Below are 72,089 nucleotides of genomic sequence, written 5' to 3' on the forward strand. Positions count from 1 at the left end.
CGGCACTCTTGTAAATTCTTCAAGACTGTACATTAAGATGCATAATTAAACTGTAAAGAATTAAGTTCCTAAAGTTGTACGATTTGTAACAATTTTTGTGATAAGTGCGTAAGAACAATGTCATTTTTAGTTAAAAATTAAAAAACAAAATTTGTACAAAGCAATTAACACATTTTTAGCTTCAGAACACTAGTCAATTAAAGAAATAATACTACTGAATAGTTCATTCTTTATTTGTAATATTCTATTACCCTTAAAACTAAATAAAAAAGGTATTTTACTAACAATTTAAAATTAGTGTAACTCTGAAAATATTGAGATTAAGACACATCGTCGTTGTTCCTGCAATAACTCCTATGTGCAAAATATGCAATTTTTCAGTAGGAAGAAGAAACATACTTATTCATTTTATGGCAGCCGTACATAGGAGACTGTGAATTCTTACATTTTCGAAACAAAGAAATGTAATTACATATAGGAGATTTTATTATTTGCTGCATCACTATTTAAGTTATTTAATAGAGCAAAAATCTGAAAATGGATAAATATGTCACATAGGAGTTATTGCAGGAACAACGACGATATGTTTATATGACCTTTTTGCTCAGAATGTCTTCGGAAATAAGCTCCGTAAGTGGCGGTAAATCCTCGTGAATCACCCTGTATAGCTAGTCGGCAATGTATGAAATGGATGGGAAAAGGAACTGGCCACCTTACCCTATTATCTCCTCGCTTAGTTGTCTCATAAATGGTGTCTTCTTGGTATCACTTGTGAGGTTCAGACCTGTCTTCGGACAGTTGACTAAACAACAACAGTGACGATGGAAACGTTTGGAGTCTTAATGATACGAGGTATAATAGATAGTGTGTCTATCCTTAATATGAACGGAATTGCAACGTAACTTCCTGAAAAGTTAATAATGAATTTTGCTAATTACATTGTAAATGAGTAATTATCTGAGGTGTGTGGCATTTAGTAAATGTGTACTCTCCATCTGCATTATGTTTCAACAAGTGCAGTCCAAAACATTGCTTTATCAACGTAGTGTTGGGACCTTTTTCTTTGTACAAACGAGACAGCCTCAATTTAGAAATGTTCCTATGCCAGCTTTGGCTAGATGTAAATGAGGCATTCAGAGCTGAAGCGGATCAAGTCCATGAGACGTAGTTTTGAGATAATAAGACTTAAAGTTAACTGCTGTAGTGGATTATCTAATTTGACTAGCAATAATTTTATTGCTCCATTCTCAAATTCTAGATTTATAAAATATAAACAATTGTGATGTTAATTGATGTAACACTTTGGTGACTTGATCCACTATGGCTCAGAACATCGTGAACAAACAATTGAGCCAAAACTGACTGGTGTCACACTGTCACCTCCCAGCGAATGCTTGAAATTAAGACTTGATCCATTACTGCTCGGAAAAGATCCAACTTCAGATAATCAAAAAATGAATTAAACTCAATTTATGAAAATTTGTGACTTGATCCACTTTAGCTCTGAACGCCTCAAATCTGTAATGTTTTGAAGTTGTGTTAGGCAATATGTGGAATTAAAATCTTTCGTTAAAAGTGCGCTTTTCAAAATATGCCTTTCGAAACATGGCAAAATGGTCACATGTGTGCTTTTAATATATTGCCTTTTGGGAAATAAGCATTTTTTTTCAATTTATTGGGCCTATTTACCTACACAAAGCGAAGACCAGAGTCCTTTTTTTTTTTTTTTTTGGTGGGTTATTTAATGACGCTATATCAGCTACGAGGTTATTTAGCGTCGATGAGATGAGTGATAGCGACATGGTATTTGGCGGGGTGAGGCTGACGATTCGCGATAGATTACCTGGCATTCACCTTAAGGTTGGGGAAAACTTCGGAAAACACCTAACCAGGTAATCAGCCCAAGCGGGGATCGAACCCGCGCCCGAGCGCAACTTCAAACCAGCAGGCAACCGCTTTAACCGACTGAGCCATGCCGGTGGTTACCAGAGTTCTTCCTCCATGACCTTCGTATACCTTGCTTGGTATCTCATACCTACTATATGCGCTTATAACTAGCTATAGCTACATGAACTGTTAGGTGTATGAATAATTTTTGTACGAGCCCCTTGTTTATTTTTGTTATGGCCCTCGGGGCGTTGTTGCTTTTCCATCTTTTATGGCGAAACGAAGGTCATACGGTCCTTACAACATAGGACCTAAGATTTTTTATTTTTTACTTTGTGTTATGTCCAAGCTGCACATTAAATAGCGATCATAAAACAAAGGGCACCTTCAATTACTCCGTGTTAAATCTGAAAGCACCCAGCGAGATGACCGTCTGATGGTTTTTGGCTCAATTTTATTGCAGTATGAAGGTCAAAAATAAATCTGTTGTTCCCAAACACAAAGGATTGTTTTATAACCCCTTCTTAAAAGTTTTATAGCTTCTCCACCACTTGGTGTCACCTTACAACAAACTCTTGGAGAAAGAAGAGAATTGAATGCAACCCAGGGGTCAGCTCTGCATTTGAAATCGCGCATTTCATCTATGTATCCATATTTACCATGTTCATAAAAGTCTGTCGCTAACCGTAGCTCAGTTATTTGATGATTTCTGATTAAACGGAATCGAAATGCGATAACGGTCATATTCCGTGGGTATGCGGTTGTGAAACAGACTTTCTCTGAATATTTCATGTATCCTTCTGTTTTTATTCCACCAGTGCTTCATTAACGTTAGGTTTCAGGGAAGATGCATAGCCATGACCAGTGATCTTTATTAATTCTTGTTCTTGAATGCCAGTGCAAGTCGTAATTGAAAGTGTTGTGCATCGACTGGAGTGGTTTATAATTTGCTGTTTTTGACGTCCAGACCAGTGCAGTTTGAAATGTTGGCAAACAAAGAAACAAATGCTAGGGCAGTGATAAAAACAAATAAATGCTAGGGAAGCGATAAAATTAAACAAATGCTAGGGACGCGATAAAATTGTGCGATGAGCAGCCATGATTGGTTGAAAGACGTCCTTTCGTACCGTTTTATTGGTCAAAAGTAGTATGACGTAGTAAAAGTGTAATAGTCGTCATAAAATCCATTATCATTGGTAGAGTTCAAATTTCTGAGTCAACGATTATGAACAATATTATAATAGTAGTAGTAGTAGTAGTAGTAGTAGTAGTAGTAGTAGTAGTAGTAATAATAATAATAATAAAAAAATAATAATAATAATAATAATAATAATAATAATAATAATAATAGGCCTGTATCCGGTTTCATAACAACTGTCGCCGTTTCCCGGTGACCAAATGCATTCCTCTCGGCCCATCCAATGGTTTTCTTTCAAACATTTCTGGACTTCATTGTTGTTTGAATTCCATTCAGCCAATTTTTTGTGGACGTCTTAATAATAATAATAATAATAATAATAATAATAATAATAATAATAATCTTGATCAGCGTCATCTCATCATTATCACCTACTTTTAAAGATTGATTTTTAGTCGGTTATGTAACGACGATGTATAAACTACTAGGTTATATTTAGCGTCGATGAAATTTGTGGTTGTGAGATGTTGTTTGGTGCGATAAGGCCAAAAATTCGCCATGAGTTACCCGACATTCGCCTTACACCTGGGAAAACCTCGGAAAATCAAGCCAGGTAATCAGCCCAAGGCAGGAATCGATCCCACGCCCGAATGCAGAGATTGGTCTGTCCCGTCCACACTCAGCTGAAGATTATGGACCAACACTAGAATTTCGATACTGTATTACTGTAGTAGAACTTCCTATTGTGTGGTGTGCCTTGTATAAGGCCATCATTGAAACTACATACATCGGGAATCAAACCTTAGTCCACTAAGTAGCCTAAGTAGCTAGCAACGCTAGTAATTACTAGAAACAAATAATAAATGAGTATGGAATATATTGGAACCCGCTGCGTATTGACTTGTCTGCCAGCGGCCTTGAACCGCACAGAGTGAACATGGCGTCGCTAGTTCATTCATAAGCGGGCAATATCGTGAGGTAAAAGACCCTTCGCCTGGAGCACATGGGCGTCTGCTGATCTCGGGTTCCTTCCAATGCGCTTATCGTAACAACTCTTTGACATAGTTTACATTTGCATTATTTCTATACTTATCACTACACATGTCTATTTTTCTGCTCTGGGAGATAACCGCCATTCATTTGCGTAATCAGATCAGTGAGGCCCGAAGGAAGGTAAACTCCGTCTCACGGAAGATCATTTTTAATCTAAACAGATGTTTACACTCCAAGACTGAAGAGTGAAAGCATACTTTGATTTGACTGATTTAAGTAGGGGATTATGACGGCCCAACACTTAGATCAGGGTTGCAGAACTGGGGAAGAAAGGGGTGGAAGTATGGGAAAGAGTTCGTTCCCCCTTCCACAAGGCCGGAGCCTTCATTGACGTTTCTGTGACGTTTGGCAAACACACTGTTCTCTCTTCTCTTCTCCCCCTACCGTATAATGACGCGAGAGTTGCAGGGAAGGGATGAGTTACGTGTTTCGGCTTATGACGTGTGCTTCAATTGTAGCACAGTTTTGCATTCCTGACAGCCCATTCTCTGGTACTTCGTGTATTAACCTCAGTTAGGCGCTTTCTGGACTACATCAGTCGATTATGCTAGGGCACACTGTGCATTCAGGATGCATGCATCCAACCTAATGTGACCCTTGATCAGCCTCCCTCTCACGTCGCCGACAGGTGATAGGAGAAATGCTGATGAATATGCTAATGATATAGAGATGTTAACGGAATAATGTCGATGTCTATATTGGGGTAACGGGAAGACCCGAAGAAAAACTTCACTTTGACCTTGTCCGCCACTCACCAAAATGTCGTTGTTGATTTAGTGAAAATTTTCAGATCTAGCCAGATTAGAAACTGGACCGCCTGCGTAATAGATTGACAGTCTGTATCACGCAACTACCGCAGGAGCTTAATGTTAGCCTTGGAGCCTGATAAATGCTGAATTGAATACATTGTTGAAGGTTAAATATTTGCATCAAAGTTACATTGTTTTATGTTGTCAGAGATACTGTACAAGACTCGTTAACACTATACATACTTTTATTTCGTTCAAGCTATGAAATTTACCATAATTTTAGTCAAAACAATCAACATTTCGATCTTTCCCTTTAAAAGCGGTGACAGAATTTCCCCGAAAAGGAAAATTTCTCTCAATTTATCATCGCTGAGTTAAAGACGATCACTTCTGACCCTGCTTATTATTCTTCTAGAATACGTCTTTAATCTCTGGATTTGGTCGTAACGTTTTCGCAGTGAATAACGCAAACACATGTTGATTGTTAAGAGGAACAATGTGGAAAAGTACCACCGTCGGTCAATATAATTAAAATTTTCTTATTAGATCTAAAGGTTAAAAATTCAAAATTCTATAGAAACAGCAACTTCCTGGGTTGAATAAGAGAGTATCTACTGTAAATAACCTGACAGCTATCTTGTCGGTGAACGAGCAGCATCGTCTCATAAAATCGTCGGGATACGAAGCGAGATTCTCCATGAACTCAATAGTTTCCTCCACTAGGTCTCAGGTATCGCATTGAGACAGAGCGATGCCCATTAAACTTATTTCAATAAACATAAATTGCATTTCAGCTTATTATCGATTGATCCAAGTGTTGACGATTTCAGTTAAAATCCAGAAGACACTACTGGTTTGATTTCCAGAGGGAAAAATGCAAATTAATTTTCATTGCACTGTTTTCTCAACGCTGTCTTTTGCGGTGGGATTTTACTATGATTATTACACTTTCACTACGTCATACTACATTTGACCACTAAAATGGTACGAAAGGACGCGTTTCAACCAATCATGGCTATTTATCCTAAAATTATTTTATCTCTTCCCTAGCATTTGTTTCTTTGTTTGCCAACATTTCAAACTGCAAATTCTTTACGGCACTATAAAACAGGCTTTGCGATCGTCATTTGATTCCCGCATAAATAGTCGACTGAAAATGGCGGCTCCGTTCAAACGTTTTGGTGAAGGTAACATTAGTGAAATAGAATATTAGTAAGTCAATTAACATCTATTTTATTTTATTAGAGTACTTTATTTCTTCTAATCTTTAGACCTATATACTTTCTTCTGTATTTATCACCTCCCTATTATTTGTTTCTTTGTTTGCCAACATTTCAAACTGCAAATTCTTTACGGTACTATAAAAACATGCTTTGCGATCGTCATTTGTTTACCTCATAGTCAACTGGAAATGGCGGCTCCGTTCAAACGTTTTGGTGAAGGTAACATTAGTGAAATATAATTTTACTAACAATTAATATCTATTTTATTATATTAAAGTACTTTATTTATTCTAATGTTTATATACTTTCTTCTAATCGTGTAATATTCAATTAAATCCAACTCGAGTTTTGATTTTCTCTAGATACTGAGATTAATGTTGATAATGAACGTGACCGAGGGGCCCTGTTACTTCTGAATGTCTAGTAAAACTCACAGATTAGCGAGCTACACGCCATTTAAAAGCTATATGCCTAACTTCTGCGACTACCACGATTGGCCAATAATGTTAGTTATTTACTGAACCCAATTTTTCGAACGAATATCAGTCAGGTTCATCTGGCGTCATGTTTGGTTTTTGTTTTGGTAACTTACTTCAAGAACGTAATCACTTTGATTACTTATTATACGAGTAGGCCTAATAATCAAATAGTAGCCTACTCGCCATTACATCACAAGATTGGAGAGTTCACCCACTGCTCTTAAATATGTGTCAGTCCTCTTGAAAAGATTGCCGGAAACTGTCTAAAGTTAATTTTGTTGTATTGCAAATATTACTTGACGAATATTTTTCTTTCTATTTTCCAGATTAAGTACGCTTTTGTTTAAGGATAACCCACGAATAAAAGTAGCATGGGTTTAGGTCCGGAGATGTAGAAAGCCGCAAATCCTTGCTAATTATTCTGTCGTCAAATACCGCGTAATGCACGTAATTTGCTCTTGCAAGAGTTGTAAGAATATTTTCTTTCACATAAATGTTGTAAATGAATATTTGTTGTTCTAAATCATACCGAATTCTCACCATAGGATATTACAGAATGAACCACGTAAAGAGCAAGAAACGTGTCAAACTAGCACCACAATTCAACTCAGTTGCGTATGAAATCGGTTATAAATAAGCTAGCATATCTCGCAACGGCCGACCTTGACGGCATCGGGAATAGTTCGACCAATTTCGGCTATCAACCTGACCGGCGGAAAACTCATAGATATACAGTGCATACATTTGATCTTCTCGCGGTAGGTATACCGTGGATCTTCTCCCGCTCGAGGACGTCGAGCAGAAACGGCAGTGCACAGCGCAGCTGCCCACATGAGAGCGGGTAAGATAAAGGTTTGTTCCAGCAAGCAATCCAGAACGCGTTACGAACTAATATCAAACATCTTTCGACGCATGCGCTAGTTGAATACGTCCTCAGAACTATTCGGGATTTTACATTGTTGGAACGTTTCTTGAACTGTTCTTTCACAACCTTCGGAGTTTTTTTTCTCCTATTTAAATTATATTCATCTTCTGAACTTAATTCGACTTAAAATATATCACTATCACCTTCCAAATTACTCATGATGGACTATTTTTTAATTTTAACCGTCTCAGTCTAGAAGCATTTTAACCTCAACCTCAGATTAAGCCATCTGCGCATGCGTCAGCAGTTCAAAATTCCCAGTTCCTGCTCTTAATCGAGAACCAATTTCGTTCGTTCAGAACGAGTTCCAAAGTACGTTGAACAGGGAACTGGGAGCTCAGAACTGATTCAGAATCAGTTCAAGTCTTGTTGGAACGCACATTGAGATACTGGGTATGAGCAGGTAGTTCAGAATCGATTCTGAACCGTGCTGGAACAAACCTATAATGTATGCACTGTAGTTTCTTACAGTCATAACAGGATTACCACAGCAATCTTTTATTTATAAATTTCGAATCTCTTACGCCATTTATTTTGATTTCTTAACAATAATCTTAAAATAATCATTTTTTCTTAACTTCTCTCCTTTCGTTAAAAACTGAACAAAACTTAAATATAGGCTAATCCGACATTCCAGTAAATAAGCTGCTGTGTTCGGTAATTTTCTTAAAATATAGTTATAATTATATTAATAAAAATAACTGTTAAAAATTGTATGAAACTTACGTATAAGCCGACATTCCATTGAATAAACTGCTACGTTCAGATAAGTAAGAAACAGAAATACTGAAGATTACAAATGTAGAGTAACCATGGATATCATAGTCATTGTTTACATCTTTTCGGAAACATTATCGTATAGTTTCCATGTGAGTGAGTGGCTCTTCTGTGATGAGGAGAAAAATATTCAATTACGTGAACTAAATAGCATTTAATACTTTACAAAAAGTGTCATAACATTATATGATTTAATTTTCAATCACATCTGTGTACACTCGGAAGAACAGACAAGCATGAATTATTATTGCATTATGGTAAGTTCGAAATTTCATACATTGCATGAGTGAGTCCTCTTACACTACATACGCATTGCCAAGTTAAACGCAAAATTTAGATAGACATAAAAGCTATAAATCACGCCATTAAATGAAACTATTCCCAGTTTATGAGTTTCATGTTTAAGTTTACGTTGAAACAAAGGATTCAGGTAATAATATGACATGAGTTCTTTGGTAATGGAAGATCAGAAGTCGACTCGAACTTTGTAGACTAGCGGCTAAACCTACCATGCTATTTTACAACGTGTTTTCCGCAAATAATATCTACTGTAAAATATGCTTGCAATTGAGAATTAGCATCCATATTCCTTTATTTCTTTCGTCAGTTTTACGTCTCCTTGTATTACCGACTGCAATGCAACGTGGGAGAGGATACTATCTTTTGACCAACACTAGACAGACACACATTGCGGACCTCGGTGGTCGTGTGGTCAGCATGGCACAGAGTCACCACTGAGACAATAAAGGACAGCTCATGACAAGAGAAAAACTATCAGTTCCATGGACGAAGACAAATCTCTTCCATTGCTACACCGGGAATCGAACCACGGACCGCTAGGTTGGAAAGCTCACACGCTAACCACATAGCCAAGGAGACGGATATACTCTACGCTACAAATGGTAGGCTCTAAAACGTATTGTTACTACAACATCAGGTAATCAATTCCTTCCCATATTCTATTCCATTAATCGATAATACCGTCCGAAATCCAATAGAAATTATTTTCTGCGTGCTCCACACTATGATTAATACTCAAAATTTCTTTCTTAAAGCCTGTGTCCTTTTTTTACGTGACTACATCTTTATTTGAGGTACAAGTGGGAAAATTCTGATTTTTTATGTACTTTAGCCTATTATTATTATTATTATTATTATTATTATTATTATTATTATTATTTTAGGATTTATATACAATACAATAGTTATCATTCACCCAAAGAAATTTTGCACCTCCACACATTTCTTTATTATTATTATTATTATTATTATTATTATTATTATTATTATTATTATTATTATTATTAACGCCTCTTCACACATATTTAAGTAAAGATTACTTACGTTAGTCGGATGCACGTTGCTTTTATTCATAAAGATACTTTTATTATACCTAACTCTAAATTCCTTGATTTTATTTTTTGTTCTCAAGGATTTTAGAAATTAGGAATTGGTCGTAAAATGGCGTTACAAGTAAACATTTTAATTCTGGTATTCAGCTATTTGTTTTGTATGAGTATAAAGCTTACGTGAGAGTGCTTGTAGTTCGTGTCTAACCATGCCATGATAACGCAGAAATGGAATGAAGTACTCGGGTATACTGCATATCACTGATGACGAAATTGTTAAGAATATATAATGAGAAATATGGATAGAATAATATGCTAAGGTGGCAAAGAAGAAACGTTGAGAAGGTGTGAAAGAAAAGTAAGGAGGAAGAGAAAGAGAGAGAATAAAAGAGAAAAGGTTAAAAAGATGAGAAGAATATGTCGTGAAAGCGTGAAAGGAAATTAAGGAAGATACGAGATGGAGAGAAGCCAAGATGAAGGAGGAGGAGGAAAGAGAAACTGTTCTGAAGATGTAAAAGGAAATAGGGAGGAAACGAAAGGAGAGAAGTTAAGAAAAAATGAGAGGATTCGAAGAACGAGGAGAAAAACGAGGAGAATATTAAAAGAAGAAAAAGGAAAAAGAGAACCATGTGAAACAGTAGAATAATAAGTTGAAAAGAAAACATGAGCAGTTGAATGAAGAAAAAGAACTGAAACACACGAGAGAGACAAAGAGGAAAGAAAAAGGAGTGAAGGGAAGTGAGGGAAGTTGGAGTAAGATGTGATGGAGAAGGGATATAAAAAGAAGGAAGAGAACCCCGTGAAAGAGGAAGGAGAAAACAATGGAAAGGCATATATGACGATGAGAAGGGCTACTCAATTAGTTGGAGGAGAATGGAACCAGAAATAAGAATAAGATGTAGTGGAGAAAAGGTAAGTTCGTCACCTTTGCTCTATGGATAGCGGATCATGGCGGCCTATGGTTCGATTTCCCGTGTGGGCAAATAAAAGAGATTTGTTTGGATGTTTGTCCCTTGTCATAACCGTCGTCACGTGTGGGCCTGTACCGTGCTGATCACACAACTAGGGAGGCCCGCAATGTGTACCTGTCTTATATTGGTCAAAAGGTGTACCCTTCCCTATACTGGATTGGAGTTTAAGTAGGTAAGAACGTAGGAAGTGAAATATGAGAAAGAAAGGAAGGCAAAAAAATGAAATCCAGGAGGAAGAATATATAAATTTAAAAGTAGAAACAAATAAGCAAGTGGAAAGAAATAGCGAAAGGTTAACAAAAATAGAAAGAAGAAACAAGAGAATGATCATAGGTGCAAATCGTGTACGGTGAATACCATTTTGTCGGAAGTCTTTAGACATAAACTCAAATAAATATTTTAATTGTATTGAATTGAATTTGCCAAATTTTAAAGCAATTTATCCTTACACTGCAGTTTCTCTAATAAGTACAGTTGTCTTCAAATTATTAAACAGTACGTTTTCGGTATTGTGACGTCATTCGAATGTGTCAGCGAAAACCACCTGTCAGATTTGGTAAGGGTGTTAAAATGTCCAAACAATAATGGTCATTTGAATTTATTTCATAATATGACTGACAGTCATTTATATCAATATGGGACAGTACTATTTAGGTTAAACGGAGGCAGCCAATAAAATCTGAACCACAGTTGCGTCACTTTAGTATTGGTTGTGTGATACTGATTGCGATCCAGGCAACATAGATGTTGTTTCCCCACTTCTAGTGTCATGATTATGATCCGCTCAGAACTAGTTCCGATTTTTCGATTTAAATATTTGTTTTGTGCCACTTCTGAGAAAATTGTTATGTAATTCAAAGGCGAATGCACTTTTCTATGCTTAGGTTATTCAAGGCCGCATGCGCAACAAATAATGTTATAGTCAGCATAGCGGTTCGTAAACATACGAAAAAGGAGAAACAATTGATCTTCAGATTGTAGTAGGCCTAAGTCCAATCTAAAATATTCACAGTACAGCAAAACAAAAGGAAAACACAGAGGCCTCGAGATGCACTAAAGGTGACGGTATAAAAAACCTCCATCTTATAGTAGACTTCAGATTTTAGGCACTTAAAACTAACTTTTAGGCACCTAAAATAAGTCCTGAATTTATCAAAATACTCACTAAAACATAGATTTAGACATTAAAAATACAATTTCAAACAGCTAAAATGTAATTTCTATCCACACAAACTACAGTACCGGTAACTATAAAAGTGCAATTATTAATGACAAAAGCGGTAAAAAAAATATTGCTGTTAGAAACTTTATTTTTATTAAGTCTTAAATTATGAATACTGGTACGTAATTTTTAATAAATTACTCATCGGCCTCACTGCTCTAAGGCTGCCAATACATAAGTGCTCATATTACAATTCAATTAATTAATTTACCAATGAATTTACAATTGACAAATTATTCATAATTGGGATTGGAATACTTAACAACGTTTTTCTCTCATTTTCTATTGTGAAACTTTACCTTTTCTTAGACAGAACCATTTTATAAGAGAAAAAAATTCTTCCCAATAATACCGAAGCAATGGGTGCATATTTAAATCTAGCAATATTTGCCATTGTGATTTCTTTAGGGAGAACTATACCCTCCCGATTCATCACATCCCTACTGTCTGCTCAAGTGCTCAACAAAACCAGACACTTTCCAGGAATTTCTTCATTCCTACAACCAAACTATTACAGGATATTTGGTCCAAACCCATGGCATTTAAAACTTTTTTCTCTTTCACTGCTACACGAAAATTTAAAATTATATATGTAACAAATAGAAATAGGCAATTTTAGTCTCTAAAATCTTAAAAATAGGTATCAGTGAGCAAAATAGGCACTTTTAGGCACCATAAAACAGCTTTCATACGTTCATATTTTATATAAAATTTGAAGATATTTAACTAGTTTTAGTTTATCCCCACAGAAAAAATATGCATTTAATGTTAAATCCGAGGTCTACGTGTGAGATAATCGGCAATCGGCACTGAGTAGCATTAGGAATGCCAGTCCTACGTACTGGTCGCTAAACGCTCAGTGAACCCCAGGGTCATAGTGTGGCTGGAAGGATTAAATCAATGGAGAAAATCCATGATCCCATCAGGAATTCAACCTACGACCTTGAGGCTTGCAGCGCAGCGCCTTAACAGCGAGCAACCGTCACAGCATAACGCTGAGTTACGCGAGTTTTAACCCTTTCTAACCCAAATTAAATTTACAAGCAATCCATGTTGAAACAAATAGCTGTATTAGGACCAAGTTACGGGAGTGGCAACATTTGAAACAAAACTATATTGATGAAAATGTATTGAAAAAGAAGTTATCCAGCAAAATTTGCCTTCATATGTAACACACAAATATATAAATGCTATAAAGTTAATTATTGCCATATGGTATCTATAGCTAAGAAAAGGTTAAGTAAGATTATATTACGATTTCTTACTAAAAGAAATGAGGATCTACTCCGAGCTTATCCCGTGTGACTGTTATGGTAGCAACATACTATACATACGAAATCCTAGAAGGTCTCGTAAAAAGAGAGGATGAATCCTTATAATATTTTCCAAGTTGCATGCTTATAGAAAATTGGTTTCATGATGTCATACACTTTCTCTTATCATGTGCCAATAATATTTCTATTAATAGTTTATTTTCCTGTACTGTCATACAGTCTGTAAAATCGTTCACTGTGGATCACTAAAGGATAATTTAGGACCTATTTTTATACAGTATACGAGAAAAAATGATTATGGAATCTTGGCTCCAGGATTAAGGGAGAGTTGGGTAGTATCGGACATCGGGTAATATCGGACAGTGCGTTTCTTTCATCTACCACCAGATGGTAGTACCTGAATGTCATGGTTACGTTTCTGTATGCGACATCACTGCCCGACATTATCCGATGTCCGATACTACCCAACTTTCCCCTAAGGCTGAATAACGTTAAATATTAGATTTTGTATTAAAACAAATTTACCTTGTAAGTATTCGGCATTGATCTTATTTTTATTTGAGTACATTATTACTAGATTGGGAATTATCTTTCTCTTCACGTTGTCTTTTCCTATAAAGTCTTATATACAGGGTGGAAGTGAAATAATTCTGCAGTTTCAAAGGGACGATAGGATATACTTAAATGAATAGAAAACCTATATTACGTTTTGTGATTGTGTTTAGTCAACTGTCCGAAGACAGATCTGAACCTCACAAGTGATACCAACAAGGCATCACTTATGAGGCAACTATGCCAGGAGATAATAGGGTATGATAGCCAGTTTCTTTCTCCCTTCATTGCATACATCGCCGACTAGCTACATGTTACACTAGTCAAACTTCAGATGCATATAAACAATTGTTCTTCCTTTGACACATATCGTCGAGTGAGGTGTACTGCCTGATAATTATATTATAATAGGTGTACGGTTAGTTGGAAAATTGATTTGGAAGTTTCAGCAGTCTGACAACATCACCGCCTCTTTCTTCTCATAATACAAATTTAAGAGGTCAACGAACTCAGATCTACTTCTCTTAGTGAACTGCCTCTCATCTCCGTTTCTAGTTACAATGTTGCAAACTGATCGTATCGTTCAGTGGCTTGAAATTAGTGGTTTTTAAATTTAATTTACACGAAAACCGTCCACACTATTGAAATACGCCAGAGGGATAAATGATTCTTTATTAGACTTCCATCGATATAGACAAAAATCGCAATAGTTACCGAATAAGAGAGTGTTAAACATTTGGAAGAAACCTTTTTTTCCGAGAAAACTATGGACTTTCCAACAAGTATTACACTTTTTGATACATACAACATGAGCTGTTTTGAAGGCCATAACCTGGAAACAAGCATTTCCGGACACATGTTGTAAGGAACTTTTTGTATTGTCTACATATGGAGAATACATACCTGAAATTATGCCCTCTATTTTTAAACACCCTGTATGATACCATTATTTAAAAATGTTAGTTATTCAGGCATACAGGTTGTGATAGTAATCTTTATTTTTTTAAAGAGCACCCTATATTAAAATTTGCATTTTCCGAATCTGCATTAAATTTTACGTATGAATGTGTAGAAATTTTACCCATTGATGGTTTCATGTCTTTTAACTATTTATTAAACTTGTTTCGTGGACTTCAAACTTGAGAAAATTAAATATGTAAAATCATGTTGAGTAGGCTATAAAACTAAACAAACTTGACAACAGATGCTCAAAATGAGAACCATTCATAGCCAAACAATGTTCCAGTCTATCAAAGAAATACTTTATTGTAGATATGAGATGGAACAGATCAGTGTTGTAATTATGAGAAAGGCAATGGACTGTTTTCGTGATAGACTGAAATATTATTTGGCTGTGATTAGTTCTCATTTTGAGCATCTGTTGTCAAGTTTGGTTAGTAATAATGTTTTGTTTAGTTGTATGACTTACTCGACAGTCCCGCGTCGTGGCGTCGTGGTCTAAGGCATCCTGCCTAGGACTCGCGTTATGGAATGTGCGCTGGTTCGAGTCCTCATGGGGGAAGAAATTTTCTCATGAAATTTCGGCCAGCGTATGGGATCGGTGCCCACCCAGCATCGTGATGCACTTGGGGAGTTACGATAGGTAGCGAAATCCGGTTACGCAAACCAGCTATAACGGCTGGGGGGCTCATCGTGCTAACCACACGATACCTCCATTCCGGTTGCATGATTCGTTCACCTCTGCTTCGGCATGTGGCCGTGAGGCCAGCAGTCGGCTGGTCGGTCTTGGCCCTTCGTGGGCTGTAGCGCCACGGATTATTATTACTTACTCAACATGATTTTACATACTTATTTGTCTTAAGTGTGAAGTTCACGAAACATGTTTAATAAATAGTTACAAAACATGAAACGGATTGATGGGTAAAATTTCTATACAGTCATGGCCTACGTAAAATTTAATGAAGATTCGGAATATGTAAATTTTAATATAGGGTACAATTAAAAAAAAAAGTTTATTGTCACACTCTGTATGCCTAAATAACTAGCTTTTTCATATTGTGTGGTTTATCTCCAACAGCTTTTGTGTAAAACTTTTTCTTTGTAAAATTAAAATTTAAGAATTTATGAGTAATATTCCATACTTTTTGAATACGCTGTATATACCGTGATCAAATTTGGCATGCTTTGCTGAGGATTTTTTTTTAATTAGGGATGGCAAATCTGACAACTGTAACACCGTCTTTGACAACAAATTACAAGTTTCATTTGGACTCTCCGAGATATGACTCCATGTCTTTGGCGACGATCTGGTCAGTTGAAGAAGGCTGTGATACACCGTAGGTGTCTTGCAAGGGGCCTTTCTTCCACATGAGGATGTCAGGAAAGAAACTCGCAGTTGGTTAAAGATAGACTATCGCGTAGGATTTGCAGACGTCTGAGGAAATAATAGATCGAACGCAACAACAGAAGAGACCCAATGAAATATTTGTTTGTCATTGGAATGGAGATACTGTAAGGTCATATTATGCATAAGGTTGAACATCACAAACAACGGAAGATTTATGTCCTTATTACACGACATCATCATGAGAAATATGGTCGGACTACTTTAACAACTTGTTATACTTAACTACAGGACTTAACGTCACCTAAGATATCACAGCTGGAAATAGACTCAAAAATTTATGGAGCATTCAACCCACTGATTGGAGTAGTTGTCTAAGACCCACATTACATTTATTGAAAATTAGTGATCTGTCAGTCAATGTGATTAATGTTGTTGTCCAATGGTGATACTAATGACATGAGAGTTAAATACTTGTGAAATTTCTTCCTATAATACCCAATGTTTTATATTCACCTTCCTTTTTTCTGTCTAGTTTTTGGCAAGTTAAGTGATGGTCTTTGTGAGGATTCGTCCTGTCTCGTTGCATATTATAAATAAATGATCATTCAAAAGTCACTTTAAAATTTAAAGCGTTATGAATATTGTAATATTTGAGATAGAGAAAAAACACACCATTGTCTTGGGTGAACAAAGGAGTTTGGTTTTTACGAAACATGGAGACTATGTCAACACATTTCTTGTTCAACAAACACCCTTTGTAATACACAACATTTTGCAGGCAATGCTTTGCAGTATTCCCAGTTTCTTGCAATATAGCACCTTTTATTTGCTATAGTATTGTTGGGTGTGCTACGAAATCTCGTTCTTTAAGGCAATTCCACAACCAAAGCGGCCGTATTCATATCTGGAGATCGTGGAGACCATATTGTTGGAAAGTTCCTACTGATGACACGATCGTCATGTCATTTCGAAACCAAATTCTGCAATGATATGTAGTAAATTTATCATGAAGAAAGAAGTGTGCTTCGTCCTTACAGAAAACTTTGCCCAGCCAGTGATTATCATGTTGAATCTCTGCTGAAATAAAGCAGAATCACATCTTGGTACTTTGAGTGCGAACACTGGTTTTAGTTTATATGGGTGCAAACTAAAAGTAATGAATGTTTCCTTAGAATTCTCCAAACTGTGTTGTAACTTATTTGAAGATGCCTGGACGCTAGACTAACACTACTCATTTCATAATAATTATTTAGACTTATTTCATTACTTGTCTGGAGTACTTCAGCAGCACTGATATCAATGATTGCCTTTGGTCTTCCAGATTTCTTATCAGCAAGAATCAGTTTTCTCAAATCTCTTGATTAAATCCTTGAAATTGTGAATGTAACATAGGTCTTCTTAAATTATTAAGTGTTCTAAATTTTCTCTGACTTTGAGAAATAATCCTATTGCTTTCATACTAGAATTGTACCAGCTGGATGGTAATACTGAAGTGAATAATTATAGAACAATGGCTAGAAACTACAAAATTCTTGTAGTAGTAGTCTATTAATAAAAGTATTAACGTTTTACTTAATAAAATTTGAGGAGTAACATATGAAAAATCCCATTGTTTGTCCAACAAGATGATATTTGTATTTATTTTTTTACCTTAAATACTAAAAATGTATAATGTGTATAATGCTTCAAAGTTTTAAGTGATTTTTGAATGATCTTATACATCTTGGGTTTTCTTTGTATCCCATCGTATGCATTGCATCATGCAAGTATTCGTATAAGAAATATTAACAAGAGAAGAGGTGGAATTAAGTTAAGCCTCTTTAAAATGTTTTCGTGTTATGTAAATGCATAATTAAAGATGAATATTTTAATAGATAGTTCATTATATTTTTTATTTTTCGTTTGTCATGTTTTTTTTTAATTTGAATTATTTAATTTTTTATGTCCGGGATATTTCTAGCTGTTATTTCGTATGAAGTTTCTATAGTGTAATCATGATTAATAACCGTTAAGATCTAACATCCTTTGATACCCACCCACATCTACTTGATAAAGGGTTCGACGGGTCCTTTTTTTGCCTCCTCTGACGATGGAGCCGATGTGTAGCTCCGAAACGTTGGCTTTCTCTACACCTATGGCAAGTGCAAATACCTAAAAATTTGATACCAAATGGTCTATGAAAATGAAAACATAAGTATTTCTGTAATAGATATTACAAATTTGCGTTTTTCTTTTCTTTTCTTTTCTTCCGAGCATTTAGTGACTTTTAAATCCTTCGAAATCGTGAACAGTGTTGCATGCTGTCTCATAATACGTACATTTAAACGTGCACCCTTTGATTAATTTGAAATGTTCCTTCATGGAAGAGGCACCTCTCTGAAGACAGATCCTGAGTCATATCAATATAGGTCCGAAAGTACTCATAGAAGCGGTTGTGAGCAAAGTTAAAGGGAATCGATTAAAAGTACAGAGGAAGGTTATTAAAATACTGTGTTAAACAGAAATAAGTATACCTCACTCTGAAAGCAGATTTTCAAATATTCCTCTTTCCACTTCAACGCACGGGTGTGAATCGAGCACGTAGCATTTCATACTAGACCACTACTAGATCACAATCGCAGCAGCGCTCACAGTACGGGCAAGTAAATGTTCTCTTGCTTGTACTATCATCTGGCACACAAGGTCTTTCATACTCTTCCAAATGCAAAAATCTAAAGAAGTTAGATCTGGTGACCTGGGGAACCAATTTCGTGGACCACCGCGGCCGATCTCTCGCCCAGGAAAATGTTCATGTAAGTGAATTACTAATTTACGAGAAGTGAGAAAGGGACGAACATGTTAATACATAGGCCTACGTTGTTTGGTCTCTCCCCGTACTTCACGTCACAGTGGAACTCCACTCCTCTTAATACAGGTCTCACTGTTAGTATTAAGACGCAAACTCGTAAGCATGGTTCACAGTGGCCTACGACGTATAGATTTTTACGAATAAATAAATAAATAAATAAATAAATAAATAAATAAATAAATAAATAAATAAATAAATAAATAAATAAATAAATAAATAAATAAATAAATAAATAAATAAATAAATAAATAAGTAAATAAATAAGTATATTAGACCTATGTCAATATGACGTTTTTGCTAAAAATTATACTTAGAACTGATTCCTAAAGTGCGGGTTACACTTCATAAATCACCCTCTACGCCGCATAACTTACCGGTACGTAAATTTTAGGGTAAAATTACTTTTAATTGTAAAGGTAACACAATTTTATTATGGAAATCTCAGATAGGCTATACAATGGGGAAAAGGTCTGATTATATAATTCAAATAGTATTTACTACCTGTGGTACTAATTTGTAGAAATCTGTGTCTTTGTTACGCGCCACTGTTTTTATAGTGACTTTTATACTTGAAGTTCGGTAAATCTTACAATGAACACAAAACTATATCTTTTCTTTTATCGCACCAATTTCAACCTGTAGTTTCCATTGCCCGAGTGATTCCAGACAGTTGATATCGTTTAGGTCTAATATGTATGAGATAATGTCCAATTTAAGATTTTTGTATAGCCTATCATATATCATCATGCCAAAGTAACTTTGGCGAAAGTTGGATATGTCCTGCATAGTTCTGTGTTAGCTTACTTCTTGAATAATGTCTTATTTGGGTAAGAGCTAACGAGAAAATGTTTAAACTTTAATTCTAATATATTGTCGATTACTACAGTATTACAATTGAAATTCAACGAATCATTCAATTGATTAGTCCTATTATAAACACCAAATATAGTTCTTTTCACTTAAAGCACCAATTTCAACCTACGAATTTGCATTGTCTCTATCATTCGAGATAGTTTCTTCTGAATCATCACCTGTCTTTCCTGCGAAGAAGTCAATTCTATTGTGTGTACAGACGTTATTTTTACGTGGCCTTACAAAATTAACCGTTTTTTTTTTAACTCTCAAAAATGTTTAAATCGTAACACTAGCCGAACAGCTAGAACTTCTACTTACTTTCGACAGAGGAAGCCAGAGTTTAAATTCCGGTGAGTCAAAGTGGAATTTGCGGTGGACAGAGACTGTTTCTGACAAGCTTTCGCGGAGTAGTCCCATTTAATGTGCCAGGATCCCACCATTTTTCTATTATCATCATAATGGTGCAACGCAGATTCACTTCCAATGGTGTACCACGACTAAGTTCGATCTAATTTCGAACCGGGGAAACTTGAAGTGAAATAATTTTAATAATCAAGTCACCACTGTTGGAAAAAATAGGTATACTCGTATTAGAAGAGATTGTTTGTTGTATCCATAACTTCGCGCATTCTATCGTGGACTTACATCATTTAAATGTTTCTGCAGGCATAACTGAGTGCGCTGAGTTGGTAAGAATACAGATTTTTCAATCTCTTATTTAACTGTATCAAATTTACTATAAAATTCTCTACTGTCCTTGAAATTGGTGATAGTGACATGAATTCGAGGAATCGCCGTGTGACTACCTGATATTCACCTTACAGTTGAATGAAGTCTAGGAAGAATCCAAGTAAAAGCGAAATTCTAACTTAGGCCGTCCCTACATCACTCCGGTAGTATAAAGTTATGATACTTACTTACTTACTGGCTTTTAAGGAACCCGGAGGTTCATTGCCACCCTCACACAAGCCCGCCATTGGTCCCTATCCTGAGCAAGATCAATCCAGTCTCTATCATCATATCCCACCTCCCTCAAATCCATTTTAATATTATCTTCCCATCTACGTCTCGGCCTCCCTAAAGGTCTTTTTCCCTCCGGCCTCCCAACTAACACTCTTTATGCATTTCTGGATTCGGCCATACGTGCTACATGCCCTGCCCATCTCAAACGTCTGGATTTAATGTTCCTAATTATGTCAGGTGAAGAACACAATGAGGTTATGATAGTATTAATATATGGATTATGTGATGATAATAATAATAATAATAATAATAATAATAATAATAATAATAACAATAATCCGTGGCACTACAGCCCACGAAGGGCCAGGACCGACCAGTCGGCTGCTGGCCTCACGGCCATATGCCGAAGCAGAGGCGGACGATCATCCAACCAGAATGGAGGTATCGTGTGATTAGCACGATGAGCCCCCCAGCCGTTATAGCTGGTTTGTGTAACCGGATTTCGCTACCTATCATAGCTCCCCAAGTGCATTACGATGCTGGGTGGACACAGGTCCCATACACTAGCCAAAATTTCATGAGAAAATTTCTTTCCATGTGATGATAATACACATAAAAATACACGGAAAAATTGCAGAGTTGGATTCCTCATATGTAGAGCAGACATAAAGTTTATACAATATGAGTACGGGAATTCGTAATTTCTGAGATATCACACTTTATTTGAATTTCCTTTACTTATGCACTCTCTTGATCACCTTACAAGAAATTTTCAAAATGTCCGCCTGTATTTGTCGTCTCATTGAGTTACGAATACGCTAAAAATGGCTGGCGTTGTATATATATTGTTTGATCACTGAATAAGTAGAGGTGGACCAATTACTTGGCCTCCACGCTCACCTGATCTAAACTCACTGGACTTCTTTGTGATGATGCACTCTCTTGATTATCTTACAAGACATTTTCGAAATGCCCACTCTCTGACTCAATGAGACGACGAGCAGAGGTCTGCAATATGGCAAAGGGTGGGCATTTCGAAAATTTCTTGTAAGGTAATCAAGAGAGTGCATCATCACAGGGAATTCAAACAAAGTGTGATGTCTCAGGAATTATGAATTTCCGGACCCATGTTTATGTAACATTTTTCTTTGTGCTCCTATGAGGAATCTAATCAGCAATTTTGTCGTGTATTTTTAAACACTCTGTAGTGTATTGTCACATTCTTGAAAATAAGTGACCTCTCGAACTTTTCACAAAAACCATTGCCAATTAAATGAATTCTAAGTACACACCAGCTATAGGCTATTTGTGAAGCTGATTTCATTCCTGAGAATAGAAAGTTCATACGGTGATATTTTTATTATTTTATCTCATAAATGTCGTGGTCATATACTTGTAAACAGCTTTTTATCTATATACATCAATAATTTGTTTACTGTCAATACCAACGGCACCACTTGAATAAACTTCTCTTGCTATGAGTTGTACTTTCTGTATGAGATTTTAGTATCAAATAGATTTAAGTTTTGAATTACAAATCTAGGACGCAACAGCGACTTTGTGATGACGACGTGGTCTAAACCATCAGACCATCAACCTGTCACGCAGGAATTTCGGGTTCGAATCCCAGCCAGACTTGGAAAATCCATAGTGACACTTGTTGCAGATAAAGTCCCAATTGTGGTTTGTATCGGGGTTCTCCCTTTTCCCTGTATCAGGTATAACATCCATTCCATCACCATACTCATAACGTTTCTCCGATTACGTCTGTGTAAGAGAAATGGCCCTTTTGTAGGGAGTGGTTTTAGAAAAAGTAATAACTTCACTCCTTATAACAGATTTTTATGAAACATTGTATGAAAGTTACAGGTAGCATTTTTTTTTTCGTATACAAACTATATTTACGGTTCCATACGAGAAAATACCCCTGTATAGTGGGTGCATTTACACAAAATTAACAACTTCTCTCCCGTATAACATATTTTTATGAAACTTTGTACAGGAGTTACAGGTAGCATATATTTCTCTGTGTACAAAGTCTGATTACATATTTTGTATTCTACCTTTAACTCTCGTACAAAAGTTTCATAAAGTGTATTATATATTGAGAGAAATTATTAATTTTATGTAAATGCACCCCTATAAAGGGATAGTTCCTCTTCATTCATCCATAGTGTTCTGCCCAAGGGCAGATCTTTCACTGCAAACCCAGCTTTCTGCAATGTTTCCTGTTTTCTGTCTTCCTCTATGTATCCGCATATGATCCATATAGGTATTTAATAGTTCCTCTTAAATATAGTTTGTAAAAAGAATTTATATTACCTGTAACATACGTTTTTTATGAGCATCTGTTAGGAGAGGAATTATTTTGTCTAATCTTGTACAAACGTAATGAGTTTGTAAACAAAAAAGTGTCACCTGTAAGGTCTATATAAAGTTTCATAACAATCCGTTAGAAAGCAGAGAAGTTATTAATTTTGTCCTGTTACTGGATTTGCGTTCTGATCCACTGTGCTTTTGTTAAGGTTAGGTAAAAATGTGTCGAATATATTTTGAACCCCATGATCAATGTCATGTGAATAATTTTGCAAGCCTAAAACACTCCCACAGTGATTAAAAACTTCCTCATTCCGTGATTCTTCACTGCTTTTAAGCCAAACATGGAACAGTTGCCTCCGCGTTATCGTTCCCCCTCCACTGAAAACAATTAATTACTGATAAATGCGCAAGAAGGCGCAGGATTCAACACTCTTAATTATGTTCTATTAATTGATAAAATAATTATTGTAACCGGACATGACCGGCCATGTTAAAAGTCGCATTATATTTGGAGAACTTTAAAAATATTTATTTTTTCTACAACAGTGCATAAGTTCCATTTTACCGACCGTTCTCTGTGCTAAACTGAGGCTTTAAACCACTATTGCGCAAAAAAGTAAGTAGTCACCAGGCTTAGGATCCGGGACACTTTAGCAACCAATGTACGTACAACATGACTACAGAGTTCCTTGAACATATAGGCCTACTACGTTTTCATGGAATAGTCAGATCGATCTGAATACTCTTATCGTATTAAAATCTTCATGAAAACGGGAATTAAATTCGATCTGAATCTCAATGTCGATACACCTAAAAAGTGGGATCGGATCGCATTCAATTCGAATTGAGTTCCATGAAAACGGGTAAGCTAAGCGCGTGATCGATCATCATTTGTTTGATAAGTCAGCTGTTTTACCAACAGCGAGAGTACGCCTAATATGTATGTTGAAAAAGAGTGTTGTAAAACATAATATTTCGTGTTTTCCTAAAAGTCAATGTTACCGTTATTCATTAACAGCTAGAATATTACGTTTTCATGCGCCTCATTTGGAAACCGCAACATTGTTTATAGCTAATGCCTACAGAGTGACCAACACGCTAATATGTCGACAACATGTTAACCAACATAACTACTTTCGAAACTATTCAGATCGTTTTCAATACGTATCGAAAATTGCATGAAAACAGGGATCGTATTCAGTGCGGAAAATGTATTCAGATCGATTTCAATACTCCATGAAAACGTAGTAATTGTAGACAGACATACTGTGAATGTAAGCAAAGACGTCAATGTGCTGCGTTATATTCTACTATTAATAGTACAATCTAGTGACGGCAGAAAATGAAGTAGGATACACAGCTCACAAGTTCTCATGTACCTCGGCGACGTTGAAGGCGTTAGTGTTACAATGAACAACCATGTACATACTTGCAACTAGTTCGAAAAAACTGTTCAGTATGAATTGAAAATGCTTGTGATGGCCTGAGTTTGTTTCGTAGGGAGAGACGGAAGAATATTGTACCTCTGATCACGAACCGGATTGTACACTAACGCACAGGTGAACAAAACTCAACGCGCTATCTCACTCCATCTATACTCTGTTACACTGTAACTTCACTTCAGTTGTCTCGAATCGTAAGCCTGGCAATCACTTTACGCACTGCCAAATAAAATGCAATATTCAGTGTCAAAACTTCATTAAGTAAGAAATTAATCGATCTCTCATGATGTAAATATTACACATAATATAAATAAGTAATAAATTTAACATTTATATTCACATTTTAGCCCGTAGTATTCTGAAGTTATATCTGTAATACTCATTGCAACAAAATATAACATTCAACTTTTCTTAATCACTTTGGTGATTATGAACATTTTAGACTGTCATGGAATCGTGATCATGAATAAAACAGGCTGTAGTTCCATGGATATTTATCTCTTAATGGTTCTGAATTTAGACGGCCATGATATTGTGATCGTATAACCTCTTCAACTTGAAATATTTATTTGATATAAATTTTTGCTATCGTAGAAAAAACATTGTATGATACACAATCGTAAAGTTATCTTTTTGGCCCTTGTGTGTTTATGAAACTTTACACTCGTTTTACGAACTTGTATCATAAATAACTATTTTTCAATTGCAATATTTAAACTCTACTATAAGAAGACAAATATTTTACAAACTTAAAATTGAAGCTTACTTAGTAAGAACATAATCACTAAACTGATTGTATGTCTCTGAACACAATAAATCATAATTGTCACTTTTTCATCTGTATAGTAAGACTATCTACGATTAGACCGGAGTGAGAAGTGTTAAAAATAACTCATTTGTTCAGACTCTTCTAAATATAACTTGCTGCTGATAAAACAGTAAAAGTTATCCCTCACAACGGTCTCCAAGTGTTAAAGAACATGAATTCATATTCCCCTATGCCAACAAACCAAGTTGAAATTTGATTTTTGTCCACCTAGATTGGGAAAATTGTACACTGTGTGTTGGTGCAAAGGACTAGAATGCTAGCTAGGGTCGGTGGTAGTGGCCGTGCTAAAGGCGGTGCTATAGTTCGTGTTTTTCGTTGTGAACGAGACCTCAGCTCCGCCACGGGACCTCAATTCTTATAAGTTAGTGTTAGCTCCGTCACAACTGAGATTTAGGACAGAATAGTAAATCATACCGGGTTATTCTTGAATGGCTCTCGTGGATCAACGAATCCGCAATGCGCATCCGTTGGTCACCTGATCATCCGTAATCGAACCAGGTTGTGATCAAGGCTTTCTACTATGCGCGAAACTTTTCTTGATCCTTCGGCTCCTTAGTACTCAATCGGTAAGGCTCGGTTATCTTCGTTGACAAGGAGTGGCAAACACCAAACACTAAAATTGAATTGCATAGGTATACGCCGTGAAATCTGATGGTATAATCGCAAAGTCTTGAATATTGTGGTTAATTATTGTTGTTTAATAGACACAGGAAAATAATACATTGGAAAATTGAATTAATCTTGTTTTCGAACATAGGTTTGGTACTTTTTTTTATCACAATGACTGAGGAAATACCAGGCACATCACAGGAACACCTTCGAACTCCTCGGAAACGAATTGTTCACAGTGAGGCAGAGAAATAACGGTTGGAAACAGGTTACAATATGTTTACTATCTGTTTAGTTCAGTGTTGAGTTCCCTTTGGTTGGCAGCATTGCCGTAAGCAAGGTGGAAATAGTTCCTTCTGGCCCCCTCGCCCCGTTAAAAGAAGGATCAAGAAAAGTTTCGCGGATTGTAACTCAAGTTAAATAGCCTTGGATTCTGATTGCTGCTGACTGGCAATAATGATTATAATAAAATAAGTGATATAAACTATACAGAACTTACGTGTAATACGATATTCCAGTAAATAAACTGCTATGTTTAGGATTAAGTCAAAACAGGAACACTAAAGATTGCAAACGCAGAGTAACCGTGGATATCGTAGGCATTGTTTACAAGTTTTCGAAAATATTGTCTTACAGTTTCCATGGAAGTGAGTGCCTTTTCAGTGATGTGCAGAAAAGTATTGAATCACGCAAATGAAATAGAATATAAATACTTCAAAATTATACAAAAGTGACATAGCATTCCTGAATAATTTTTCAATTACATTCTATGTGCACTCGAAAGAACAGACAAGCATGAATTATTATTTCATTGTGGTAAGTTCGAAATTTCATACATTGCATGAGTGAGTCCACTTACACTACATTCAAACTGCAAAATTAAATGCAAGCTGAATGTGAACATAAAAACGAGAAATCATGTCATTAAATGCAACTATTCCCAGCTTATAAGTGTTATGTTTAAGTTTACATTGAGACAAAAAATTCAGCTAATGATATGACATGAGTTCTTTGGTAATGGAAGATCGAAAGTCGACTCGATATTTTCCAACATGTTTTCCGGATATAATTATAGCCTATAGTACTGTAAAATCTGCTTGCAGTATTCCTTTCCTATCGGATGTAATACGGACGTAATAGTATTATAATCCAATCATCTAATATTTTACATCATAAATAAATGCATATATCAACAAATGTTGTTATTATAGAGTAGGTATTATTATTGTGAACATAGCATCCCTTCCCATAAGTCCCTGGTCATTTAATTCTTGAAATAAAAGCTACTTTCCCAAATTATAAAAACAAGTTATAAACCCAACTTCTCTCCTTCGTCATCTTTTACGTAAAATTGTTATGTTTCGAGTGTCGGTTGTCTTAATCTTACATAGAGTAGGGTGTGTTGCTTGGATTAGCGTATCGTATTGTAAAGACTCCAGCTTATCAGTTTCTTTCATGTTATCTGCTGATGGATTATATTTCTCTTCCTTGTAAAGATTTGATCTCTTACCTTTTCGGACAACTTCAACCTTATGAACAAGATAAACACGCGATGTAACTCCACATCGTCAGGTGAAAGATTTCATATAGCTATGTACAACATTGGACAAAACGTTTGCCTGCGTTGAAGTTATTAAGTCCTAACGCGCTGTTCAAATGAGCCACGACAAATTGCAAGTCAGATGATGACACTTCAACTTTTGTATAGTTGTATATAGCAGTATTTCATCACTGCCGCAAGGTGTAGGCCTAAACTGGCCTATACGTACTGTCCGTCCGAGTGATTATGTCGCAGGATTGTTGAAATGGGGGAAATCGCATGACAGTTACTTAACGGGGCCTTTCTTCAAATTATTTAAACAGTTGTGTAATATACGTAGACTTCAAATTCCGTACAGCAGGTGTTTTCAGAAAAAGAGCTAACAGCCCAGCCATTAGCCTTTACAGAGGAGCCAGCAGAAACGGATGGGGGAAACCGAGATGCTTCATGACCACTCTGACGGACAGGACAGTATTCACTCCGTGGTAGAGCATGGAGCTGTCAAATGAATATGTGTGAAGAGTTCGAATCCCACTATTGTCTTTAATTTTAATTTTTCCTTGAATAAGGCTTTCTCGTAGTTCTCACTTTTCTGTTGTAGAGACCGGATAAGTAATTTGTCCTGGCTTTATTTGGAAAAATAAGTAGCCTAAGTGAATGAATGAATGAATGAATGAATGAATGAATGAATGAATGAATGAATGAATGAATGAATGAATGTATGAATGAATAGAGTGGGTGGGTTGGCTGAATAGAGTGGATGGATTGTACGGATGGATGGATGAATTGGATAGTTGGGATAGGTTGGACGGATTGGATGAGTTGGATGGATTAGATGCATGGGTGGATAGATGAATTGGATCGATTTTATGGATTGATTGGACGGATGGATGGGTTGGATGGATCGGATGAATTGGATGGGGGATTGGGTGTATGGATTGTATTGATGGATGGATTGGATGGATAGATTTAATTGGATGGATGGGTTTTGATGGATTTAATTGGATGAATGGATTGCATAGATTTAATTGGATGGATAGATTGTATGGAATTAATTGGATGGATGGGTTGAATGGATTTAATTGGATAAGTTGTTGCGTTAAGTTGTTTTTTTTTCTGGAGAACGTCTCAATTGAAGTCCTCCCCGGAATAAGGATGTAACCAACATAATTGTAATTCCCGTTTCAGGAGAAAGGAAAATAATTTCAGAGTATATTTCATTAAGTCTATATTTACTATCAGAACCATTTGACTAAACAAGGATTCAATTTTATTCAGCCATTGAACGTAAAAAATTGTTACAAAATAAATGCTTTAAAATTACTTTTCCCACCTACATAAAATATTTCAAGAATGTGGTATTACATCTTTTTTCCGAGGATGTCTTAAATTGTAAAATATATTTCGGGTCTACCAGAATCTAGTTGCACCCGATATAATGATTGTGGTTTGGGATGTAGTTGCCGTCATCATCATCGCCGTAGTCATCGTATAATCGTCATCATCATCATCATTTCTAGTTTCATTGTAAATCGTTCTGAGATAAGCTACTGATAATGAAATTTCTATATTTCAGATTACTAAGCTCATAGTTGTAACGTACCACCGGCTTAGCTCAGGCGGTTGTGCATTCGGACCTGCACTTGGATGTAGGTTCGATTCCCGCTTAGGTTGATTACCTGGTTGGGTTATTTCGAGGTTTTCCCAATTGTAAGGAAAATGTGAGGCAATTCATCGCGAATCCTCGGCCTCATCTCTGAAATCCCATCTCGCTATCATTAATTCCATCGACGCTAAATAACCTAGCAGTTGATACAACGTCGTTAAATAACCGAGTAAAGGAAGTCGTTGTACCGTAGCGTATACTCAGAAGGCGTTTGCAGACTGAGACGAAATAGAGATGACATTAATCATAGAGACCATATAATCAGCTATATTAACTCAGTGTTTCGGGATGATATCGTATATTTTAGTCATCTTTCCTAGCCAAGCACAAGAAAAATTGTGGAATACATCAGCCTGTAACTATCTTATTCAGCTTTAAATTCATTGGTGGGAATTTTTTCTGTGAATAGAAAACAAGTTATAATATAAACTTACATTTTTGGGGATTATACGATGGATTGAAGACTTAAAATTTACATGAAGTGTTGAAAAAACAAAGCAGTATTCTGACAGTAGGACACTAATTGGAGTTTAAAATTAGATGCCACCTGTAGTACAGTAGCTGTGTGGTAACGGAACTTATTATATGCAAATTGGTCACGTGGAAGTCAAATGAAACGTAGCTTAACCGCACGTAATACCGTATGACTTTATCGCAAACGAAAGGTCTGTAAAACTAAGGAGCGCGATCCGATGTGGATGTTGTTATCTCTTTGAAATGTGATGTGATTGTCAAAATTTAATTTTTTAAGTAATCGGCCTATAATATTTTGTAAGTAATTGAAAAACTCGCTCAGTTCATTTGAACATTTTCAGGATATGTGTGTGTGTGTGTGTGTGTGATTTTGTTAAAGATTTCTATCATATTTTAAACATGTTTTCTTCCAAAACAACGCCAATCCTTGTCTAAAAGTTTGTGTTGTGCATGTTAACCTAGATCATATATGTAACAGATAACTCATCGCTATGTTAAAATCGGCAGCACTTTGAAGAGAACAACCTCCAGGATCGCCACCCGTCCGCCGTAAACGAACACGAGATGGTAGTAAAGTCGCTAATGCAATTCAAATGGGAATTATGATGTGACTCCTTATGTAACAACTAGATGGCAGCGTAGTAAACCTGACAAAAGTTGTTAACTTCTAAGCCTATAAGGCCGACCTATCTGGGTCTAGGATGTTACTTGAAAACTCGCTCAGTTCGTAGACCAGTGGATAAAAAAATAGTTCAGTCCTTCCATAAAAATGGACTTAACGCGTTTTGGTATCACACTCTTCAATTGTGAACGTAATATACAATATATACATTCTTAGGAAAGCAAAAGTGAGGTTCTTTTAACGAAAATATGGCAAAGTGTACTTTATTGTTATTAGATGAGGAAAATTCGCTCCGGCGCCGGGGATCGAACCCGGGTCCTTGGTTCTACGCACTAAATGCTCTAACCACTGAGCTACGCCGAAGTTCAATCTACAGCACCGGATCGAATTCCTCTCCTCTAGTGTTTTTCCCTTTGTAGCCTTACTCCATGTTGGACATATAATATGTTGACATATTATATTAAGTCAACTGCCATTATACAAGGAGCGCACTCAACTGACATGAATGAAATTGTTTAAAGGCAATAATGTTCTTTATTTTGTTAAATCCCTTGTTTCATTCTTACTTAAGACATTTTCAGTAACTTTTAACTTCAATTTCCTTTCAAAAATACGTCGATAGTAGAAGTGTCCCGTATTTTCATGATACATTTATAGCAGGCAAAAGAAGACAGGAAGTCACTGGAATAAAGGAACATTCGGGGGGGGAGTTCGTGATAATTCTGGCACTGAGGAGAGAAGGATAAGGTGAGGATCGAACCTGATTATAACCGTTTAAAAATATATTGGTTCGAAAATACTGCGATTTACCCGCGCGATGTCATTGATGTATTGTGAAGAGTTCTGTTGCTAAGTTTGGTATATATGAATTTGTGTGAGAAACTTGAACTGCTAAATTTTTATCGACCAATCATATCTCTCATCCGGCTTCATATTTATTTACAGCGCTCAGCTTGACGTTATTGTCTACTTATTTCGCATCAGAGTTATTATAGTCTTCGTCGCGCCGAGCTATTGACGTATAGAGTTCAAAGGTCAATGTTTTTATTGAGTCTCTCTGTACCCTTATCATAACGCGATAGTTCTTTGCACAAACAATATCGATAATACAAAAAGATTCTGTAGGCTTTGCTAACGTGCTTCGCGCATTCTCATGCGGGTTACATTACTATCCGTTGTTGGGAAATGAGTCTTGAGAGGCTCACCTTCTCTGGGCCAGGAAGTGTCTTCTTGCTACCGTTGTCACCGGCGTCTGCTGTCTTCCCATGCTCCATGCTCCATTAGCCGTATGTCGGAATCGTAGTGACGTCTTCGTCAACACAATCTCGTGCACTCTGGTGTTAAACTACGGAACTGTGTGTGGGACGGGTGAGGCAAGGACATTATCGTAGAGCTATTAACTTCCTTCAGCAGGTCCCCCTATCGTGCGAACACAGATTATAACAATAGGAGGGCAGGGTCACGGGAGAATTAATGCCACACGAGTAACATAGAGTAGATCTATTTATTTCATGATGTGCTGGACGATATTTTCTTTTAAAACAGAATGTATTGCAAATGTAACAAAGTAAACAAAAATACTGCATATAAATACGGTATAGTACAAAGGTATTCTTTCTCAATAATAAATACTTACATAATATTACAAAAAATTAACGTAAGTGGACATGTGGTCTATATGCAAGAGCAACCTTATTTCCAGTACTATGTAGCCTCGACTTATTAAGCGAAATAAATAGAATGAGACAACCTAAAATCTTTCTAACAGTGTAGTTTTTAAACTAAAGCTTTAGTGATGAAACTAACACATTTAAATAAGTGAATTTAATTTAGACAGATCTTATCTTAAGAGAAAATGTTATATACATTGAAAGTAATTTCTTATAAGTTAAATGTTACCGATAAACGGTTAGGATATTTTTCTCTAACCCCAAGAGAAAATTATATAATATCTGCTATTCATCTTACGTCGTTAGGAAATTGTTACAACGCAAGCAAATTACATTCAACAGATATACTTCCACACTATTATCTAATATACCAACTTCCTAACGAGAAGAGAATGTTGTATTCAGAGAATATTCCTCAGTTTATTAATATTACACAATATTCCTGTTAGTGGCTTGATATCCCTATCGTGAAAGTTTTGTTAAATTGCATATCCCATTTGAGAAGGTCCGTTCCAAACCGTAGGCCTATTAAGTCCATCCATTGACGAAATTGTGTTTTATATGATTTCGTACAGTTCTGAATATGCTCTATCATGCTGTGAAGTCTGTTTGGGTCTAACTGTATTGAATCCTCTTCAAAAGAATGCACGTTCGTGACAAACCGTATTATGTCCACATCAAACCGTAGTTTGTTCAAAACAATTAATATTTCATTATTTTTATCATTACCGTATTATTACTTTCATTAATGCAAATATTCTACTTTTGTTCGTTACATTAAATAACATGACGTGTATTTTTATATTTCCAGAAGATACACTGAAAAATTTTAGGTTAACACCATATTCACTCAGAAGTATTTGTAATAGTAATGTATAAATTTAGCATTAATGAACATTACCTTTGTGATTTAATATTACATAGAAGTAAATCAAAGAGTGTTACCTATTACTTACACAATTACTTTGGTTGAAGTTTTACAAATATTGAGGAAGAATTTTTTTCCTTTTTTTATGTTCACGTCAAATAGCATTATGTCCACGATATTTTCTGAATTTCAGGACAGTCTGATGTAAAAGTGATTTCAAATATAATTGATTCTGATAAATTAAGTTCTTCCAGTAAGTAATAATTTTAGTATTTTAATTTATCTCTCTTAGTTGACACATAAACAGTTATCTTCCCTCCTGAAAAAAATTACTTCAGAGGACTTAATATGGTTTGGAACGGACCTCCTCATTTCATGTGAAATTTTAAAACTTATTTGTCTCATTATAATATTCAAGTTTTACGTAAAGAATTTGTGCCACAATTTTAACGAATCCAAAGTAATGTCAGATATATTCCAGTTATTCATACCTTAATTATAGAAGTTAGACTGTTAAAGTTACACTTACGAATTCTATAAAATACTGTGTACCAACTCATACTGTAATGTCTGTAATATAGCTGCCATGTTACGAGGAAATATATCTCTGAATACAGCTGCTGAATAACAGCAATATTAAACCATATTTAAATTTACATACATAAACAAAACAAGTCATGAACAAAAACAGAATGCATGCCCAAAAGTTATTATGTTCACTATGTAAATGGAACTCCAATACTTAAGTACAACTTGAAATACTGATATCTGAGATATGCATACTATATGGAACTTAAAATTACGTTGCTTAAACTGTGCAATATCTGTTTCCATTATCCATTAGCACTGCCGTACACAATATTCATTTAAAGATTCTGTGTACGGCATAGTGGGAATGTATTATATTTCATGGTAGGTTTTATCATTATGTTAAAAATACAAATAAAAAAATGTTGGAATATGGGATATTTTGGAAAGTGAGTTAAAACATTACATTGAAGTTTATCTATAAAATTTCATTTTCTAACTTATGTTAGATAAAAATGAATTACTTTATAGTACAGGTAGGTCGAGAGTTACTAACCATTTCAACAAGAGTTAAGATCTTGAAAGCAGTCATTGGAAAGAAGGCTATTGAAGAGATTAATTCAGATCAATCAAACCTCGTGGCCGACCAATCTGGCTGGAGTTTTTCATGGTTTCCCTCAGTCACAAAGGCAAATGCCGGATTGAAAATTTACATACTATGATTAATCACTGCCTCAATCAGCAATCTCATAAACATTAATCAAAATCTAAAATCAGTTACATGAACATAAGCCATCTACACACGACAACAGAAACTCATCAATAGTAACAACGGCCTATGCAAAGATCCTACACACGCGATATGACCACAGACAGATGTTAAAGCGTGTATAAATAAATTTAACGAAAAGGATACAAATTTCATAAAATATTAATTGAAATAAAAAAAAACATTAATTATATTTCAGTTCATGCCATATTATCTCATTTTAATAAAAATTTATCCCATATTCAAAAAATTAGAATTCTTGAACACCTCAAATGCAAGAGCATATCCACATTTGATATCAGTAATCATCAAAAGTGTCAAATGAAAACAGAATTGATGCATATCGTCTGTTACAGAGTGTTGATACTATTTACTCTACAACGCAATATTCATTATTAAATAATATAATAGTATTTACAAACAACGAAAATGAAGTTTAAGTAATTAAAAACTACGAATTGTCATGAAAAACATAAATAATATAATAATGTAATTTCCATCGCATTGCATCGCATTAAGTTGATATTTTCTTACATTATAGATATAATCGTACATCTCTGTACAATATCCTCTGTATAAACAGGTTTTAAATTCTTAGCACCTGACGCTAGAGATTTAAAAATTCCTTTCATAAGCACGTACCTTTTACTTAGAACTCCACTATATTAAAATGCAATTTCATGTTAAAACCATTAAACAATAATTTAATAAAACTCTCGCTTGGTCGTGAACTCAAGAATAATATAACACGATCATTCGTTAACGTTAAGTCACATCAACTATATTAAAATGTGATAGGGAATTCTTTTTGTCACATCTTTCTGCGTTCCGTCGTATTCATTTTGTAAAAGAGAAATATTTCTCAGAGTCAATGCTACTGGAGTATAATATTCCCCAATCACCTTTTTCAACGTAGCTTCAGTGGCGTACAATTCTTCACTCATACTCTCCCCCTTCCTACATGGATCCGACCATGCGTCTCTTACCGTGTCTGTTTTTTCCAGACTACAGTGACAGCCAGGAAACTCTGTTAAATTTAACTAATATTCTAAATCTCGTCGAAGAAACTTATCTAAAAATCTTTTTTGTAGTAATGTATAAGTTAAAACCTTGGAAAAGGTTCTGAAAATTGTTATTCCATAGAAAGGAGTTCACAGTAATCCGTCTAATTCTGCTTAACACTAAAATACGTTTAGATAACACCCGTTTTAATTCCTCAGACAAATATATTACATGCTAAGAGTAGGCTAATTGTAGTCTGACGTCTTTTCTGGAATGTGAATATTGTGTTTAACTCTCATACGTTAATCCAGACTACAGAAATAATCGTAATTCCGCCAATAATTTTACGATTTATAAAAGATTCCTTTCTCCTCTCAAAATCTAAACTTGCGATTATAGTGTTTTCCAAGCTAAATATACAGTAATATAGACACAATAGGACCTATTTACACAAATTTTACGTAGCGTTAATTTAACGTTTCTACAACTACGCACTTAGACTAATAATACGCCATCTAGTATATTTATGTTCTGAACTAAAATATTGGTGCCAACATTCACTCTTAACAGATTCATTTCGCAGATTTACACTAAATTTAAAGAAGAAACAAATATATTTACAACAGTGTTATTATATTTATCATCCTCTTGTTATATGTAGTTTGTGTATCTACATACAACAGGTATTTTCGCTGTACATTCGTTGCCACCTAACAAACAGGTTTTAATGAGTGTGCACGTAGAGAAAAAGTTGAATGTTGGCAACCCTGCACACTAGATTTACGCTACGTAAGTATTGAGTAGATAGATACATACACAATCCAAATCAATATGAAGACCCTGCAACACCGAGTTTCGTTCTACCCCTAGCAAAGTCCTGGGTTCAGGCCTACGTACGATTCATTTTGAAAGTTATCTATAGCTAAGCGATGCAGATGCGAGGAAGGCAATGGACTTGAGAGCTGCAAGGTGTTGCCGAAGTGATGCTTCGCGCGAACGTTGTGGGAAATTTCTCCCTTCGTCGTGTTGACAACACCCTTACGAAAAGTATTTTTCAATCCATGGCAAGGATGGAGACGAAGGGTGAAGGCTTCAGGAGACTTGAGGCTCCGCACCATCGCCCTGTTCTGACGTGTCCGCCTGGCACCGGTAAACGTATGCGCTCACGGAGAGGTCGTCCTCAGAACGGATGCAGGCTTTGCCTTGTGGGCACTCACATCTGTAAGGACAAAACGTTACTTGTAAGTCTACGTCAAAATTGCACATTGTTACTGTCATATAAAATCTGTAAGGCAAGTTCACAAGAGGACATTAACATTATTAAACGAAAAAGATAGGCACCAGTCTAGTTCGAGATGATGTACTGATAGAGCTATTGAATAAACAAATCGACACTACTCTGACAAATTCCCACAACTGCTTTCTCCATCACACGTATGACTAGTTATTATGGTGATCGAACCCTGGTCGGTCTCCTTCGTGTGAGATTGATAACTGACTTAATTACGTCTTGAATATTTTTATTAATATCAAGTAGTTATAATATCAAGTAGTTTTTAAGGGGGAAATTCATTTTTGTTATAGCTCAGCTACTACAAAAGCTAATAACAAAACTTTCCATACTTAATATACATACATTACACTTTATAAAACACTATTCAGAATATTCAAATAGCTAATCTGTAAAAATAATATAAAATTTGCATAATTATTTTTACAACTGTAAAGCATTTACATAATAAAATATACAATTAATTAAATATCTGCATGATTCTTTTACAGAAATATTGTAAAGAGCTACATCAACAACATACTGTAGTCTAGGACCTTTGACCTATTTCTTCAGGAAATACTTTTTTCTTAATAAAAAATTTTAAGACCATCAATACTATGAGAGACTTTAAGATGGGTAGACGAAGACATCGTAGAAAATTACGAGTGGATTCTAGAAGATGGGCAAAAAGTAACGAACACTGCTTGTAGCTTACCTATTTTTAAATTTTATGAAGAAACTCTATAACAAAAGTTAATGGGGATAAAATAGGAATATTTTGAACACGTTTTGAAAACTATGTTTTTCATTTATAAAGAATGTGGAAAGAATGTTTTTTTTAATATCATTTAATATTATTTTCCAATTTTGGATTCTTTCGGTCTCAAAACGTATAAAATCAAACTTTTTACCATTTGTAAGCTCTTATTTTGTAAAAATTGTCTCAAAATAAATATAAGATCCCAATGAATGAGTACATAAAACTTAGTAGTAATTTATAGCGTAAGATATTAAAATTAGATTTTATTCGTGACTAGAAATTTTGGCGCTCGAGGCGAAGCCGAGGATGATAATTTCCACGAGCGCATAAAATCTGTTCACTCTCGTGTGCTTACTATATTTTATCCATTACTAATATCTTAAATTTTATTACTGGTATTTAAATTTAATTTTAAATTGTACGCCTTTTTTGTAATGTGTTGTTCCTGAAGAAATTATAAATGAATGAATGTACGGATTGTATGGTTGCTAATATGTTGGTTGTCTTTGAAAAAGTTTTTAATTCAGTGCTGTGAATAAAGCCATTGTTTAGATTGCTAAGGATGATGAAATAGATACCAGTTTACAGTAGATACCAGTCATGGATAAAAGGAAACCAATTCTTCAGTATAATATATAATTTATGATTATGGAGAGTAAGGGTGCCATGAGTTAAATAATCATAGACAAAAGCTATTCAATAACAATTGAATAACAATGATTCTTTCATGGATTAATCATGGATAATCTTACAGAAAGAGGACTATTTTAAATACTGATGATGATCGGCTAACCTCTTTTTGGATCCTCTTCCTATCACCATAACCGATCATCATCCGTGTTTCAATAATTCGATCTCTTTCTGTAAGCTTCGCTCTGATTATCAAATCATTATCAAATTGTTTATATTAACTTTTGTCTGTGATTATTTAACTCATAGTCCTCTCCCACTCTCTATAGTAATAAATTTATAATATTGAACATTTCTCTTTGTTGTGTACACAGGTCGGTCTGGGTGGCGCAGTCGGTATAGTGCTGGCTTTCTGTTCCCAAGGTTGCGGGTTCGATCCCGGCATTTGAGTGTGCTTAAATGCGATAGGCTCACGTCAGTAGATTTACTGGGATGTAAAAAAACTCCTGCGGAACAAAATTCCGGCACACCGGCGACGCTGTTATAACCTCGGCAGTTGCGAGCTCGTTAAATAAAACATAAATTTTAATTTTTATGTACACGTACTCTGGGATGAAACATTTGAGTCAATGTTTATGAAATAATAGTTTACAAATTGTAAAAAATATGACTTTGTACTTTTACAGACCTGAGGAAATCACAAATGAAAAAAGAAGTACGTAAATGAAACAATTTGAAAAAAGACTCCTTGGTACACACACACACTAGAAATGAAAAATATAGTTTTTGAAAACATATTCGAAATATTCCTTTTTTTACTCCCTATAACTTTCGTATATAGTTTTTCTTCATAAAATTAAAACTAGAAAGCTACAACCAGTGTTCAATACGTTTTATTTACCTTGTAGGCCTATAGGGCCTACGAATGTTTCAGTGACGAAACTGGTTTTGCTATGTTCGGGTATGAATCATTTGCGGGCATGGGAATGGCTAGCTCCTGATAAAATGAGTCACAAACCGGAATCAGTTATTGACAATATATACGTACATAAACGTGACTCTTCCCAGCCTATAACCGAACTAAAAACACCTATTTACAAGTTATTTAAGAGTTCGTGACATTTCTCCTCATTCATTAACAACAATTTTGCACAAAGAATTCCGACTCCTGTATTGTATGCTTTGATACTTACGTGTTTTTCATGAAGTAGTCCACTCGGCGGGTGAAGGGCACATAGACAGCCCAACCGCAAGGGGTACTACTGTGGCACGTCCTCACCATGGACAGGTTCACCGAAGGACTCGTCTCCGCCACGGCCCTCTGAAACAACCAAATTATACCGATCATTGCAGCATTTGCTTTTAGTTAACAAAAGAGCTTACAAAAAATATACCGTAATAATATTGTAGTCTGCTATATTTTGTAAATGATAGTTGTGTAGTACGATATTACGACTATGTTTTCCGAGTGGGAATGAAGTTCCACGTAGTAAAATCGACGGTTATAGGTTTTGTTTAAATTGTTAGCTGCAAAAAGTATCACTCTGTGTATATATATGAAAAATAACGTACTATATTCTGACATTAAATAAGGTACCCATCACTTGTAGGCCTATATCAGTGTAATATTACTTTTTATAACAGTAATGGATATAGACGCGCTATATGTAAAAGCCAATAGCGCTTTATGGATTCTAGATAATATCGTAGTTGATTCAACGGCGGATTAACATCAGTGCTTTCTATTCATACGAAGCACCTTATAAGTAGGCAACACGCCTAACTCAGGCATTAATTGGGTTGCCGAACTTGTATATCGTTTTGTTGTAGACTAGAGGGTATTGTACATATTGGAAGAAAGAAAAAAAATTGTATACAGTTTTATTCTAATAAGCATCGTAACTCTGTTAGTACAATAAAGTTATATTGAGGAAATCCAACATGCCTTGCTGAGAAATGTTGGCAACTTTGTTGAAGAGTTCTTTCACATTAATATAACACGAATTCGCATTACCAATGAACTTTATCCTCTACACAGCTTGGAACGTTCCGATAATTCGAATTATCGATATTTCACCAGATACTGATATCTAATAGAAGTATAAATGAACGTACATTATCGAATCATTCTACCGATGTCAGAATATCGAATAGTTATAATTTATCTTACTTCATTACAGGATGTTATTAGTTCGTTTATTTACATTACTTTAATAAAAGTAGGCAAAAACACATTAATGTCGGCCGTTCTGGCTATGTGGATAGCGTGGCTCGATTCCCGGCATAGACAACGGAAGAGGTTTATTTCCGTCTACGAGACTGGGTGTTTGTCCCTTGTTATCCAGCCTGTATTGTCTCAGTGGACGCTCTGTGCCGTGCTGACCTCACGTCCAAGGAGGCCCGCAGTGTGTCTGTGAAATGTTGCTCCATAGCTATTTTCCCTCCCCTATACCGTATAAATTGTAAGTCGGTAGGCATGGAAGTTACACAGTAGAAGAAATAAATTACATATTATCATTTTTAGCATTACATATCCATTTTAAAGTCTTCGAACAAGGACGAACTTGATACAATTTTATTTTTTATATTTAAATAGTTCAAGTAATTGGAAACTAATCTTCATTAAGATATGCTATTAAAAAAAAAATGTTCATCGAGGTGTTTTGGAGAGACGCGATTTCGTTTCACATGGTATTCATGTAGTCGTGTGAATAAGATGCATTATTTAAGTATTTTATGACAGTGTACCAATTGTTTGTGTTGGTTCCAGAAGTCATAATCCCTGGTTTTGTTCTGATCATCCGATATTAAAAATATGGGAAGAAAATTATAAATAACACTCTAAATATCGAAACAAACTATCGATACTCATGTAGCGAATACAGAGAGAAACTTAGCGATATTTACTGATATCGATAATAAGTAGTAACACAACGTTCCTACACACATATACATACAACTATTCTATTATCGAATTCTGACTTTATTTACATGTTTATCTGTTTGTTTCACTTAAGTAGTCTATAATTAATTTAATTTAAATATTTACACAGTCCTCAACTCATTACTAATTATTACTTAGAAAAACAATTACTGTAGTGCAAAAATCTAAAACTAAAATAATAATAAAAAAATTAAATGCCAGTCATTTTAAATTCAATTAGATATCACTCTAATGCCACGTGACTATTGAGATGCAACCCGCGTAGGATCCTCTCGTAGTACCTAGTAAGTGTGACCTTGTGTCCGAATCCAGGATGACGACCATAAATGTGAACTCTAAGGTCAAAATCTTTTATCTTTACGACATGTCGGCCATATATCACTCCATCCTCCTCTCATTCATGGATAACCTATTGACTTCGAGACACACACCACCCAACAAAAAAGTCTTGTGTTCTGTATTTTATATTGGACTGTGGAAATACATAAAACAGTACTACGCAGTTAATTGAAGGCGGCGATTAGCTCGTGTACACTTCTTTTTACAGCTTCCTGCAAATGTCAGCGAATCAGTTTTGTCCCAGTTATTTATTTATCCATTCATCGACTCCTTTGTATTTATTTTTTTTCGTGCAGCAATGATTTTTAAACAATCGTATGATATTAGACTTCAGATTAACTTAAAGTAAATTGTCTTCTTTTTCTTCCTATGATATGGATTATGCTTCAGAACAAAACTACTACTAATATATTCATACAGAAATATAAAAAATTCAAATTCACCTAATGCAAAGTAAAAATATAGTGGCAAATTGAAGCCTAACATTATATCACCTGAAATTAATCCCTCGCACTTTTGGTTCAGAGGCGGGCATGGCAGGTACTAAACCACATAGCACAGCAATCGAAATTCTGTTATGCATTTTACATATTATTTCTAATTGCCTTCTGCTATCTTAATTCCACCTTAACTATTGCAGTATTTAACTCATATTAAAAATCTCATCCCAGAGAAAAAATTATGTAAAACATTAATTTTGTTCGAATTCATGAAGAGATAGAAGTATAATTTCTTGGACATGTTGAAAGATTATTTCTTGTTTTACAAGAAATTCTGTTCTGGCATAGGCCGCATAAATTAATAAAAAATAATGCATTATAAACTTTAACTTTCTGCAATATCATGATTAATTAATGATAGCTTTAAAGCAGAATTCTAACCAAGAAAAACTGACAAGAAACGGGATCTGAGAGCAATGTACAGTATAATAATTATAAGAAGTAGCTTTTCGCATGTTGAAATGGTTATCGCGAGAAAGCTAGTATCAGTTGAATTTAATTAAATTTAATTCATTTAGCTATAAAATTATATTGCTATATTTCCTGTCAGCAATTCAACTAGACATCAGGAACTGTTATAACTGTTAATGCTGTTATTATTATTGAATGTTAATAGTGCTATAAATTGTAATTGAAATTATAAGATATTAAAGTGCAGACTTTATCACGCAGTAAAATGCACGCTGTGTTCTACTTTCGGTCGAATCGAATGCAGAGCGTCCTGTAAGATGAATGGCTAAATGCTCACGCTTAATACACTGAAGACCCATGTTCAAAAACCTGCGAATCCAGTTGCAGGTTATCACTGACCAAAAATTGTTCTTCGAGTGCTTGTAATTTCACCAAATTTTCCGCCTAGCTACAGTACATTAACACTGCTCCAAGTTGTGTTAGGATAGAAAATTTAGTGTTTTTAGTTTTACATCGTGGTGTGCAGGTATTATTGGCCATCGTGTAGATCCAATATCTTAATTCCCTTGCGGCTTTTATAATGGTTTACACCATACCCACAGCATTGATTAGTCATAGGCAGCTAATGAGATTGATACGAAATGCATAAACTTATGCCTTAAGTGAAATTCGAACCTAGAATTCGCAAAAAAGTAAGATTTCTCTACTTTTTACAGATTCAAATAATAATTATGATGTGATGGACCCATATTGTGATTATATCCATGTTTCTCAATACTGCTCAGAAATGCGTTGATCACCAAATCACCATAATCGACAAGTAGCGAAGCCCTGCTGCTGCTGCTGCTGCTATTAGGATATGTTTAGAGCTCCGTGATTCCTCTTTTCCTTCTCATGTAATAGTGATTCCTAGAGTGAGAAAAGTGATCATGAAGCTATGAGCTCACATAGTTACTTTTCCAGCCTCGAAACCCCTTATAAGAATACTAATCGTATGCATTTTAATGTTCTTCCTTGCAGTTTTCTGTCATTGCCATTCTGGAATTTTTAGATTAACTTCATTATGTTCCGATTCATCGTTGAAATAGCTCTAAATCCTACCGAATCCTATAGTGCACAGAATTTATCGGATCACTCCCATTTCTCCTACAATAAATCAAAGCCTTATAAAAAATATAATAATTGTTAGAGAAACTCCGTGGGACGACGAACGTTTCACGGAGTATTTTCAGAAGACAGTGTGTCCACTTACCCGCTCATTGAGCCTTACAGAAGGGAAGGAGGTAGAATTTCCATAATTTCTAAACCTAAGCGCCAGAGGGAAGTAATGTGATCCACATCACTCTAGGGAAAGACCCGGAATTCAATCCTTAGAAGACTTGTGGATCCAAAAATTGTTATTAAAGTTACAGAGAGAAAAAATCCCGCCACCACTCGGAATTTGAATTTTTAGATGTGTTTAAATTCAAATACATCGTTTTTACATCCTGCTGAATCACCAAGAAATGTATAGTGCATAGATTTGATCTGGTAACTCCCGTTTCCCTTACCATAGCCTATTTTTTTTTCAAATAATTAACAATCGTTACACAAACTCCATGGTATTCCAACGGTGAACATTCCATGAAGTGTGTTAAGGCAGTGTCCCCTATCCGTTCATTAAGGCTTGAAGGAGACAAAGAGGTAGAACTCCCATGATTTCTAAACATCACTGGATGGAAATGGTGTGGTCAACATCACGCTCTGGCTTCATTTTAATCCAGGGAAAGACCCTGATCTCAATTCTGTACGAGATCTGAATGAATCAGGAAATTGTTATGCAAGTTGTAGAGAATAAAAATCCTGCATTCACCCGGGATTGAACGCTAGCTCTTCCTTTTATGGTACATATAACTAACTATACACTTCATACTCAAGATGACACCTGTGAAATAATGAATGGCACATTATTACGATCAACATGTGTTCATTATTATATGTAATCACGTGTCTAAATGGTAATTAAATTGCAAAATGTACTTCATATAAGTTACTGGAGCACTATTTTAGGAAAGGTAAATTTAAGTAAAATCTAAACCAACTATTTATGAAGACTTCAACATATGTAGTAAAATCTTCTTCAGACACACTAACCATTCCTGTACTTCGTAGAGGAAACAGAGCAATTTTCTTTACGTAATGCCCGATAAATGGAACTTTAATCGTACAGGACCTTTCTAGTCCCAGACTCATTTTTAGTGCAATTTAACTCGTAAACTAAGCCTCCTCCATGTTTCTGGTAGTAAAAAAAAAACCTTACAAGACACGAGATTTGAAGAAATTTCATCATATAGTCTGGAGCCTTGAACGTAAACTGCCCTATGCGCAAAACTAGATTTAAATGTACGAATGATGCAATGAACGGATTAAAATTGCGCGTAAAAGATAATGAAATCGAAAGGGCTTAGAATGGAAACATACAAGTTCCAACGTGAATGTTGCACTCTCATCAATATCTGATGAAATGGAACGGGAGGGGAAGTCATGAATGGTGCAATCGAATGTCGACAGTTCCATTAAGTTTCATGATAACGAGGATTAATGTGTGTTTTGTTTGTTAAATTGATGTTTTGCATAAACAAGATTGTTCTAATATATATTACGATTCGGAAAGATACAACTGCAAGGAAAATACTGACCAGTGTGAGAAACGTTTTTGCTACCGTGAAGTTCGTATCAGCCTTACATCTACAGATTCCCCATCCTGTACTCGTCAAATATCAGATCGAGAAATAAAGTTCACTTAGGCTGCTAGATTCTTCAAGTAGTACTAGTAGTAGTTCCGCTAACAGTAATACTACTAGTAGTATATCTACTAACAGTACTAGTGAATCCACTAACAGTAGTAGCAGTTCCGCTGACAGTAGTAGTGGTAACTTATATCTACTAACAGTAGAAGTAGCGGATCCACTAACAGTAGTAGAAGTTCCACTAACAGTAGTAGTAGTAGTAGTAGTAGTAGTAGTAGATCCACTAACAGTAACAGCAGTTCCACTAACAGTAGTAGTAGTAGTAGTAGTAGTAGTTCCGCTAACAGTAGTACTAATAGTATATCTACTAAAAGCAATAGCAGTATATCTACTAATAACAGTAGTAGTAGTAGTTCCACTAACAGTAGTAGTAGTAGTTCCGTTAACAGCAGTAGTAGTAGTATATCTACTAACAGTAATAGCAGTAGTAGTTCTAACAGTAGTAGCAGTAGTATTAGTTTCGCTAACAGTAGTAGTAGTTCTGCTAGTAGTAGTAGTAGTAGTAGTAGTAGTAGTAGTTTCGCTAACAGTAATAGTAGTAGTACTAGTAGTAGTAGTATATCCACTAACATTAGTAGTAGTTCCACTCACAGTAGTAGTAGTTTCGCTAACAGTAGTAGTAGTAGTTCTGCTAACAGTAGTAGTAGTCCTGCTAATAGTAGTAGTGGTAGTTCCGCTAACAATAATAGCAGTAGTTCCACTTACAGTAGTAGTAGTTCTGTTCGTAGTAGTAGTAGCAGTTTCGCTAACAGTAGTAATAGATCCACAAACAGTAATAGTAGTTTCGCTAACAGTAGTAGTAGATCCACAAACAGTAGTAGTTCCGCTAACAATAGTAGTAGTTCTGCTAACAGTAGTAGTAGTAATAGTAGTAGTTCTATTTACAGTAGTAGTTCTAATAGTAGTAGTAGTAGTAGTTTCGCTAACAGTAGTAGTAGAACAAACAGTAGTAGTAGTACTTACGCTAACAGTAGTAGTAGTAGTAGTAGTAGTAGTAGTAGGAGTAGTAGTAACTGTATTAGCAATAATAATTGGTAACTTGTAGTTCACATCTTTGACGTTTTAAATTACGTTTAAAAGTGCTATTCCAATGCCAAAATTAATTTGTAATATACTCAGAGAGACAAGAGACTCTCAGAAACTGTAAAGAGATGGCTACAAACGCGTCAGACAGAAGAAAGCTGATGATGATGATGATGATGATGAGTCATTTGAAATTTGGAAAACCTGTTTAGCTTTATAAGTTAGCCTATAACTAACTACATTTGGAGATGGGAAAATAGTACTCGTTAGTTTTTTGTCGGCTGCAGAAAATGTCATGGACCACTAAAGTAATACGAGAAATGAGACATTTCCCACCGTTAATCTCAAGATCGGCCTAGAATCGAATCCCAAGTCCTCTTAATGAGAATTTGCAGGTTGAACTACAAATTTAGTTAAATAAATACTTAATATGGTACAGTATATATTAATCTCGACCTTCTATATGCTTTTATTTGTACCATTTTCAAGAACATAATTAATTAAGCGGCTATATAGTATCTTTAATTATCATGCGTAGATAGTAGAATCATTCTTTAGGGTGGGAAGAGCTTCCCCATACCTCCACATAGGTTAGTTGCTGTAGGATAGATTGATAGTGAAGACAAGTGCTTTTGCAAAGACATAAAGCTACAGTAATGTGCCCAGAGTGATAAAATAACACGTGTTATCGTACATTTTTGTGCCGATGGGGCCCGTAGATTGAAAAACTGCCGCATAGCCGCTGTTGACTCTGTACAAGTGAGTGCTAGCGGAATGAATGCTGTACTCCTGCTTCTTATGGAACCCGCGTGACAATCAATAAGCAGATACGTCACGCATTATTTACTCTCTACTTGACAAGTTATCGTGCAGGCTCTGTTTGCAATTGGTCTTGTTCGTGGTGATATATGAACGCAGCTCGTTTCTTTATATTTGGTCATGTTTTCGATTGCAATATTATTATACTAATTGATATATTTATTTATCTGCAGTGTAAACATTTTAGTGAAAGATGGGCATATATGCTCTATATTTCTTATTATGTGTTATGTCATCAATTTTTGCAAACAGCATTTGTTAAATACTTTGTTATTGTCAACCGTGCTGTGCACATTAGCTAAGAAGCAACTACCTATAACGCTGTTTGGAAGCTACTGTTGTGGGTTCGAATTGCGCCTAAACTGTAAATACCGGTACTTATTTCGTTATCTAATAACGCGTACTTGCTTATGATAGTGGTCACTCTTTTGTATTACTATAGCTGATGATTTGCGATAAGAAAGGATTAGAAAGGAAACAATTTTGTTACTGCAATACAAAACTTGGTAAAATGTTTGTAGATATTGGGTACATATCTTGAAATTAAAATAAAGTGTGGATCCGAACACAACATCTCGCGAGTATGGGTTCAGGACAACTCGTCACAAAAATTGGTCACAGAGGCAATTCGTCATATAATTAAAATTCTTAATAGTGTACAACTGGTTAATGTTAATATTTGTCACAGGGACAATTCGGTAATATTGGCACCAAGAAAATATATATAAATTTGTATGTTGAGTTGAAATGTTAGTCATTGTGTACAGACACATTTAAATTTCAAAAAAATTGTTTTTCAAACAACGTATAACAGGGAGTTTTATGAGATACTCTTTCGAGTACTGAAGCAAGAAGTTGGAGAGCATTTTCGAAACCAATTGAATCCGAAATTCACATCTGTTGATTACGAAAGTACTGTCATTAACGTGACCAGAAGAGAATTTCATGGAGTCAAAGTAGTTGGATGCCTATTTCACTATTTCTATTTCTTTCTGGAGATGATTTCTTATTTACAGATTTTGAAACCAATTTAAATTCACATACTAAAGAGTTGTTCTGGTAATCATTTAATTTTTGTACCTGTGTCGAATTATGACTAATTGTCTCTCTGTGACGAATTGTCTCTGTGAACAATTTTCTGTGACGAATTGTCCGAAAAACCGGAGAGTATATGCAAATGTCTTTTTGTACGTTATTGTCTTAGTTGTACGTGAATCGCAATAGTGGTGTACGATCTTTTATGGCATAATATTAATCTCGCGTCTTTTTAGATTTCTCAATTAAGAGTAGTTTATGGTCATGATCTGGAATTATACTTCCTGGAACGTCCTTAAATTTTGAAGTACTGTATGGAAATGTCTTTTTGTACGTTATTGCCTTAGTTGTACGTGAATCGCAATAGTGGTGTACGATCTTTTATGGCATAATATTAATCTCGCGTCTTTTTAGATTTCTCAATTAAGAGTAGTTTATGGTCATAATCTGGAATTATACTTCCTGGAACGTCCTTAAATTTTGAGGTACTGTATGGAAATAAGAGGTTTGTAATTAGTAAGCTGTTATATAGGCCTAAAATACACTAATTGGCAAATGTCAAAATTTTTTAACTAGGCCTACATAAACATTTAAATTTTTTGCGGGATGGTTGCATGTCACAGAGTAGACTGAACGCCTGAAGAACCTCGTATCAGTGCACTAGAATAGCAGGGACGGTAGAGACGTCTATCTGCTTAGTTGGCTCATAAGACGAGTTTATAAATGCTTCGAATATCATTTCTTCTCAATCTCTTCTGAAACTAAACACAAGATATGCTGCTTCAATTTTTTTTTTTTTTTTTTGCTTATATGTGTTGGTATTGTAGTTCTTGTGAAAAAGAGACGCTACTCTTATTAAATGCATGAGTGCATAATTTATTGTAGCCTAAATGCTCTACTAGAACATTGCAAATAAATTAAGTCATTGTCACAACATACGAATGGATGGATTATAAATTTAGGGTGTGACAAAACGAGGCGCAATTAAGTTATCTATGCGGGTCCATTGTGCTAACTGTGGAATACAATTTTGGACGTGGGCGGCGAATGGTCGGTATATTTTACCTGAACTCTGTCATCTGTCATTCAGAAACAGGTTTCGTTTACTTGTAAATCTATGCCAAAAGCTCTTAGCTTTTCTGTCGTGCAAGAGGAAGATGAAATACACTTTTAAAGCCTTTAAAACCCCATCCTTTTCCGCTGTATTAAATCCACGAATAAGGTGTCTAATGGCAAATATGTTAACTACTAGGTCACTGACAACGAGTCACCATACTCTCGTATTTGGGTTTGAGTTACATAATTATGAGCCACTTTGTTCTCGCTTTCGAGTTCCAATAATGACTTCGAATTCCACTGGATGTTTTATGTCCTGGGTTACCTTAGTTAGAGGCTCGGCATCATGCTGACTCCTCTCCACGAGAGTCACGTTATTTGTCCAATTGTCAGAAGTAATAAAAATCCAGAGTAATAACAAAATTCCTCTCTACATTCAAATATAGTCTAGAAGTAGAGGTGCAATTGATAGACCAAAAAACGCATTTATCTGTTAACTGCCCGTATCTAAATACCTCAGCCTACCATATGTACTGTAACAAATCCTCCAGTCTATGCACGATATTTCATGTGAAACGGAGACGCAATTCCAACTGTAGATTGTCATAGCAACCTTCCCTGTTGCTGTGAACGATCATGTCGTTGCACTCTGGCAGGAAGATTTCCAACGTGTCAAGAGATCTGTGTGTTCTTTACGAAAGGTACACATTGCATTCATGCTGTCAGATGTCCGTATTACGTCATGAATAAACATTATTTCTCTTCCCGCTTGCGTGCTATGTAAATGCGAATGTTATTGTTAATGGAGCTTAAAACAATAATCACATTTACTCCGTTACCTACTCCCGGAGTTCACTGCTGTTTGTTCTGATGAAACTCGTTGCAGTAACATTTCATTTGTTGTAACAGCCGTAAAAATATAGTAGTAGCTATTAATAGAGCGTTCGGAGTTTAGAAAATACCATTGGGTATATAGGCGTCTTCTTAGCGGATATCCCTCTTCTAAAATATAACTAAAATAAGTTACATATTTTCTGACGTATATAAAGTAACAAAATAAAACTATTCTGTTTATTCGGTTATTGAAAATGCAAATAAACTAATATATGTCTATTTGTAAGCAATATAAACCGTTTACATCTAAATTGTTACGTTAGAAAGTACGTAATTAATTTTATTTTACTTATATTACAAAGAGGGAAGATGTCCGCTAAGAAGGCTATTATATATACTCAATGGTATTTTCTAAACTCCGAACGCTTTATACAAATAGTAGGCCTACCTTTTTTAGGGTGGGGGTGGGGAGTTATTTTATGACACTGTATCAACATCTCAGGTTATTTAGCGTCTGAATGAAATGAAGGTGATAATGCCGGTGAAATGAATCCGGGGTCCAGCACTGATAGTTACCCAGCATTTTCTCTTAATGGGTTGAGGGAAAATCCCGAAAAAAAACCTCAACCAGGTAATTTGTCCCAATCAGGATTTGAACCCTGGCACGCTCGTTTCACAGTGAGAGATAATAACCGATACTCCACAGCGGTGGACGTAGACATAGGCTTACACTGAAAATTATAATGAATACAAAGATGACATTAAATCGCAAATAATTGTAAAACACAACACAATGAATGTGGGACATTCGGTAGCGTTGCGGTTTAGGAATTGCGCTGCAAGCCTGAACGTCGCGGATTCCCGATGGTGCCATAGATTTTCTCAATTTATCTAATCCTTGCGGCCGCACTATGGCTCTGCGGTTCACTCGTCCTCCAACAGAAATAAATACCAGGAGAAATTCCTTAGAGGGAAAGACGAAATCCATGTAGGAATGACATCCCTCCTGCTACTACTAATGTCATATTATTGTGATGTACCGAAGTACATACATTTCCGGGCAGCAATTCTGCATTACCATATGATGAAGGATGGGTGGAGCAGAGAAAAATTCTCTCCGGCACCGGGACTCGAACTCGGGTTTTCAGCTCTACGTGCTGACGCTTTATCCACTAAGCCACACTGGTTTCCAGTTCGGATGCCTGATTGAATCCTCTCAGTTTAAGTTCCACCTCTTAGTTTCCCTTTAGTGGTCAACCCTCATGCACTGTGTCACAGATGTGTGACAGTGGCACAATGTCCAATACACTAAGTGCAGTGATGCACTCGTTACGAGTGACTAAGTGGCCGGGATCCGACGGAATGAGCGCCGTCTTAAATTACTAAGTGATTATTTTACGCATATCATATTATTATGATGTTCTGAAGTACGTACATTTCCGTGCAGCAATTCTGCATTACCATATAATGAAGGATGGGAAACTAAGAGGTGGAACTTAAACTGAGAGGATTCAATCCGACATCGGAACTGGAATCCGGTGTGGCTTAGTGCATAAAGCGTCAGCACGTAGAGCTGAAAAGCCGGGTTCGAGTTCCGGTGCCGGAAAGAATCTTTTTCCGCTCCACCCATCCTTCATCATACTACTAATGCCGATTATCTGCAAAGATTAGAACATATATAGCCTTCCGCTATCCTCTGGACCTCCATGTCCTGTAATAGAGAACTTTCTTTTACATATTACTTGTAAAAACTGAAGAAAATGTGTGATGTGAAAACACAAAAAAAATAAGAAAATTGAAAGTGTAACAAAAATAACAAAATGTAGCATATTAGGAGCTAACTATGCAATTTTGCAACTGAGCTAAGGATATAATTGAGTTAGGAGTGTCTATAAGGAAGCAAATACAGTAAAACATGACTTGGCATTACATTTCGACGCCAAGTGATAATTGATACTGCAATTATTTTTCGAATTTCTCTTTTTAACTATAGAGGCTTTTAGAGACAATTTGACAACAATACCGAAGTTATGAGAATTGACAAGGGAAAATTCGAAGTTTTTATTAAGCAAGTTTAAAGTTTCAAGACCCATTACATCCTATTGTGTTTGGGTTATCATTCTTCAAATTTATTTTGACCAAGGAGGTTGTTATTCTGGTTCTACAGTATTTGTATTTATTATCTCATAAATTTACCATAAACATAGAGAAGAGTGGCAACACGTGACTGCCCTGCTTTTATTAATATTCATAACTAACACAAATGATACTATGATAAAGATAATATTTTTATTTTAAATTAGAGTTGCTTATTCCTGTTCATTTTTATTCTTCTCAAGAAGTTGCAGTTTACATGTTACCTTTCTGAGATTTTAATTAACAATGCAGAGTACGCTGGTGATATATTGTAGAAATGACGTAATGCTAAAATATACTACCACAGCATGTCAGATATATTACTGGGCACACAATTTAAAACATATAATGAAAAACTGATTATTACGCTGTAATGCGAAACTGTATCACATAAGTTGCAGTGGGATTACGTCATGTTTCTCGCCTCTGCCATCCTGTTCGCTCGCCGGCTATCGTATTATCTAACCAATAAATCATGCACTTGCGGGGATATTAAGAATTGAAATGTATGGTGAGAACGCCAAGAAAATTATCTCTCTGTTAAATTATAGCTTCAATACGGGACTGTAACTACACACCGTCGCTCGTAAACTTCGCTACTAATGGTGTCATTGCTCTGTAATTGCCGTATAAGTTACTGCATGCCAAGTGCTTCTTCCACTCATCTCTGCACTGGAACATCATTACGATTGAAATAATAGCACAGTTCATACACACGTCAGTTTTTATTAACAGGAAGATCAAAGCTTCGTTTTAGGTTATGAAAACTGAGTATTGCGCAAAGCTTGAAAACCATGTGCCGTTAGTTCCAGCATTATGTAAGGTTACGCAGATTTAGATGTCTAGGACTGCTGTTTTAAAAGGACAACATAAATTAACAATGAGCCACCAAACCAGTCAGTTTAATTACGAGCAATTGCTGTTACCAACTTATCGAAATAGTAAATTTTCTGGCCAGGAGGGCCGGAAAATTTCATTTCACATAAATTATATGTATTATGTTTTACCTTTCTCATACATTTTTGGCAAATTTAAGAGTGTTTGCATTAAATTGAAGTTTTAGTAACGGTAATTATTATGGTAAATATACAAAAGTATTATATGCATAGAAATTGAAATACCTCCTACTTTGCCTCGTAAAGGTGGGAAATTTTCTAAATACATAATAGAGGTTTACAGTAATTATTAAAATGGAATTACAATTTAAAGACATAGTACATATACTACAGAAAATAATTATCGTAAGTAATAATTATAAAAACAACGGCGATAATGAAAAGTTCTCTTATCGCATCTTAAGTATAATTGAAGGGTTCAGAACCATAGTGGGCCAAGCGCCATATATTAAAGACGTAGAAAACAAGGGTTAAAATTAAGTTATTACCATAATTCAATTGAAACATATAGCAAGTAATAAAGTATGCACATTAAAACTAAATGATATGTCAATCTTCATTAAACTATGGTATTCACTTACATAAAACGCTTACTTTTTCCGTTTTTAATAAATGGCGCTTGGCCCACTATGGCTCTGAACCCTTCAATAATTTAAACGTGTGATAGGGAATCTACGGGCATAATCTCTTTGTAAGTTTATATATACTTTATACTAACGCCACATAATTTGAGTGATACAATAGTAAATTTGTTACACTATCCCTCATATTATATTTTAGTGAAATACAAATACCTTGCCAGAATGTTTGTGACATACCAGGCAAACGTTTATGAGTACTTAAAATTGCAACACTACAATACATTACACATAATTTCTCATAAATTTTACTCTGTAACTAAAATGTTGCATTTGTAAGGAAAATTGAGTAAAATGAATGGATCACAGCAATGTTTTGTAGAGATCAGCCTTCTGAACACGAAACCTATATTTATGGCATTTTTGTAATGTATTTGTAGAAAACAGAATAAAGTAAATATCTTGTGTGTGATAAGTGCGGTTTTTAGGGAAAACACATACTAAAAATATATCAGTGACAGTTCTTTTCATGACTTGAATAAAATCCATGTTTTGTGGTCATTCATATGAGAAAAATAAAATCATATAAATAATGCACTCGCGATTTAGATAACTGGTAGAAACATTTTCTCTTACGGACTACAATATTGCCTGGGCATTGCGAAACTAGCAGATAGACTTAAATTATTGGGTGGTAAATTTTTCGAGAGAAATTATTAGGTGGTAAATTTTTCAAGAGGATAAGTTTTTGTTTTGAAGTAGGTACCAAATTTATGTCAGGAAACTGAATAGTATAAATTTCATGCATTTTTTTATTTATTATTTTACGAAGCTTTTTCAACTGCTATGCTCATTAGCGTCTGAATGAGATGAAGGTGATAATGCTAGCGAAACGGGTCTAGGATCCAGTGTCGAAAGTTATCCAACATTTTCTCTTAATGGGTTTAGGGAAAATCCCAGAAGAAACCTCAACCAGGTAACTTATCCCAATCAGGATTTGAACCCGGGCTCGCTTGTTTCACGGTCAGACATGCTAACCGTTACTCCACAACGGTGGACAATTTCGTGTATCTATGGGATAATTTGACTATAATTTGTATAATTTTACATAAAATTAAATTTATATAGATACTGAAAAGAAATAGCGACACAGTCTGTAACATCACGCAAAAAATCATGTTTACTGTTTTCCAGTTGTGACAGTTTGTAAGATCGCGGAAATTAACACAACTGTTAACTGAATCGAGTCAGTTTTACGTAAAATAATTTTCCTTGTGCAAACTACAAGATTATTTTCGACAGCGTAGAAGTGGTAGCCAGATTGAGCGTAGTAATTAGTGGGAATCCGTCACGAGATAGTTTTTTATTTGTACTTACCCGATTGAGAACAGCTGCGCCGTCTGAAGCCACCAGAAGACTTGCGACGATCATTCCGGCGAGAAGAACTGCAGATACACGTTGTTGCCTCTCCATGTCGGACGCTGCACAGATGTCTCTCTCTTTACTCGTGTAAAGTACTACGTAAAATAGTCACTTGACGCAGAGATTTACAAATTAAGCTAAGCTCTAAATTTATCACCTAGGCTCAATGTGCTAACGAAAAGAAAAACAGTCGCGAGTGAGCTATTTGTATCGTAACCTTGGTTACGCGATTTTTTTTTTCAGCTAAGTAAACAGAACTGACATAAACAGAATCTTATGACAAAATCGAAGCGGGTACTCTTTCTCAAGATTTCAAGAAACGTTGTCTCCAGCTTTCGACGAGTCTTTATGATGTAGTACCAGTAGTGGTCGGCATATATAAGCAGAAGGGAGGAAAAGTGGTGTGGGGGCAACACATCGGGAGAGGGGCTATGGTGGTCAAAGGGTGGGGAGGGGATTACTTGGGATGAAAGGAGACGCGCATGGAACGGGAAGTCCTCACGCGTTCAAGAGAATGAATTACGGGCTGGTGGGGATAATAGGCGGGAGGGGAACCTCTCGTGAGCAGAGATTCTACGAACAGGTTAATTCCGATACATATCATATTAATTCTGATTTATCGCACAAAACAGCGATTACAAAATGCGTTCAGCTGAGCTTACAACAAAAGATACACAACGAATTTTTGTCTTCTTTCCGTATTACATCATACCGATAGTATTTACGTCACAAAAAGAAAGAGATTTGCTTCATCCTCTTAATTCAAAACAGATAATGTTTACTCACACTACACGAGAAACAAACTGAAATGCACACTTACGCCCCGATTAAGACCAATGTTCAAGAAATCTATGTCAATCGCTCGCAAATCCCTACAATCAACATTATTATTGTTATTGTTTATCGTTGTACTTAAAGTGATTGATTCGTTTACTGCTTCTCTTTCTTACTTTTGTAAGCATTGAAACCAACACTTTAATCTCACACACGAGTTTCCTGTATCATGTGACCATTAAGACGGGAAATGAACCCATCCCTGGTAGACTTGTAATAGGAACAATTGAGTCACAGTAGAGAATATGTATGCTATTAATATTTGTTGTTTAGTCAGCTGTCCGAAGGCACGTTTGAACTCCACATACGACGCCAGTTAAGACATCAATCATGAGGCTACTAAGCCAGGAGATAATGGAATAGGTTGACTAGTTTCTTTCCCCCACATTGCGTACATCGCTGACTAGCAACATATTACACTAATCAGATTGCAGTTACATAGAAACAATTTGTTCCACTAACATATCAAGTGAGATGTACTACCTGATGATAGATGTAGTCTACGCCAGAACCTCTACAACTACTACTACTACTACTACTACTACTACTACTACTACTAATAATAATAATAATAATAATAATAATAATAATAATAATAATAATAAGGTCGTAGTGATTGATTGTTCATTTGAAACACGAAAACAAAAGCCTTGCTACAAATTATTATTGCGTAGTTGAGAATGTGTCACATTCGCTACAGAATTTATTATCTGAAAGATATCCTAAGGAAACACAGTATCTTCGAATTGTAAGAGGCTGCTCTACTGGGACTGAACGCTTACTACGGAAATGTGTATGTAAAATTGAATTACCGCATATTATGTGTGGATTTGTAATGACTCTATGCAGAGCGTATGCACTTCCCATCTAAGCGGTCCGTGGTTCAATTCCCGGCGTGGGCAGTGGAAGAGATTTATCTTCCATCCACAGGATTGGGTGTTCGTCCCTTGCCATATGTCGTCCTGTGTTGCCTCAGCGGTGGCCCTGCGTCGTGCTGACCACTCGACCAGGAAGACACGTAGTGTATGCCTATCTATAGGCCTATATACCTCCCCTACACCGCACTGGATATTAAGTACAGTAGAGGAAGCAAGACCTGTCTTGTTAGGGTTACCATGAGAAGAAATTCTATATGAGAACATGGAATCTAAAATAAGAGGACATTGCTGAAAAAAGGAGGACTTTTTAAAAATTGGTAGGAACAAAATTAAAGATAAAAACAATGGCTCACCTTAGTTAGTTCTCTCACTAGTTGCTGGATCAGTATTACATCTGTACCCTACTTATCGGCGGAGCCTTTGTGCACAAGAGCCTGAACAGATAAACATATCTTTTTACAAATAACTATGGAACTGTCCACAGCACATGTCCTTGAAATTATATTTCACCATGATGATACCTCTGTCTCCATTAGCATGCCATTTCGTTCTTTTGTCCATTGAGCAGATATTAGGGAAAATACTCTCTCAGCACTTCCATTGAGACTTGGGATAAATAAATAGAATTGACATATTTTTAAGAGTTCTGAGAAAGTTTCAGTGCTCGCAGAACTATTGGAATTGAAGAACTTGCACCATTGTTTATCTGAAGTTAAATCTTTGTCAAAATTAACTTGATTGGCATATCTTTGTACATTGCAGAATAAAATTGATAAAATAGCTTAGAATGAAGAATAGTGACATTTTTAGAGTGTAAGAATTCAATGCATGTCAATAGGTCATGTTTCTTTTATGTGCTCGACCTTCAACCATTGAAAGCAGTTAATTTCTTTCATAGGTTTTCACCATTTGTTTAGATATTCTGTGCATAATATCGCACATTATTCAATATTCATATTAATTCTAGTTGAAATGCGAAATTCCGGACATTTCAATTTTTTTTAAATGCCTGCCGGACAGGATAAAATTATTAAAAAAGAGGACATGTCCTCCTTTTGCCGGACGAATGGTAACCCTATATCTTGTGACCTTATCATGTGCCGTGACTATATGACCAATGAGTATGGTGGGAGAGGATATATTTTGGCCTGTAATGAACTTCTGTTTCGGTAGATTCGTATACACTGCTCCGTCGATTTAGTAGAAAGTCAATGTTCATGTACTCAGATATAACACGCGGAACAAATCCCCTGCAATTGGTAAGCATCATCTTTAGGTAGAACAGTGGTATTCAAAGAGTGCGCATCCCACTGATTACGTATGTAAAAATGCTGTTATATTTATTTCATTATACTTGTTGAAAATTATTGCATTATATTATAATTTATTTTGCAATATCAATTCTTGTTTCAGCTTGCTTGAATAATATTTTGCGTACAGTAAATCATTACTATTATTATTGCATCAATAACTGGCTGATGGCCCGTCCTACGTCAGTCGTGACAGTCAGGTCCCATCCCGAGACGAGTAGCCTACCTGACAACCCCCAGCTCGAACTCCCAAACCCTCAGCCTATTTTCAACTATTGCGGATGATGTATGAAATGAGGAGAAGGTAAAGAATACTCCGAGAAAAAATCCTCAGCAACGTCTGCTTTGTTCACAAAAAATTTAATCAAACCTGGCCGGGGATCGAACTTGTTCAGCCTGAATGAAAGACCAGCGCGCTAGCGCTTAACCACAGACACGGTTTTCGCTACTATAGTACTTCTACCACTACTACTGCTACTAGTACTACCCTCTGATTTACGAAATTAATATAAACGCTTTAAGATTTTCTTTTATTTTACGACGCTTAATCAACATCTTAGGTTATTTAGCGTCTGAATGAGATGAAGGTGATAATGTCGGTGAAATGAGTCCGGAATCCATCACCGAAAGTTACTCAGCATTTGCTCATACTGGGTTGAGGGAAAACCCCGGAAAAAACCCCAACCAGGTAAGTTGCTCCGACCGGGAATCGAACCCGGGCCACCTGGTTTCGCGGCCAGACGCGCTAACCGTTACTCCACAGGTATGGACACGCTTTAAGAGGCTACCCATTCTTATTCTTCACGAAACAGCAGAACATCATGAATAAATAGAGGAATGAAAATAGAGGATATTGAAACACGAATTCTATCTTCAATTCAATAGAAATCAAATATAGCGTAGTTGTAGTTAACTTTGAAAATCGATTCGCTAGCCATTTGGTGAACAGCGAAAGAATTGCTTTGCCGTGTTCATTTATAGTATTACAGCACCTTTACGTCGCTTCGCAGAATTTTGTAATTGCTACCTCATAACCTGTTAATTACCGCGATTGCAAGAAATTGTTGTACCACTGGGATCTGTTGTACTGATTTGCACGTGCACAAACGTACAGTTCCTCTACTCGCTTCAGTTTGTTGCACTATGTGAAAAAGAGGGTAGTAATTGCTTGTTCTTGATGAGTCATTCTCTTCGACGAGGTAGGTCACCAAGTTAGAAGCGGCTTTTAATTTTATTTTCAAACACTTGTTTATCCAGAGGATCCTCCGCTGTCGTTCAAGTGGCAGCGTTTCAGACTACAAATCCAGCGTATCTGGATTCGATCCCCGTTAGGGAATTAGAAATTTGCCTCCCGTTGATGCTGTGGGTCTCCTATTTTGTATTAGTTCAGAGTTGTCTTAAAAGGTGGTCTTATACCATAATGACTAGGATTCGGAAGTTGATTACCTAAAAACCACAGAAAAATGATAACTTATATATATAAAGTTACCCTAAATTTTTGAAAATATGACATTACAATTTAAAAAAATGACCATGATATTAGTAGTAAAATACAAACAAAATACGAGTAGTATAGCCTACTTCCATCTGTGCAAAATATAGTCACCAATCTCAGTCACTAACAATGGCAAAAAAAAAAACTTTGCCTGCTTTGTTTTACTTTCGGAATTTTTACGTATTTATTTGTGTGATGATACAATATGCTGACTGCGGGCACTGCAGCTGCAGTATTTGTTCTGTTGCGTTGAATGGGTGGGGAAGGAAGCACGTAGAACACGTGATCAGGAATCGAGGCTGATGCAGCTATAAGGAAAATTCCTGTAAGACGCAGCCGAATTACTTAAGCAATCTGTAGTAGTTTCTCGAATATAGACTACGACTACACCGTAAAAAAGTCCGTTCATAAGCAGAAAGGAGCAAAAATGCAACAAAAAGTAGAACATTTCCTCAAAAATGACAAATAGACAATAAAAGACCGAAAAATGCAAAATAAAAGTAGGCTGCATTAGTTCGTATTTCGTATAGAAGTGAAACGAGTTTGTATTGCATCCTGCATTGTCTGTGATGTCTCAGTAAAAAAATGATAGCTATTTCATCATCTTCCGAGACCTAATAATGACTATAGATCTATCACTTTGTGGTAGCAGTCCGTTGTTTGGGACTAAGCGTCAGACTGAGTAACACATGCAACATAACTGCAGTAAAGATAGCCTAGTACATTCAGAGTGCAATAAAAATCCTGTTTACACACAAGATAAATACTCTTTCTCAGTATTGTAAGATGATAAGACAGGTGGAAGTAAACTTTTTTCACCGTACGATTATACGCAATGCCAATACCTTCTGACCTCTTATCTCAACCGATTCTGCGAACAACAAACATCTCGTAGCAACAAGGATATTGGAGAGCAACCACCACAAAGTGAAACATCTATGACCACAAAACGAGCCAATCTCTCAGTTATTTTAATAGCAGTATAGTTCTCGCCCAACTTAAACAGCCTCACACCACATGGAATGCATGCCTATCACTTATGCAGCGATGTCGCGTTTTCTTCCTCAAGCTAAATCTGATTCTGAACTAGCACAGCCGCTGAACTGAAGCAAGTACGAAGTTTTGACGTAGATATGTAGATTTTTTTTATTGGGTTGTTTTACGACGCTGTATCAACATCTAGGTTATTTAGCGTCTGAATGAGATGAAGGTGATAATGCCGGTGAAATGAGTCCGGGGTCCAGCACCGAAAGTTACCCAGCATTTGCTCGTATTGGGTTGAGGGAAAACCCCGGAAAAAACCTCAACCAGGTAACTTGCCCCGACCGGGATTCGAACCGGGCCACCTGGTTTCGCGGCCAGACGCGCTGACCGTTACTCCACAGGTGTGGCCTAGATATGTAGATAGGCCTATATATACATACATAGTGACTCACAAAGATTGTATCATACTCTAGGATCTGATTTCTGACATAATTGTGATGGAAAAAATTAATATAATAATTATTGATTTATTTTATTGATGATTATGGCACGAGTTGGATACAACATATTATAGCATTTTAGCATTATAATTTGTAGGAAATAAATTATGAAAGAAATTCGGGATCCATAGCTGACAAAGTCTTCATATGTTCGTATCGATTAGTTGCGCCTGGCATTGACACTGAATAAAGAGAAATAAATGACCTTGCAGGCTAAGTTACAGATGTACCTTTATTTTGTTAATATAGTTTCTCTGAACCACAGAACTGTTTTATGTGTTATTACATAAGTGTTACAGAATTGTTAAAACTTGAAAATAAATGATACGTTACCTTCTGTCCTGCATTTCATTTCTTGTTACGTCGCGCGTTGAGCGGTAAGCAGGACAGCAAGCGTTCCAGTATTACATCATAGCGAGTACGTCATTGCTTTTATTGGCACGCGTGCTATAATAAGCCGATTATTCACGATGTCGGATGTAGTAACAACCTATTTATAATGCTAGGATGACATAAACATATATTTTTTTAAATTGAGTGAGTTACACCCTCCTGAATGGTAAACATAAACGTGGAATTTATGAAGGTTTAAGCATTTAAATTATTTACGAGAATGGTACTGAGTGTACTAAATTTATTAAAGAACATTTACATCATTACTCCTCTGAAAAAGTGTATTAAACACGGTTTTCAAAGACCCCCCTCCGTCTGCAGCAATACAGTGTGAATTCCGCGTACCACATTCCCTAACTTCCATTGTTCGGATGCTACTTAGGTAGACACGTTGTACCGGTGTTGCGTTATCTCTAACCTTGACCCTGATGTGTCACGAGACTTTGTGTCGCTGCTATCAGCTGTACTGTACACTCACAGCTCCATACATCCAGAGAGAGAGAGAGAGAGAGAGAGAGAGAGAGAGAGAGAGAGAGAAGTTCAAGTTCACAAGGATGCGTCTTACGGAAGGAAGGACCATGATTTTATCCAAAACTAATCAAAATCGGACTCATGTATATCTTCGTGAATCACCCTGTGTATATGTTTAATTTTAATTTATTGGTTATTTTACGACGCCTTTTCAACTGCTCTGGTTATATAGCGTCTGAATGAGATGAATGTGATAATGCCAGCGAAATGAGTCCAGGGTCCAACGCCGATAGTTACCCAACATTTTCTCTTAATGGGTTGAGGGAAAACCCCGGAAGAAATCTCAACCAGGTAACTTGTCCCTACCAGGATTCCAGGATTCGAACCCGGGTCCGCTCGTTTCACGGTCAGACGTGCTAACCGTTACTCCACAGCGGTGGAGTATATATATTTTTCTCGCGGTATATCTGATGATATTTTCCCCCCCTTTCTTAACTGTAAATGAGCACAAACGCTACTTAGGTGTAGATTTTTTTGACATTTTTTATATTCGATTCCCTAACCGTTTCAAATGTATATCATTTTACCTTTTAGATGTGTTTCCAAATTATATGTAATACGCGTTGTCAAATCTGGCAACCTTTTCATAAGGGAAGCTAAATTTATTATTATTATTATTATTATTATTATTATTATTATTATTATTATTATTATTATTATATATATATATATATAATATATGTATATGTATATATATGCGTAACAATCTTTGCTCCCTAGCCTTCTAGGCTCAAGAATGACTCTGTACTACAGCATTGTAGAGAAATCCAGAAAAAAAGTTTTCAAATACAGATCTGTTCAGAAACAGTACAATATGGCCTTTATAGAATATTATGGAACAGGAACGATAAGGAGGCCGATGTATTCACAGAATGCCCCCATGACGTTCGAATTTTCTATCACTACCTCTCACAGAAATTGAACAGAATCGAACCCTGGTTTCTTTTGGTGGCAAGTAGCTGACCAAGCTATAAGCTACTCTTGAATTCGGAATATCAAAGAATCATCCGGGAATCGAACTTCAGTTCCTTAGATGAATAGTAGTCAGTTATCTGGACCAAATTTCCTTGGAACTCTATAACGAAGTTTCACGGGTCATGTCGAGGTTCCTGCTTCATAGTATACTTGAAAACTGTGATAAAGAAAGTTGCACAAGATCAATGAAATTGAGTTCGGAATTATCGCAGTTGGAGGGGTATGAACTCCAATAGAATTCACCCACTCTCCAGGGAACTTGTTTTGAACCAATGAAAGTTGGAGTTGAACGTGAGTTCTGGCGGGAGGTGGAAGTTGCTCGCCGCCAGTCACAGATTTGGGAGGAGGCTGATGCCTGAACGAAGATCATTCCTCGCTGTCTTTCGAACCATTTGTACGCTAAGTTAATAAAGAGCAAGACATGTGCATTTAAACGTGACACGTTGAATGTCCCGGAATGAGATGTAGATATACAGAGTGTTAAAGAAAAGTATCCAATATTTTAGGAGGTGCTAGTATGCATCAACACGAGAAAATAATGTCTAATAAACATGGATCCTGCAACACATACTTTCTGAGATCTGAACACTTGTTCATAGGAGGTGCTCAATGTCACGTCCATTCATGGTAATGCATTCCTCTGCCCTTCGGCGTAAGGAATCACGCACTCTTTGAAATTTGTTTTAATATGTTAATAAGAAAGTCCTGATAACGATCCCCAGTTAATCTCTGAAGAAGCACTAATAGCCCTATTAATCTATCACCAAGAACGCCTGCCAATAAATTGACTGAGAATCGGTGCTGTTGCCTTTTTCTTCATCTGCATGGGGATTTTCATCAGCCCACACATGCCGATTACGAAAATTCACAACACCATCTCTGCTGAACCCCGGTCATATCCGCAACCAAACTTTTGTTTTCAGTATTCCTTGCGACGTATCATTATTCCATGCCAGGGGTGTCGACTACCTTATGATTATCTAGTAGTCTGCTGTATTGTAGGCGAAATGCATTGCCATGAACGGACGTCACATTGAGCACTTCCTGTGAACAAGTGTTCAGATCTCAGAAAGTATGTGTCGTAGGATCCATGTTTATTAGACATTATTTTCTTGTTTTGATGCATACTATCACCTTCTAAAATATTGGATACTTTTTTAAAATCCTGTATAGTCGAAGCATCCCTCTCATTCACTAGCGAAACTATGGACATTGGTAATTTTTTCTAACTCTTTAGCATCATTGTTGATTAACAATAATATTTATTGTACGAAATCTACCAAGAAATATAATTAGAATTACTTACTGTATTTTCTATATTTCCATAGTATTCTTTTCTATGGTTTATTGTTATGGGACAATAGTAGTCACAGTGATGTTTTATACTACAAAAAAGCTATAAGAATAATAACTAACTCATCAATGAAGGCACACAGCAAAGCATTATTTATCAATGAAAAGATAATGTCTAACATCTCAGCATCTCAGTATATTTATCAAGCTTTACGGATCATATGAAGAGACAAAGAGGAAGGCAGAAAATAGGAAAGATTGGAGAAAGCTGGGTTTGCAATGAAAGAACTGCCCTTGGGCAGAACACTAGATGAAATGAATGAATGAAATTTTCTTTAAATATAATCTTCATATATTAACCTTCAGAAGTGATATTTATTCTCATGATACAGGGAACTGTGATTTTTATGTATCCAAATTGTAGATTATCCGAAACACCCAATAATTATTATTTTATTATGACATTAGAACTGGAAACAAATTCCTCCTCAAGTTTTTTACTTTAAAATGTGAGCCTTTAACAGACATCTGTGGTTGGTTGATAAATAAACCCTTTTATTGCCTATATTAATTAATTTTAACCTGGATACGGTAGGCCTGCGTCTTTAAAATCAGACCGATACATGGGGTACCAGGATGTAACCATTGCAGGGTCATCCATTCTGACACTATAACTTCGTGACTAATAACACCATTGAATGAAATGTGGTCTTGTACGATCGGGTTTACGACTACGATGCGAGTATGACACTGAGTTGGCGCAGCATATGCGCGAGGTGGGGTCCCGCGACGTTTGGCGGCCATTTTGTGCAAGGGGAAAAATTTCTGTGCAGTATACCTCGCGACTCCGATGTGCAAACACAGTGGTTTTTATGCCAAACGAAAGATTTCTTCTAGATCTGTTGATTTAAGCCACAAGTATTCACGCAAAATCCACCACCGTGTCCCCGACACAGCCACACCCCGATTTTTTTAATGATAATGATTCGTTAAGCGTTTTCTTAGATGTTTACCGGTATGTGTTTTTTTATATTCTGCATTAGTTTTATTATCTCTCTAGTGATATGAGTTTATGTTTGTTCTTCTCTGTCACTTTCACGTAACACTGTCTTATGTGTTTTGACCATATCGATTGGACTTGTGTTCACATACTGCAAATAAGTTCAAATTCGTAATTCATCATTTAGGATACCTCCTTTTACTTTTTTTGCGTTTTCAGAAAATGAAGTAGGTATGTCTTTCTTTATTTTAAATGTTTAGCATTAGTAATAGTAATTTATTTAACGACGCTTTTAATTGCGGAGGTTATTCAGGTGGGAAGAAATGACCGACAAACTTTGCCTCGAGCTCTTTACAGCGACAGGGTTCTTTTACGTATCCTAAATAAGCAACATGAAATTGCCAGCTACACTTACCTTCCTGCTGAAGCTAAGCTTAGGATGTATCACCCTTTAAAATCATGACCATTGACGGGGTTTGAACCCGCGAATCTCCGAACCAGTGGTCGGCATAGCAACTCCAACATCATCGGAAACGATTAGTTCTTCCTAAGGGGATCAGTGTAAGATCATTATAATATTATGTTTGTGCGTGTGGTAGTAAAGGACGAAAATTTGTATGTACCTCAGCGCAGTGGACTGTTGGAGAATATAAACATTCATACAAGTTCACATGCTTCTTACCTCCTCTTGTGGGGAATTCATCAGTTGAGCGCAAGAGAAAATTTTACCTGAACTGAATGCATCAGTTGAGTGCGGCGGTCAGTTTTGGGATGCATCAGGGCGGTCAATTTTGGAATGCATCAGTTGAGCGCTGCGCGGCGGTCAATTTAACACGAGCCGCAGCAATTTCCTTTCCCATTTTGTAGAGACGTAGGACTCTCTGTACATTGACAGGTAAGTATGGTTAAAAATGCCGCTCTCGTAAAAATGCTCGTACCGATAAATTGTTTAAAATATTTGTTCCAGCAATGGATTGTTCAAAATCTAGGTCACTTTCTTGGATAATAGTAGGCCACTCTCTGTAAGAAATCAATTCTAGTAATATTTCCGGGTTTATATTGCAAAGTAATTCTTTTACGGTATATAATGTTTCCTCCTTTTATATGTAGGATTGGCTCTAACAGTATTCCCGTTGTCATTCATTTTAATATATGTGCTAGTTTGTGTCGCAATAATGACTTGAAGAAACAAATATATAAGGATGCATAGTATTAAAATTCAGAGAAAACGCTTTGTAGAACTCCTCACATGTATTATTAGTTCTGTCTGATGTAAAAGTATAATCGTGTGTGCATTCCTCCTCTCTCATCCGAGCTAGGGACCGGCAATGGCGGAGTTACTACAGCTATGTCTATATATTATATAGGCCTACATGACTTATACCTACAGCTGATATGTACATATTCTTATAACAATATTTTACAGGCTTATTATTTGAATTTACATTAATTTACAATTATACACAATTCATATTGCTATCATTGCTGCCATCATCGTCATCGTCTTCAACGCTTGGACCAAAATTAATTATTATTTCGCAGTGGCGGTTCCTCGGGGGAGGGAAGGGAGGAACGTCCTCCTCACATTTTTCTTCTTTTGAAAGTAAATACCAAATAAAATATGTGCCTTGAAATTCAGGGAAGATTCGATAATTTTTAAGTTCACAGCTATAAGTAAACCTCGGTTGATCTAGTTTTAAACAACGCGCACTCATGTGCTGCTAGAAAACTGTGAGAAGGATGCGAGATTGTTTGTGTGGAGAAAAGTAAATCCATTCCTCCTTTACTGCAGTTAACACACATAGACAACAGCGCGCTAGCGGCCAGAAAAAGAAGCAGAATTTTAAAGCAAGTAAATGAAAGGATAGGGAGGAGATCCTCCTCTAAATCAGCGCATGGGCGGGAAATAGAAAGTGACTGGTCTAGCAGCAAGCTCGCTACTGCTGCCATTTAACGATGCTGCATTCAACCAGACTTTAACACATCTAGGAGGAGACACAATAAAAACAGTTTTAACGCAAAGTTATGAAAGACACCATATAAACTTTCTTAAAATTATAAATCAAAATATATTATTCATTGCACTTTATATAAGCTACTCTTCATGGTTTGAAACTTTCGAGGATATCTGAAAGTTGAAGTTGGATTTATATGAAAGAAAGAGGAAGTAGTTCTACGTTACTATCGCAAATCTTTTTGGCCCCTGAAATTCACTTACATTCATTGTCTACTAGACAGGACAACAGCCAAGTTGTCAGTTTTGTACAAATATATCTGAAATTGAAAGTACTTCAAACTACATTATTTTCAACATAAAAAAATTAATCGGCCACCGGCAGCTTTGAACAGTAATGGTAGTATGACTTTACAAGAACTGACATGTGATATTGAACTTGTAAAATGTACATGTGCAGTGTTCTCGCTTTCCTAACAGATTATTTCTCATTCCCATTTCAATAAAACGGTTCCGGTTACGTGATAGTAGCTGGTCTCTTCCAAGACGTGTGATGCTGTAGTGTGTTCGAAAAATGCTGCGAGGTCGTGAATTTCCTTGTATTTGTTAATTTTTGCAATTATTCAACAATGAATGGAAGTGAAAACATATTATATTTTGGACAATTTAGGAAACTCAGTTTACAAAAACCGATTATTGCTATGCAAAAGGGAAGGCCAACCCCAACACTACCTGGTCTTACATGTATGCATGTAGGCTAATTTGTAGCATGTTGCATTCAAGAAGGTGTCATTTTGAGCTGTTAACTTCTTTCCTCCTCTTAAGAAATATGCAGGAGCCGCCACTGTTATTTCGTCAATGGCATCATCCATTCGGAATTATCTTCTTAATCATAGGTACTACTTTCTGAACAAGATAGAATTCTTCGATTGTATTCCGAATGACATGTTGATCGAAGTCGTCTACTTCAACTTTACACAAGTCCTAATTCTGGAATGAAATAATATGTTTTGCAGAACTATAACAAAATAATAACTTACAACAGTAATTCATTATGTCGCTCACAGTTCACACACTATTGTACATAACTATTATAGCAATAATTTCTAAACATTACATATCTAATCTTTCCCGGAGTAGTGTGAGATTCATTCGGTTGTAATTCAATATTATTCTTAATTCTCTTCACGGAACTAATACTTTTGCCAGAGTATTTAGCCGAGTCTCATATTCCTTATCAAGAGGTTCCAGCAAACATTTGTTTAATTTTTCCTCCTCGCAACAATTATATTTGCGATAATTTCTCTTTCTCCGCTGTGGATAACAGCGTTACTTTTTCTCCGCAGTGGTGTGATTTCACCATAATTACTACCCTGTGGTTGCTGCTCCATGTTAACACTACTGGTACGCAGTGAAGGAAATAATTCTATGTTTTTTGACAAGAGATTATGATGCGGAGCATGCGCAAACAACTCAGTTGGCTCCACCCACGTTACGCGCTTCCTTCCCTCTGCCCCTCTGTCACCGCTCAGGAAGTTCAAGATAACTTGCAATAACAGTACTTGCATCCAATGTGATCACACAAGCTTCTAGGCACGCTTGGGCACGCAGGCGCTTCCATTTTACTTGCCCAAGCGTGGCTCCAATGTGGCCGCAGCCTTATCCTTTCATCCAGGTGGCCCTGGTTCGATCCCCAGTTAGGTCGTGATGAAATTTGTAATGAACGAAGCACACGTTACAGAGAGATTTTCTCGGGGTACTCCCGTTTTCCTTTATCATTCCACCAACACTATCCATCTCCTCATTATCATCTGCAATGGTTGAAAATAGGTTGGAGTGAAGTCTTGGGGTAGTATGTTTTTCCGTTACTAATATATGAAGAGCTTGGGACTCCGTACTCTGGGACTTATCAGCTAAGCCCACTCGTCTGATGATATCCGGCTCTTTCAGGGATGAGGAAGGATGGTTCAACTGTCAGCATGGGATTCACCTGTGCCACCTGTAGGATTTTAACAGTCATTGTATATATAGGGTACACAATGGGCCGAAGCAAGCTTAATTGCAGGGACCCTCCCGGGTTGGCCGTCGGAAACCCAAGCCAAATGTGTGAACTATCTTTGATCGTCTGAACTAATTTACGGAAGTGTATTTTATGGTTCTCCTATTTCGTTTGTCACCACTTCACACGTCTTATTGTTTCAACTGTTCTTGACACAAAAATATCGTTTCTAACTTGTAGATAGCTATGCCACTATCAATGTTTGAATTAAATTGAGGACTACGAGTACTACGACCCAGCACTGCAATCTTAGAAGATCTATTGCGCTGACCTTCAAGCTAGGCACATTCCGAAATCCAAACCAGCTAACTGCACTAAGGTTCGCTGTATACCCAATTTGTAGCGATCTCGATCCTAGACCAGTCTACGGCGTTCGGGGAATGCTATGGAATGATGACGGAATGGAGAAATATTAATGGAATGATGTAGATGTATAATATGGGGAAACGGGAGAGCCCCGAGAAAACCCCTGACTGCAGTCTTGTCCGCCACAAGTGTCTCTATGAAGTTTTCAGATGAAAAATACCAGTCTAGTTCAAGACTCGAACCAGGGTCACTTTCGTTACAGGTCGAATGTCCGACCACTCAGTCACTATAGAGGTCACTATCGAAGTTTGAATCTCCGTTACACCACTGTAGAGTAACCAGTTGAATGCCAGCAAGAGAAACGGAAATTCTCTGCTAAAACATTCTCCAAATCACCATTTCACTTGCACTAGTCGGTATTTGAACACAGGAATCTGTTACGGAAATACGACGCTCGACTCCTTCTGCTAACGGTGTGCCGGTGAGATGAATATTATATTTGAAGCTGGTGTCGAATGGATTCCATTGTTCTGCGTCATTTGTCTTATATCGCCAGTTTTGGAAGTAAAATGAGTCGCAGTGTTTTTTGTGGTACGCAATTTCTGGCTCTTTCGTGTCCGAAATACTGAATTCTCACATCTTAAATTAACCACATCTGCTTTCGATTCATGAAAGCAAAATGATAAATATCTAATAGACGTTCTGTCTTCCACTCCATGACAGCTGATAGAATCGTCTACAACGTGCATTGACCATTCATTGGAGTGATCTCTGTCTACAATCTCTAGGTACTATGACCATACATGAATTTGTTCTCATTAAAACTATATAGGGTTATTCAAAATACAGATACAGTTTGCAATTTACAAACTTTTATAAATTGAACTTTATTCCAAATAAGGACATTTTGTATTCTTGATGCTAATATGGTTTGTTCGCTGTATAATTTTGTAGTTTTCGTTGCTTTGGTATTATGTATGTTGATATAGCTATAGGCTACTTCATCATCAACTATACTGTTTAGATCTATTGACCTGTTCCGACATTAGAAAATATAAAGCATCTTTCCATCTTCTTCTGGGTGTTCGTATTGTTCTTTTATGTTCAGGTTTATATTGTCGTACTTCCTTCGGAAGTCTACTATTTTCCATTCTATTAATATGACCCTTCCATTGTCTTTTATGTTCTTCTATTATTTTGAAGATTTAATTATTTTCTTATTTCAGTATTTTTCGCATGGTCCATCAATGTGTAGCCAACCCGCAATTACTCCTAAGAATTTCATCTCTACTGTTTCTAGTTTCCATCTATCAGATCTAGTTTTTGCTCAGTTCTCATTGCCATAGGCCTACGTCAAAGTTGATACAGTCATTAATTTATGCAATTTCATATGTTTGTCTTTTACTTTATTGTCTGAGACTTCTCCTAATAAAGCTACACATCATTTAAAATTTATCTATTTTCTCATCTGTGTCATATTCCTTCTGAGTAATTATTGCGTATCGTAAATAACAAACTTAATGACTTGTTCAATAATTTTAATTACCATTTTTTGTCTAATAGGGTTTTTGCCCTTGAACGCTATTGTTTTAGTTTTATTTGAAGAGATTTTTAGGTTTAAATGCTCTATTATTTTTATTCAATTTTCAGATTTTCTTTTTAATTCATATTCTGTGTCCGCAAATATCACTTCATCATCAGCATAAATAAAATTGTAGTTATAAATTTTTGTCACATTCTAAAACGATTGTTAAAATTAATCTGCCATAATTTAATGGCAAAGACTTTCCTCATCGCCTAATACCTCCTGGTTCTCACATAGGAATCCTTCTTGGTAGGAAATATTTATTACCTCTTGATGTGTGCTCGACCACTCTTACGCTTTCCGCCCCATTTTTATGTGTTACGATATTTATAAGTCTAACTTTAACAACCTTGTTATATATAGCATGGAGTCAAAGTTGTAAATTTTACGCCGTTATCATTTTCACACACTACTCCAAATATTCTTATAAAATTTTTCATCCGCTCTGCACATCACCTATAAAAATAGATGTCAGACTCCTATGTCAGGACTGGAAGTATTAAAGTTTTATAAAATGTGAAGCGGATAGCGAAAAGGGACCTCTTGTCGCAAATTTAATATATATAGTTCATGTTATTTTCAAATTCAGCATTAAATTCTTGAAAATTTGATACCAAATTTATATTTCTAACTAATAAATTGAGTGAGTTATGACAGTTTGAATATTTGTTACGGAAATGAAGTTTTTTGAGAAAACAAGCTTTAACGTTTTACATTGTCATCAATATAATTTTACATATTTAAGAAACTTTTAAATCCATGTGAGCTTGAACAGGACAAACTAAGCTATAGCCTAATAAACGACAAAATACCGAATTCGATATTTTCGACCCTAACCATCCATTTTGCTTCTCCGACAATAGGTCCCTTTTCTCTTTCCGCCTCACAAATATGATTTTTGAGTTTCAGACAACGACTTTTAATGCTCCTTTGTCCAATCGTAAAAGGAGCGGATCCGGGTTCAGACAAGTTACCTGGTTGAGGATCTTTCCGAGATTTTCCGTCAATTGAAGTAGAGGGTAAACTTAACTTTCGGCGTTGGATCTCGAACTCACTTCGCCATCATAATTACACTTCCCTTCTTTTATCATCATCTCCGTTTCTTTCTCCCATTTCGATCTTCCGTCCGATGTGGAGTCGTTTGCGGGTCGTCACCAACCACATGGATCCCATGGTATGCGGTCATTAGTTGCTAGTGGTAGTGCTATATACCGTGAGTTCTCCCCTGGGGCTTATGAAACTCGTGAGCCAGGGTTGAATGATCGTGCTGATGCCTACGTGAAAAGGTAAAAGGGATTCTGCAGGCTGTAGGGGAGTTAGGGGACGGTCTGCAAGAGGAATCTATAGCGCGGGGGGAGGGGTCTTAGGGCATGTATATTCGATTCCAAGTACTACAATTGGCACACCCAAGCGGCCTACGTGCAAGAGCAATCCTGAGGGGGGCTAATAGAATAGATAGTCCTAAAAATAATAGCACCTCTTAACCAGCGCTATTCTTCAAGATCTCCATATCGTTACCATCTCATATCAGTCTCCTGCTGGCGAAGCGCAGAGAGGGCTGAGTCGGGTACAGTACGAGTGGATTTGCTTGAATGCAATCCGAATACACAGCGAACTTCAGCGCAGTCAGTTGGTG

General features: G+C 36.2%; 1 protein-coding gene across 1 annotated transcript; it reads right to left on the bottom strand.

Moving 5' to 3' along the window:
* Window positions 1–31,559: 31,559 nt before the first annotated feature.
* On the bottom strand, window positions 31,560–54,758 carry LOC138696520 (uncharacterized). The gene is made up of 3 exons (XM_069821590.1): window positions 54,312–54,758; window positions 38,768–38,895; window positions 31,560–36,130 (listed from the first exon to the last, which is right to left on the bottom strand). Exons 1-3 carry the CDS (start codon window positions 54,405–54,407, stop codon window positions 36,004–36,006), a joined length of 351 nt encoding a protein of 116 aa, XP_069677691.1. The 5' UTR covers window positions 54,408–54,758; the 3' UTR covers window positions 31,560–36,003.
* Window positions 54,759–72,089: the final 17,331 nt, after the last annotated feature.

Source organism: Periplaneta americana, chromosome 1 (assembly GCF_040183065.1).
Source record: "Periplaneta americana isolate PAMFEO1 chromosome 1, P.americana_PAMFEO1_priV1, whole genome shotgun sequence".
NCBI classification, from domain to species: Eukaryota; Metazoa; Arthropoda; class Insecta; order Blattodea; family Blattidae; genus Periplaneta; species Periplaneta americana.

What these genes read in the sequence shown, in the direction of transcription:
- LOC138696520 (XM_069821590.1), bottom strand. Translation starts at nt 54,407, where the DNA reads ATGGAGAGGCAACAACGTGTATCTGCAGTTCTTCTCGCCGGAATGATC. An exon ending in GCGCAGCTGTTCTCAATCGG is followed by an intron (nt 38,896 to 54,311) that starts GTAAGTACAAAT and finishes TGGTTGTTTCAG; the next exon opens with AGGGCCGTGGCGGAGACGAG. An exon ending in GACTACTTCATGAAAAACAC is followed by an intron (nt 36,131 to 38,767) that starts GTAAGTATCAAA and finishes TTGTCCTTACAG; the next exon opens with ATGTGAGTGCCCACAAGGCA.